The 72,089-nt window shown below is 29.4% G+C and overlaps 2 protein-coding genes and 1 long non-coding RNA gene across 3 annotated transcripts; all 3 read left to right on the top strand.

Moving 5' to 3' along the window:
- The first annotated feature begins 16,660 nt into the window (after positions 1-16,660).
- LOC8279615 (vacuolar iron transporter homolog 2) lies at positions 16,661-17,505 on the top strand. The gene has a single exon (XM_002527725.3). The coding sequence runs from the start codon at positions 16,776-16,778 to the stop codon at positions 17,451-17,453; it is 678 nt and encodes a 225-aa protein (XP_002527771.1). The 5' UTR covers positions 16,661-16,775; the 3' UTR covers positions 17,454-17,505.
- Positions 17,506-40,014: 22,509 nt separating this feature from the next.
- On the top strand, positions 40,015-44,213 carry LOC8279612 (protein GAMETE CELL DEFECTIVE 1, mitochondrial). Its single transcript, XM_002527722.4, has 4 exons — positions 40,015-40,261; positions 40,440-41,290; positions 42,638-42,827; positions 43,194-44,213. Exons 2-4 carry the CDS (start codon positions 40,497-40,499, stop codon positions 43,410-43,412), a joined length of 1,203 nt encoding a protein of 400 aa, XP_002527768.1. The 5' UTR covers positions 40,015-40,261; positions 40,440-40,496; the 3' UTR covers positions 43,413-44,213.
- A 16,163-nt stretch (positions 44,214-60,376) lies between these two features.
- On the top strand, positions 60,377-66,731 carry LOC125370884. The gene is made up of 3 exons (XR_007217078.1): positions 60,377-60,833; positions 61,414-61,478; positions 66,124-66,731. It is a non-coding gene; the product is annotated as an uncharacterized LOC125370884 (long non-coding RNA).
- The last annotated feature ends 5,358 nt before the right edge of the window (positions 66,732-72,089 follow it).

The raw sequence follows: 72,089 nt of genomic DNA, 5'->3' as shown, positions 1-72,089 counted from the left end.
AAAAACTAATATTTTTATTTAGATATTGATAACTGAAAAAAACTACCAACTACTTTGTAATAGCTACACCAAACAAGCACTAAGTGTGAGTTTCTTTTTATCATTTAAGAAAATATTATTGGAAATTTTTGATTTATTCAATTGATTACTTATTAAATGGTCCATAAATGTTAAATTTTAAAAAATATTTATAAGAAAAAGAACAAAGTAGCATGATATTACAACAATTAAATTTAAAAAGTGGAATGGTTTATTTGAAATAAACTAAAAACTAATATAAATTATTTTTAATTGTAAAGAAATAAAAAAAAGAAACTAAAACATATAACTTACTTCTAATGTAATTTTAGTTTTATTTAGACTATTTTTATGTTTTAAATTATATTTTTAAAGTTAAGAAAAAGAATGCTAATAAGTGTCCAAAATATAAAATTAAGGACAAAAATAATAATATATTGGTAGTGGGTCTCCATATATAATTGTCAAATGGGTTTAGAGGAATCTGACCAATTCCACCATATCTTTTTTGTAATGTAAAAATGGAACATTAGGTGGACTCAGCCTTGTGAATATGTTCCACTAATTGTATACAAATTTTTCATGAGGTTATGATTGATTGCTTGAAATAAGTGGCAGTTGACCTTCTTGTTGGGATATTAACTAATTCCACTTTCTTCATAAGTTAGAGTGCTTTATTAAAGATAGGAATCCAAAAAAGAAGAAGAGAATTTATCACTTATGATGTAACCACTTACAATATAAAGTTAGGACAAACAACATTATACTGTTTTATTGAGGAAATCCACTATTGCCCATATAATAATAATATGAAACCAACATACTTATGTTGTAAACGTTATGTAAGAATCATTCACTAGAATATGAGACCACTGATTCATATTACTTTTTTCAAAAAATGATTCATATAGCTTAAAGATTCAACTTTCACTAGTAAATTAATAAGTTAGCATGTCTCTCATATTAAAACTATCCCAATGCCCGGCAAAAGTCATTTTCCATAAATAAAATATTTATATAAATTTAAGTTAAGAAACAAATTATATAAATACAAATATAAATTTATATATAAAAAATAAAATTGAACTTCTTTATATAAGAAAGTATTAAATTTTTAATCTGAATAAGTAAATGATTATTAATTCTTTGCAAATTATAAAGTTTCACTATTTGAGGACTGTTTAGTTGTAGAGATTTTTTTTTCATTTTTATTTTCTAGTTTTAAGAAAAATAAAAAATTTATAATATTTGTAAAACATGTTTATTTTATAAAAAAACTTTTTGTTTCATATTTAAATAAAATTTTAAATATAAAAAGTAGACTTGGAATAAATGAAGTGAAAACTTTTTGTTTTTATTTGAAAATAAGTGACTTATAATATAAAAAAATAAAAAATATTTTAAACTTATTTTAAAAAATTGTCAAAGTTTAGTTATAATTTTGAAAATATAAAAAAATATTTCGTAGAAAAATAGTACACATAAACACAAAATTTTATTTTATGTTTTTATTTGAAAGTTCTCTAGAAAACTAACATAATTTTCAATAAGTAAATAGGCCATAGAGTTTTGTAACACCATTTTAGAAATAATTTTCTTATTAATGTTTTCATTTAATTGTACTTCAATTATATTTGGAGATAGAAATAATTTTCTTGTTAATTTTTTCACTTACTTGTACTTCAATTAAATTTGGAGATAGAAGTAGAATTTATAAATAGAAAATAGCCATTAGTAAATTAAGGGAAAAGGGCCAGATAGACCCCTTCAGTATGGCCCGTGGGCTGTCTGGGCCTTATTATTTTTTTGGTTCCTAATCAGTACTAATAGTCGGAAAAGCAACTCAAACTAACTCTGCTATTAGAAAAAAACATGATCCTGCGTGGACTGGTGGGGCCTTCATCCAATAAAATTGATTGGCTTAATGGGGACGAATGGGTCCCTGGATGTTACAAGTAAGAAAGAAAAACTAATTGGCGATAATTTTCCCACCAAGCACTAAGGATTTTATAGATTTAGAGATTTACTGCATTTCTTTCCTCATTCACACTTTGTCATAATTAATTAAGGTGTGAGAGACTGTCATTTATTGTCGACAATAAAGTAGTGGTCTCATCTATACATCGAATGCAATATTTATATTCTAATTGAGATTAAGGTTTTTTGAGTATTAAAAAAATAGTAGAAAATTAATTAGTTTATTGTTTCTTCATTTTTTTTACTTTGTTTGTTCGATTTCCTTACACCACTGCTAAGAGCATTTTTTATTTAGAGTGGGGTTGTATTGGGGTTAACTACATTTTAAATTCTTTATTGTTTATTTATTATGGTTATTATGGATTAGGTGCAACATGGAGACTGTAGACTTGGTGTTTCATTACATGGGTAGATAGACCTTTCAACTTAAATCAGCATATATGGAAGGTGAGAGTGAAATAATTTACAACTTTGATGTTGATTTTCTGTCATATCCTCACATTAGAAAGAAGTTTAACATAGATTTAGGTCTGCTTACTTTTACTAAGACTTATGTTCTAAAACTTGAAAAGATATTAGAGGATGGGCTATTTCTAATTAAGGATGATGAAGGCATTAGAGCAATGACAATACATATATATAAGAAGTCCCAGAGATGCATATTTATGCACATCATGATGTTGATATGCCCCATTTAATAAATGATGTAGATTTGAATGGACCTAATAGTAATAGCAATGCAGAGGGTGGTTAGAGCCACATAGCTACACAATGTAGCTATGTTTATAGATAATGATTATTGACCCACATGTGTGCAAACTATTTGGTGATTGACGTAATGAGGGTGTATCTAAGGTGATTTTTGAGAATAATGAGGTTCATAATTGTGAAAGACAAGAAGGAGATGGGGTAGTTGAAGTTCATGCTGAGAGGCTTGAGGGAGATGGGCTAATGAGGTGCATAGTGAGAGCCATGGGGGAGATAGGGTTGTTGAGATTCAAAGCGAGAGCTATGAGGGAGATAGGGCTGCTGAGGTTTAGAGTAAGAGCCGAGATGAGACTGTAAGGTTCAAAGGGAGATCTATAAAGGAGATAGGGCTGCTGAGTTTTAGAGTGAGAGCCATGATAGAGATGGAGCTACTAATGTTCATAGGGACTGTGATGAGGACAGTGAGGTAGTGAGGCAGAAGATGATGAAGAAGAAAACAGAGAAGATAAATATAGTGAGGGATCAAATATTGACATAGACATCATTAAGCAAAGTAAGAAGAGAGTTAGGTATAATGTCGATAATAACAAGCCACATTTCATGTTGGGGATGACCTTTAGCAATGCAATAGAGGCTAAAGAGGCAATTGCTAGGTATAGTATTGTTAAGGGCTATGATTTGAAGTTGAAACTTATGAGAAATTTTGAATTAGAGCTAAATGCAAGTGCGAGGGTTGCCCTTTTGTACTATTAGTCTCACAAGATGGTAAAAAAATGGAGGACTAATAGTGAAAACATCATTGATCACAGTTGTTATAGGGTATTCTAAAACAAATTAGCAACTGCAAACTTTTTAGCAAAGAAATTTAAAGATAAGATTTATAGGATGCCCGGCACAAAAGTAAATTACCTAGTGGTGGATGCAAAAAAGGAAATGAGGTTGAATATTTCCCATTCTAAGTGTAAGAGAAAAAAAGGATTATGATGATTGAGTTAGAAGGGAGTTACAAAGCTGAGTTTGCTTACCTGGCAACTTATACTAATGCAGTAAAAACTACTAATCCAGGTAGTGCTACTAAAACAGATTTATATAAGGAGTCTTTGAAGCAACGGAAAAGGGTGTTTAAAAGAATTTTTATTTGTTTTGATGCACTGAAAAAGGGGTTGGAAGGCTAGATGTAGACCAATAGTCTAGATGGAAGTTTTCTCAAAGGAGTAGTCAAATGGCAAGTATTAATCTCAATTAGAAAGGATGTAGATGACTGATTTATCCTATAGCATGGGGTATAACTGATAAAAAAAATAAGGTCAATATGGAAGTGGTTTTTGCAATGGCTTACAAAAGAGCTAGAGCTTGAAAATGGCAGTAGACAAACTATCATTGGTGATATGCAAAATATTAGTTCACTCGATCAAATAAATTTATATTATGTGTGACTTATTAATTGTAATTAATAAATATGCCTTGTAATGCTATGATATGGATTGGTACAAGTTGTGATAAAAGTTCTACCAAAAGCATAACACAAATGGTATGCAAGGCACATCCATGCTAACTGGAGTAAAAAATGGCGTGGTGGGAAGTTGAAGAAGAAATTCTAGATATTTGCATGGAGATATCAAGAGGAATTTAAATAGAATCTGGATGCATTGGTAGTGAGCAAGAAATCTGTTGAAGATTTATTAAGATACGCACTTTCAACTTGGTACAGGGCGTACTTTAGCTCCAGGTGTAAATTAGATATGGTTGACAATAATATATCTAAGAGTTTCAATGCAAGCATTTTAGGAGCTAGAAGTAAGCCAATAGTTTCAATGTTGGATGAGATAAGAGTTAGTGCAATGAATAGATTGGCAATCAATAAACTTTTGGTTGATAAGTGGATGGGTGAGTGGAGTCCAGCAGCAATGAAAATTTTCTAAGACAATATGGAGGATGCTTTTAGGTGCAAGGCAATTTTTACTAGCACAGTGGGATATGAAATAAGTGATGGAGATGACAAACATAAAATATTCTTAGACAAGAAATTGTGTACATGTAGGGCATGCAATCTTATTGGGATTCCATACCCTCATGTTATATGTTCACTTCATCATGCTAAGAAATAACTATTAATAATATTTCAGAGTGGTATCATAAGTCCACATACTTGAAGACATATGAACATATAATGCAAACAATGCTAGGGAAAAGGTTCATGAACTATGATGCATTTGAATCTATTGAGCCACCACATGTTGTTAAAATAGTTGACAGGCCTAAGCAGAAGAAGGTTAGAGGAAAAAATGAATCTAACAAAAGGATTGGCAAGATATTAAAATAGGGAGTCAATGAGTTGTTCAGTATGTCACCAATATCATCGACTGAGCATGCATTTTTTGTTGTTAAGAAAATTGGAAGAAACTCACTTTAGGTTACAAAATTTGGTTTTGTTTGGAGCTACTAGAAACTTTCATGACTTAATATCCTTTCAACTTTATTCTAATTTTAAAGTATGTCATAAATTAAATTCAATTAACTATCTAGCTGTTGAAATTAAATTTGCTTTAGTTCTTAATAATTTTTTATTAAATCAAGATTAATTATTAAGAAATTTTTGTAGTTGGATATTAAAGTGAAAAAAAAGAGAGGGAGATTTTAATGCTGATAGTTAAATATTAAAGTGAAAAAAGAGAGAGATTTTGCCAAGATTTCAGATGGTAAAGTGTACATGTTATGTAGCGATTATGCACATATCTATACTGGTGTCTAAAAAATTTTAAGGGTGTTTTGATGATTTAACTATATATTTTGCCTATTGATTGATATTAAACTGATTCTTTTAACAGCATCCTTAAAACATTATTTAAAATTATTATAAAGAGAGAAAGTAAGATAGAAATATATATATATATATATATATATATATATATATATATATATATAGTATTAAGATAATGATAAAATTATTTTATTATAGTAAATTTATATACAAAAGAATCAATTCATAACTTATAAAATTATTTTTATGGCTAATAATAAATTTGATATATTATATAAAAAACTTAAGATTGATATATATTATAAAAAAATATATTAATTTAATAAAATATAATTATACACTTATGATTTAATAAGGTAAAATATAGTAACCACTTTCTAATATGAATAATTTTTTAAACTTTTCTTACTTTAATAAATTATAAAATTTAACTTTTAATTTTAATTTTAATATTCTATCTAAATTTAAATATTTAAAATATGTTAAATCATTATCACTATTTTCTATTACTCACCTCTAATTTCTTAATAATCGTTTAATCATAATTATATTTACTAATATTAGTTTCTAATCACTATCATTTATTCTAAATATTTTATTATGATGAAAGATTTTCAGAATTAGAGATGGCTTATAGCTTAGGAATAATACCTCTCAATTAATTTTACAAATTCAATTTACCATTAACTCCTTCCTAGCACAACAATAGCAAACAAAAACAACACGGTTTAAATGGTCTTTGTAGGAATTGTATTTGCCCATCATATGCACTCATTACATTTGTAAGGATCATATCTCTTAATAAGGGAATTCTCATGCAGCCCTCAAAACCACCAATCCAGAGCTTAAAAAATCTATATGGTTGAAGCATGTGCTTTAGACTATGCTCTAATTCTTTTTAGTTTTCGTCTAAATAATTCCTATTTTGTTTTGAAATAAAAAATAAGAAAAAGAATAAAGAATATTGTAAAATAAAGATTAAAAATAAAGTAAATAAAAAGAGAATAGAAAGTAATTTTTTTGTAGTATACATGTATGTATGTTTATGTGTTTATATGTATGTTTCATTCTATTGATTATAACACCTATTTATAGACGTAAAAAGGATTACAGAGATATAGTTCTATTTGCATAAAAAAATCTATCCATAGACATAATAATAGACATCTAATATAACATAAATACTCCCCCTTGGATGTCTATTACAATGAATATGCCTCGTTAAAACTTTACTAAGAAAAATTCTATGAGAAAAGATCTTAGTAAAGAAAAAAAAGTACATTATTCATGTAAAAGCTTGCACCATAACACTACTTCGTTAAAAACGTTGCTAGGAAAATCAAATGGGACAAAGTCTAAGCTAAGAAAAAAAGAGTACAATGCATCAAAATCTCTCCCTCACGAAAACATGAATTCTAACAAAGATCTCATAATAGTCAGCGCGTGCCAATTTTGTTCACCAACTTCTCAAATCTTGTTGTAGGGAGTGCTTTTGTAAACAAATCTATCAGATTATTAATAGATCGAATTTGATGAATATCTAAACTCTTTGGTTTTGAAGCTCGTGAGGAAAAAAGAACTTTGATAAAATGTGCTTAGTTCTATCTCCTTTAATATATTCTCATTTAAGTTGGGCAATACAAGCAACATTAGTTTTATATAGCACTGTTGTGCTTCCTTTATCAAATGGGAGATCACATATTTCTTTGGTATGTTGGATCATAAATCTCAACCATATGCATTCTCTACTAGCCTCGTGAATTGCCAATATTTCGACATGGTTAGATGATATGGCAGTTAGACTTGCTTAGTATAACGCCAAGATAAAGTAGTGCCACCATATGTAAATAAGTAACCCGTTTGTAATTGAGTTTTGTGGATTAGATAGATATCCAGCATCTGCATATCCAATTAATTTTGACTTTGAGTCTTGTGGATATAATAAGCCCATATTTGATATACTACCTAAATAATGAAAAATTTGTTTCACATCATTCCAATATCTTCGAGTTAGTGAAGAATTATATCTTGCTAGCAAATTCACAGAAAATGTTATATCAGGTTTTGTACAATTAACAAGATACATTAATGCTCCAATAGCACTAAGATATAATACTTATGGACCAAGTATTTCTTCACCATCTTTCCAATGATGAAAATGGTTCTTTTTCACATCTAATTCCAATCTCCTCCGAGGTCCTATTTTTATGCAATGTGGAGGGGGGATGGGTCAATTGAGACATAAACAACACATTCAAAAGTTCTCAAATGGAAAATATTTGGTTCCTAGCCAGAAACCAACTGTAATGGTGAAAATTTATGATAACTAGTTGGCTTAATGCGAATAATAGTTGTTGTACGTAAAATTGCATGTCCCCAAGCAATTATTGGGAGATTTACTTTCATAAGCAATGGTCTAGCTATTAATTGGAGATGTTTAATAAAAGATTCTGCTAGACCATTTTGAGTATGAACATGAGCTACTAGATGTTCAACAGTTATTTCAATTGACATGCAATAATCATTAAAGGCCTTAAATGTAAATTCATCAGCATTATCAAGATGAATTGTCTTAATAGTATATTCTGGAAACTGTGCTCTTAATCGAATTATTTGAGCAAGTATCTAGCAAATGTCAAATTTCGAGTTGATAATAAACATACATGTGACCATCCTGTTGATGCATCTATTAACACCATAAAATATTTAAGTGGTCCACATGGTGGATGAATTGGTCCATAAATATCACCTTGCATACGTTCTAGAAATTTAGGTGATTTATTTTGACTTTTGCTCGGTGAATAATCAGCTTTTCTTGAGAGCAAGCTGAACATGAGAATTTATTAGATTGAACAATCTTCTGGTTCTTCAATTAATAGTCATAAGAGCTTTTAATAATTTTTTGAATCATTGTTGATCCATCATAACCTAATTGATCATGCCAAATAAGAAAAATATTTAGGTTAGTGAATTTATGGTTTACTGTCACATTTGTTTCAATAGTATACATATGTGTAATATAAGCAAGAAGAGAAAGTAGGTAATTTCTCAAATATACATTTCTTTCGCATTGTGAAGGTTGTAATATAGAGATATTCAATATCTTTCACATTTGTAGTTTCAATATGATATCCATTTCGGTAAATATATTTAAAGTTCAATAAATTTCTACGAGATTTTGGGGAGAATAATACATTTTTAATAAAGAAATATGTACCTCTAGGAAGTAATATATTTGATCTTTCAGAGCTTTCAATTATTCTTTTACTACTAGATATTATTTTGACATAAGTTTCTATATTGTTAAGTGAGAAAATATTTATTATCTCTTAATATGGTGTACATGGTAGCACTATCTGCAAGACATAAATCTATATCATTTGTTCTTAATCCTACTAATAATTGAGTAGGATCTATAATATTTTACTTTTCTATACAAAAATAAATAAATAACACGCCAATTAGTATCAATCTCTTAAAGACTAATATATTTAATTCTTCAGAAACATAAAATATTAATTCTTTAATAAATTAGGATACTAGGTTTCAGGATATTTTATTCTTAAGGAACTCATAGTCGAAATTCTTCAGAATTCTATACCTTAGTTATTTATTTAATTAATTCTTCATTCTAGTTCTCTAGGAACTAAAATTTATAATACAAGTCCTTCAAGAACTAAAATTTATAATGCAAGTTCTTCAGAAACTAAAATTTATAATGCAAGTTCTTCATGAATTAAAATTTATAATAGAAGTCATTCAATAACTAAAATCCATAATATAAGTTCTTCAGAAACTAAAATTTATAATATAAGTTCTTTAAGTACTATATATAACGCTAGTTCTTCTAAGATTAGAAATTAATTAACATTAACTAATATCAAATAATATATCTATAATAAATTAATTAAAATAAGATGGAAATAAAATAAAACTATGATTCTACAAAGTATGCAGATAAAACTATAATTACAACATAATCTAATATTTGGCTAAAACAAATAAATTTAGTTGAAATTCAAGAGCCACAAAATCAAAATAAAGAATAGATGCTATATACTCATTAGGACTACCAAAATGAGTCCTTGTTAATTCAATAATGAATTCAATAAAGATATAGTATAGCTTCATGTCTCTTTTAAAAATATGAAAGGAAAAAAATAAACTCTATCTTGAATCTTGTTTTAAACAATCAATCATGTTGATAATATGTTGTGAAATAAGGAATAAGAAGTAAAATAAAGAGTATTGTAAAATAAATAAAGTAAATAAAGAGAGAATGAGTAGTAATTTTTTTTAGTGTATATGTATGTATGTTTATGTGTTTATATGTTTATATGTATGTTTCATTCCATTGATTCTAACACATAGTTATAGATGTAAAGAGTTATAGAGATAGAGTTCTATTTGTATAAAAAAATCTATCCATAGATATAATGATAGACGTCTAATATAAACCTAAACACTTTAATATTATCATAATATATGTTTATTATATATATTTTTTTTTTGCTTAGATTTGAATAATTAGTGAATATTTAGCTTTGTATTGATAGTAATATGGGAATGTGCGTTCTTATACTATCTATAACATGTCATAAACCCTTTTAAGAAAAGGATTAAAAAAGTTTTGATTTTCTAACTATATATAGAGTGCAAATATTGTTTATATTTATTGTACTTCTAATATTCTATGACATTATTTTCTTTTATTTAGTTATATATACAAGAACTCTTTTTTTATTTAGATGTGTTTCATTCTATTTTAGTATTATGACACTTTTTTTTTTTCAGGAAATAAAATAATACTATTTGAAAGTTTACATTTTACCTATTGTATCTTTGCAGAAGTTCAACATGCATGTTTTATTAAGTCTCTTCTATTTATTTATTTTAATTTATTATGCTACTATGTAGACCTCTTAGTTACTAATAAATACAATATCTATTATTTGTTTTCTTTAAACAATGAAATGAGAAACTATGTAACCATTTTCTTATATAAAATAAAATAATTTAGTTTTTATTTTGAACTTTTTTATTTCTTATTTTTTTTTGCACATTTTTAAGAAAGATAGCTACCTGCAATCTTAATTTTTTATAGCTGCCAATAGACAAACTTCTACAACGGTGTCATCTAAAGAGTTAGAAGGCAATTTTTTCCTTGAGAAATTGCCAGCGAAAAGAAATGTATCGTCATGTACCAATAATTTTCGCTTGATATTAATGTCTTTGAAATTCTCTTATTAATCTATATTTTAAATAAAACTATACAATATTTATAATTATTTGTGTTCCACATGATGTTCTACTTAAAAAATTTATAGGCATTTCATCATTGAAACGCATAAACTCATAGGTAAAATAACAGTTTAGTTTTTCAAGTGATATTGACGTTTATAATAGCTACAAGTTTCTTTTTCTTTCGTTTGATAGCTTGCTCGAGACAGAACAAAAAATAATAAGATTAAAATAATATAAAAAAAACAAGTATTAGAATATCAAAATTCACTACCTTTACAAAATAATATGGTAAATTTTTATTTATAATATTAAAAAATTTATCATTTTTTCTTATAAAAAATAGGAGATAATAATATAAATGGTCACTCATAAAAATGAAACTAAATGTAAAGTTCAGTGACCATTTATATTATTATCTCTAAAAAGTAGCGATGTTTTAATCTAATCGCTAAGCTATCTTTAATTAAAATTTTCTTTTACTCCTTGTTTGTTCTCTTTCTTTTTTGCTGTTATCATCTCTCTTTTTTTTTTTATCAAAAATGTTAAAATTTGATGTTTTAACTCTTTTTAAAAAAATATTATATTTATTTGATTATTTTAACTATATAAAAATAATAGATAAATAAGAATATACATCTAACAAATTAGATAAAATTATAATTATTTATAGAATTCATATAATAATTTATTACTAATTTAAAATTACATCTTAGAGATTTCATATCACTAAAGAATAAAAAATATAATAAATTCATAAAAGTAAAAGTCCAATTAACCAAATGGCTAGTTCTAGGTATTTTGTATTGGTTGGGGTCAAACTTAATTCTATTAGTTGGAAACACCCACTTATTCATTTAACTCTCTTTTTAAAGTAAATTATATCATAGATCTTGAATTAAATAATAACATGGTCCTAGTGTCTAATACGCAACTTTATTATGTGCTTTAGAGTGGTTACTTATATTTCGTTTAATGTTTATATAATATTGTTATAATGTTCGTTATTTTTTTTTAGCAGTTAATACTTAAAATTATTCTCCTTTTAATAATTTATTTAGCCTATTTATGACATATGCTGATAAATTTATGTTTTATATAATGATTATGCATTCAGAATGGACTTTGATATAAGAAAAATAAGAAAAGATATATAATAGATAGAAAACTGTCGATAATAAAAAATTCTTTTGTTCCAAACCTAAATTGAAAGAAAATATATGAAAATAAAGTAATATTTAAATTGGTTGTCAAGCTTTTACAGAGCATGTTGACGAAGAAGAGTTTGGATTTTATAATATAGAATAAAAAATAATTAATAAGATATTTATTTTAATATTCATTGATTAAATGTAAATATTCATTATGCAAAATTGTAGTGTTCATTACATGAAACAAATATTAGTTGTATGAATAACTATTAAACCAATGAACGTACAATTTAACCATGAACATTTCATTATCGATAATTAAAATATGCAATATCCTATATGCATTTGGTTAAAATATGCATTAGTTCATCATCAATAATTAAAATTTATATTAAACTAGTTTATGATATTCATTTATATAAAATAAACATTACAAAATAAATAATAGTATACATAAAACAAAGAAGTCAAGATTCCAAAATAAAATTATTACATCTTTGAATCAATATTCAAGAAAACTAATCAGTATTCATTTGTTAAAAATAAATTGATTACTTTTTATAAATAATTTATTAATTATATTTGCATACATATTTACAGTGACAGTTGAACAAACCAATTATTAACAACTGAACTTTCATTTTTGTGCCAAAAAAATCAATATACGCTATAAAATACTAGCAATTATTAAAAAAGGAATTCAGCATTATAGTAAAAAATATATAAACTATACTAAAAATTAAAAAAATAAAATAATAAATAAATATCTATAATAATATAATACAAAATAAAGAGTTGAAACATATAAAAGAATCATTTTATTTTATAATAATTTATTTATCTTGCAATGAATTTAAACTCATATTGTTTTTGTCTTTATAATTAATTATGCATTTAATAACATAAAATGTCAATTGACTTTCAATTATACCAGCCTCAACTTTTATTTTACAAAAAATGTGTTTAACAGCCAAAATACACGTGTTTTGGTTCTAGGTACATAATGTATCATTAATTAGGGTCAATAATATAATAATTGTTTCCTTAATTAAATTAATTCAGTTTTTAGTATTGCATCCTAGCAGGTCTAATTTAACTTTTAATTTTTTGATTTTTTATTTAGATATCTAGTTTCAGTGGTCCGATTCGGTATTATTGCTGTATTTTAATTAAATTTTCAATTTAAAAAAAAAAGAATTTTAATTTTAAATAGTAATTAGACATTAAAATTAAATTCTAATTACATTTTAAGAAGAGGCTTAGAGATCATACATTGCTAAAGAATAAAAAGTCTAATAGATATATTTGAATAAAAATCCAACCAATCAAATAATTAGTTTTAATTATTTTGATATTAATTAGAATGAAATGCAGTAAATAAATTGATGATTTTGACTTTACCTTTTCTATTTCTCTTAAATATTTTAACTTCATTGCATCACATGAACTATGTGCCTTCCACAACCCTAAATGTCTAAAACGTTTAAACCGGTGATTTGAGGAAATAAATAAAACAATTCTTAAGAAAGAAAAGAAAAAACTGGTCGAATATGTTTCTCCAAAACAAAATACTTTATTTGTCCAAAAAACAAAAAGAAGAGAGAAATACTTTACCAGATGACTAAGACAATGAATAGCTTTCGCGTCATAACACATGACACACAGACAGTTGCGTATTTGCATCTTCTCTTAATTTACTTTGAAATAAATTGCAATTTAACCTTTGGAGTCAATTCAATTATTTTTTTTAGATTTTAAAATATTTTAATCTAAATTTTTATATATTTAGTTCAAGATAATTTTATTTTTTATAAAAAAAGAAAATAAGTTACATACTCCCTAAAAAGAGAATAGATATAATAAAATAAAAAATATTAGTTTTTATATTAAATTATCTAAATTAAAAAATTTATTATATTTAAATAAAATATAAAATATATATTGCTATAATATTCTTATTTTCTTCTTAATAATAATAGTGAAAGAGACAGTTATAGCAGTAGTAGTGCCGAGGGCGATGGAGATGAAAGCAATTTTAGCGAGAATAATGGTGTTAATAACTATTTATTACTTAATTACATTAATTATACTGAAATTATAAAATTACTTTTAAATAACATTATAATTTTTTTATTTATTTTTTCTTTTTAAGATAGAGCGACTCTTACTCTCTCGTTTGTTTTCTTCAAAATAGTTTAATTTGAGCCAAACATACTAAAATTTGAGCTAAAAGTCTATAAATTTGAAAAGAACTAAATTGAGCTCGTTTGATAAAATTAGTGGTTAAATTGTACTTTATTCCATTTATCTTTGACTCTTTTTTTGTTAAATATCTTCCCTTTAAAAGAAATTAAAAGAAGATTGAAACTTAATTATTCTCTAAATTGGAGTTAGATATATTTATCATATACCAGTTGATTACCTGTGCATTACACGGTTAGTATTATTATTTTGACTATAAAATCAAGTTGATAGATACAATATAATAAAATTTCTAATTTTTAATATTAATTTATAAAATTTTAGAAAAATAGCAGACTAACTATTTTAAATGTATTTAACTTTTTAAAATTTTAAAATTTTATTAATGCAATATATATAAATTATTTATCAATTAATTTTAATATTATATAAATTAATACATCAATATAATTGGTATTTACTATTTTTAGAACTAAAAATTTATTATATAATTAGAAAGTTAATTTATTGATAAATATAATATTAAAAATATAATTTAAGATGTTATTTTTAATATTAAAATTATTATTTAATTACAAAATTAATTTATTAGTTAATACAATAGTAAAATATAATTAATATACTTATTTAGAATAGAATTATTATTATTATCTGACTAGAAAACTATTTCTTAATTGATATGATATTAAATTATAATTAATATATTATTTTTTAAGATTAGAGTCAATTTTTAATTAAAAATATAATTTATAAATTAATAAATTAATAAAAAAAGTTATAAAATTACACATAAGCTTGAATCTCATATATTAAAAGTATGTGTCAAAAATAAGTATACATGTAAAATTAAAATCTTATATATCAAAGCTTAAGTATATATAATTTTCTTTCTAATAGTAAGTATATATTTCTAGTTAAACAAGTGGTTTAATTTTTTTTGACAAATTAAATCGGATTTTTAGTTAATAAATAGGAAATTATATTGTTTCTAAATTACAAAAGAAAAAGAAAAAGAAAAATATAAAATTTTATTTAAATTGATAATATATATTTACAATCGAATTAAATTTATAAATATAAAACTAATCATACGGTGCACATTGCTGGCTGTTACTGTTCTCTCAGTGACAAATATTTCTAATTCATAAATATTAACAGTAAATTTTTTATTTTAAATTTTTATATATAAATATAACTAATATTAAATTAAATACATATAATTATACATGCATAAACATTTTTAAAAGAATAAAATATATTATTAAATGTTAAATTATTCTATTTTATTTTATTAAATTCTTAAATTTTTAATTTATTTTATTAAAAAGATTTCTACCTGTTCATACAAGTTTTATTTATTTTATTAAATTTTTACACTTTTATTTCCTTTTATCACAATAAAAATATTATATTTCATCTGAAAATAAAGAGTCTTAGCTGCCACCATCATAAAAAAGTAATGAGTCTCAGGTGCCACCTTATGTTATATCATGTGTGAATGCATCAGATGCCCATTGAACATCATATCTTTCTTTATTCCCTATTCATAATACTTTATAATCTGCTCTCCCCTGTCGAAAGTTATCACTTTAGGACATGTATTTATAAGAAAGATTGCTTTCCATGTGTAATCACAAAAAGTAAATTACCGAAAAGCCTCATTTATCTTTGATTATTCTCTATAAAAATAATTATATATTTTCTAATATTATTCAAAAAGCTGAGTCATACAAAAGCAACAAAACACCTCTTTAAAAATATTAAAAGCTGAACTTTAAGACCTAATTTAAAACATTAAGAAAAAAACTAGTTGAGAAGCCATTTTTCTTCATGTTTTTTTTTTTTCTTTTTTGTGATTTTGGCTCCCATTGGGATTTGAATTTGAACCCCACAGTTGTAGAGAGACTCCTTATCACTGGCCCGAAGCTCATTTGTTGATTTTGTTTTTCTATATTATCAAAAATTAATTTTTTTTTTCGTTCTTTCTAATTTAGTATTTAAAATTAAATTAACTAATTTAAGATTCACACTCAAAATTCAAATTTGAAACTTTATTTAAATTAAAAAAGAAATTTATCATTTTATATATATTCTTTTTAATATATATATATTTAAAATTAATTTAAAGCGTGTCAGACATGATTTTTATGGAGGACAAAATACTGCTTAAAGAATTTAGATGTCTTTCTAATTTAGTATTTAAAATTAAATTAACTAATTTAAGATTCACACTTAAAATTTAAATTTGAAACCTTGTTTAAATTAAAAGACATTTATTATTTTATTTACACTCTATTTTTTAGTGTATATATATATAAAATTAATTTAAAACGTGTCGGATATGATCTTTATGGATGACAAACCACTACTTAAAAAGTTTTAATGTCTCAAATTCAATAATTTAATTAAACTATAAGAAAACCTTACTATCTTATTTACACGATCATGTTCATACATAGATATTATGACGTTAGTTTCTTCATTCTTTCCAAATCAACTTCATTTTTCATGATTATTTCCTTTTTTAATACAATGTTTTCTTTCTTTTCTCTATGTGCTTACACGATCTTTGCTGTACTTTCACCATAAATACCAGCCTTAGTAGGCGTGTGCCCTCCACACTCTTCGATATCCATAACCCTCTAGTCTTCATTTACAACTCTCTCTATCACATCTTTCATCTTCAGTCTTTCTTTTTCTCTTCTCATTTCTTCCTCATGGCAGCCATTCAAGGACCAAGTAGCCAGCCCTCTGCCCTTAAACTAACCCAGCCACCAAACACTTGTAGCGATCCCGAAAACCAAGCAAATCAAGCACTAGAAGTGGAAGTGTTCGACTATTCCAAAAGAGCACAGTGGCTTCGAGCTGCTGTGCTCGGTGCAAATGATGGTTTGCTTTCTACTGCATCTATAATGATGGGAGTTGGAGCTGTCCGTAAAGATCCCAAGACCATGATCCTTACAGGTATTGCCAGTTTAGTTGCCGGTGCCTGTAGTATGGCCATTGGAGAATTTGTCTCTGTCTATTCACAATATGACACAGAAATGGCTCAAATTGAAAGAGAGATCGAGTCTAGAACCATACAACCCATTGATGTTGAGGCAAGGAAAAAGGATTTGCCAAACCCATTACAGGCGGCCGGAGCTTCAGCCTTTGCATTTGCTGCAGGGGCAGCGATACCACTGCTTGGGGCAGCTTTCGTGAAGGAATATGCAGCGAGGGTTTGGGTAGTGATAGGTTTGGCTAGTCTTGCTTTATTAGGGTTTGGATGGTTAAGTGCAGTGTTAGGGCATGCACCTGTGGTTAAGTCATCTTTGAGGGTGTTGGTTGGTGGATGGTTGGCCATGGGTATAACTTTTGGAGTAACCAAAGCTATTGGCATCACTGGAATTTGATTGTCATAGTCTCTAAAGAATATATCAAATGAATCTATGCACCTTTAATTTAGATTATTTAATTTGGATTATTTATTCACGTTGTTAGTTGTCGGTTTAAAACAGATATCAGTTATTTTATAATTTTGTAATATTATCTTATAATTTATATTATTTATTGAGATCTACATACAATATTTTACAATAATTATTTTTAATTTTATAATATTTTAAATAAAATGATGAACATCAAACTTTGCCCTTTTCATATATCCTTTTACTTTACATTTGGTCACTTTTGATCATGTTAGATATAGATCTATATAAAAAGTATGCTTTTGTGCATTGGCCTTTTGCTTTGGGTTTCTTTTCTTTCTCTCCTAGATTTTCATGGATGTTTTAGATTCCTTGTAAGCTTAGTTAAAGTGTAAATATAATATAACGAAAAGATTTTATGAGTTCAAGTATGGTTTTTCTTTGATTTGTCAATATTGAACTAAAACATAACTTCTTCTTTCTTCCACTTCTTGTATGGAAATGTGTATGGTTAGAGCATTTCTTAGGTATTTCTAGCAATTGTTAATACACTTGAACTACCATTAATTAGCCTTAAAATTAACATCGCAAGCATGATTAATCTTCCCATATATAAATTGGAAGATATTTATATAAGAGTAAATTGTTCTCTTTTAAAAAAACTTTTTTTATTAGAAAATACAAAATACTGTCCTTTTGAAAAATGCCAGTAATACTTGCTTTTAGACACTCCTTTTATGATTGGTCCATATATATCTATTTATCTATTAAATTTTGAGATAATTTTTTTTTGACATGTACCACAATTTTAATAATTTTTATTTTGATATATATATTTATCTTTGACACATAGTATTCAAATTTATATGTACTCTTATAGTTTTTTTATTAATTTATAGATTAAAATAAATTATATTTTTAATTAAATAATAATTTTAATCCTAAAAATTAATATTTAATTATATTAACCAACAAATTAGTTTTCTAATTAGATAATAATCCTAATTAACTAATAAGTTAGTTTTCTAATTATAGAATGATTTCAAATTTTAGAAAAATAATAATAATAATTATATATATAGTATTAATTTATATAATATTAAAAATCAGTTAAAAAATATTTTTAAATAAATTCTTTATATTCTTTTCACTAATAAAATCTTAAAAATAAAATTTTCTTTAAGATTTAATAATATCTAATTTGTTATTATCTTTTAAATATTATAAATTATTATAAAATATATAAAGTAAATTTAATTTTATATTATTATTTATTAAATAAAATAATAATAACAGTCGTACAACAACTAGTTATTTTTTTTTTCTATAAGAGACTTTAGATCTATTTAATAGATAGAAATAACTATGTATATTTTAATTTTCTCTCCCTTATTAATAATTATAAATGCATCTAAAATACTTATTATATGTTGATTTAAAGTCTTCTTAATAAAAAGAGCCTTTCCTGGAGTTTCTTTTCTCTTCGTCCATATAATCATAGAGATAATAAGATAATAAGACCTGCTTAGTTAACTTTGAGCCCTAACTTTAATTCTAACTTAATAAGTCCTAACCAGATTTTATACCAAAAAAGTCTTCTCCTTGACGTTGTACCATTATAAGCTATAGTGCCAAACCAATTTACTTTTGGGTAATTACTATTTGATTCTGTATTTTTTTTATATTATATTAGTTGTCCCTCTAATATTTAAAAATTATATATTTTTTCATCTTTTTATTTTGTAATCTATACTAGAAACTCTTCCGTCAGAGTTTTTGTTAAATAACCGCTAATTAGATTTGATTTTATACTATTTATTTCTTGATCTTTGATGTAATATACAAATTGCTTCTTATAGTTTATTTATTATACTTTTATTTAATTTTTATATAAAAATCAATTTTAGTATCTATACAGAATAATTAACTAGTGTTCTTTAATTATTTTAATTTCTAGCATAATTAAATTTTAGTAAAATTTAAATATTTTAAAATACTTATATTTATCAAAATATTGAAAATTCATATATTATTCTTATTATTGATGTGTCTAAATTAGTATTCGCAAGTGTATGAACCGAATGATTGTTCGGGCAAGCTCACCACGATGTCGATCTCATAAGAAATTATAGAGCATATATTATAAAGACCAACTATCACACAAAATACTAAAAATAAATATAAACACTCTAAGCCAATGTTTTGAAAATGATTTTAAGTTTGATAAAAGAAATTAAATAACCGGAGAATAAATGTGCAACTAGAATTATTAATATGAACTATATGATAAAATAGCATTTGGTCTAGCTTTTACTTAGTAATCCTCTTAATTCCCTTAAGTCCAAATCTAACAAATGAGATGGTGATGTGCCTTTTTCCCTAAGTCACCTAAGCTAATGATACAACTTAGGTTTCTTATACCGACATAGATTAAAGTAAAGATGATGTTTCTAATGCTTTTAACCTAAAGATTTTCATAACAAATATTACTTCTAAATTAATATGATGATCAATCCATAATAATAGATGAAACTAATGAACATATGAAGGTAAAGAAATCATTCATTAAACACAAAATATATAAGGTTTATACATAAGTAAAAAACCAAACTAAACACTTATGGAACTTAGCTTAACATACTTAATCCAACGATCATTGTAATTAAATAGAAAGACTTAAGATTCATAAAACAGAAAACTAAAACTCCCTCAAAGTTCAAAGGCTTTTCAAGGAATGAAGAAGATTGGTCCTCTTTCTTTACGTCTTTAAAAAGCTTTTCTGATTTTTCGAAGAATGATGCAACTCCAGCTAGCTAGATGTAGAAGATGATGAACTCTAGAAAATTCTGCAGAGAATAGTAGAAACCTTTTCTCTAGAGAATCGTTGTAGCCAACAAAACTCTCTGTTTTAATTAACCTCTACTCCTTGTAGAGATCTCCTTTTTAGAGTTCTTTTCTCAGCACATAACTACTATAGTTATCCCTTACTGTCCTAAACAAACTAAACAACTCAAAAGATAATTATCTACTAATTACATATAATAATTACTTAAACCCCCTTCTTGGGCCTTAATGAATTAAGCTAGGCCCAAGCTATTGATAGTCCACGTGTCTGATTCTCGAGCCTTTTATAGCAGCATTCAAATTAAAGCCCATTAGTGCATTTTTAGGTCAAATTCTCCTCTTTGGCGATTATTTCATGAATTTAGACAATAAAACTAAAGTGAGGTAAAAAGACATGTTTTCACCATATTATATATAAAAATATCATTAAATCTCTAAAATACCCTTAAATATCTCTATACAATTTGGATTGATCAATTGCTAATTTTGTTATACTTGAATTGAAACTTTGATAAAAAGTTTGAGAATCAAATTATATCCTTATCAATTTAGTTCTTTAATTGTATTTGATTCTCAAAACACAACGAGATTTTAATGCAATAAATAAAATATAATTTTTTTTTGTATAATTTCTTTTAAACAACCATTAACTATGTTTAATTTTATACTATTTGCCCCTTGATCTTTGGTGTAATATACAAATTGCCTCTTATAGTTTATCTATTATACTTTTATCTATTTTTATATAAAAATTAATTTTAGTGTCTGTACAATATAATTAACTAGTATTCTTTAATTACTTTAATTTCTAGCATAATTAAATCCTAGTAAACTTTTTAAATATTTTAAAGTACTTATATTTATCAAAATATTAAAATTCATATAATTTAACTTTAAATTATTAATATAAAATATATATTATTTTTATTACTAATTTTGTTATACTTGAATTGAAACTTTAATAAGATGTTTGAGGATCAAATTATATTCTTTATCAATTTAGTCCTTTAATTGTATTGATTTTCAAAACACAAGAGGATTTTAATGCAATAAATAAAATATAGAAAAAAATTTATATATTATACAAAAAAGTGAGAAAATAAATAGTATAAAACTAAACCTAATTAACGATTCTCTAACAGAAATTCTGGCGAAAGAGACTTTTAGTATAAAATTACAAAATAGAAGGATGAAAAGAAATATATTTTAAAATTTTATAGGATAACTAGTATAATATGAAAAAACACAGATAAAATATAATTACCTCTTTTTTTAATCCATAACATTGCGGGCACACCTTAAAAAGTTGTTTTGGAGGAATATTAAGTCTCCTTTGAGCAAATGGTAGAACAAAGAAGGTAATGCATTTCGTAAGCATTGAGGAGGGGTAAGTTTGACCATGGGTCAATTCAAACTCAATATTGAACCAAAACTAGAATGGTCGAAATCGAAACTGGTCAAATTTGAAACTGGGCTCAAACCTGTCCGAAACTGAAAGGGATTGGTTCAAGGCCGGTTCTTGAAAACTAGGAATTGGGTTTGAACTTGTGAAAAAAAAATTATTTTTAACATTTTATTATATAATACAAATATCTCACAAAAACGAAAAAATAAATCCTGCTTAATATGACCTGTTACTACTTCGATTCTGCTAGGAGCTGGAAGTGTTTCCATCATAGCCACCATGAGATTTGCGATAGTTTGAATTGTATCCTTAGGCATTGTCAAAGTTTTTTTTTTCTTACATTGAAAAAGTTGTTTTCTTACAATATTTTCTATATTTCATATACACAAAATATCTTACTAGCTTTACATGTGTCTAGCTCCTATTGGTGTCAATATTCTATTAGCCCCCCTCAAGTTGGAGCATACAGATTTTGGATGCCCAACTTGGAGATGGAAGCTTGGAACAGAGTTGCCGGAATTGGCTTTGTAAAAGAATCAGCCAATTGTTTTGATGAAGGGACTGGCATAAGATTGATGACTCCACATTGAATTTTCTCTCGGATGAGATGGCAATCAATTTCTATATGCTTGGTCCTTGCATGATATACAAGATTCTCGACAATTTTGATGGCAGATAAGTTGTCACAATATAGATTTGCTGGAGAAAAATGGAGCTACAAATCCTGAAGGAGAAAGTGAAGCCATTGTATCTCACATGTCACTGCAACTATAGCTCTATACTCTACTTCACTTGAAGAGCGTGAGATTGTTTGTTGTTTCTTGAACTTCCATAATATCAATGTTGAACTGAGAAAAACACAGAACCCAGTAATAGATTTTCTAGACTTAGGGCATGAAGCCCAATCAGAATCACTGAAAGCTTTAAGCTGAAGATCACCTGTCGCTGGAAAAAATAAGGCCTGTCTTGGAGTCCCTTTCAAATATCGGAGAACTCTGTGAGCTGAGGTCAAATGAACATCTGTAGGAGCTTGAAGAAACTGAGAGAACTGTTGTACTGCATATGCTATGTCAGGTCTAGTGTGGGTTAGGTACAACAGCTTGCCAACTAGACTTCTGTATGCTGTAATGTCTTCAAGAACCTGCCCCCCTGTTCTAGACAATTTCTCAGTAGATACTATCGGTGTCAGTATTGGTTTAGCTCCGAGAAAACCAATTTCTTGCAAAAGGTCTAAAGTGTATTTTCTCTGGCAAAGGTTAATGCCGGTTTTGGACCTGGCAACCTCTAATCTAAGAAAAAAATTGAGTTCTCCAAGATCCTTAATTTGGAAAGTATCATGAAGGAATCTTTTTACCTTTATAATTTTTATCATGTTTGAACTTGCTAAGACAATGTCATCCACATAAATAGCTAAAGCAATGAAGTTTGATCCAGTACCTTTGGTAAAGAGGGAGGAGTCTGAAGCAGCCTGTTTAAACTTTTGAGTATGCAATGCAGCAGTTAGCTTTGCATTCCATTGTCTGCTTGCTTGTTTCAATCCATACAAGCTCTTCTTTAGTTTGCAAACTGTATTAGTCTGCTTAGGCTGAAAACCAAGGGGCAAATCCATGTAAATCTCCTCTTGTAAGTCACCATGTAAAAAGGCATTATTGATATCAAGCTGAGAAAGATTCTAGTCCTTCGCAGCAGCTACGACGAATAAGAGTTCTGATTGGGGTGATCTTTGCTACAGGACTAAAAGTATTAAGAAAGTCAGTGCCAGACCTTTGAGTATATCCCTTAGCCACGAGCCTTGCTTTGTATCTTTCTAGAGTCCCATCAGCTTTAAGCTTTATTTTATACACCCATTTACAACCAATAGTCTACTTGCCCGTGGATAAAGGAACTAATTCCCAAGTATTACTTTCTTCTAAAGCAGCTATTTCTTCAGCCATTGCTTGTTTCCAACAAGTATGTGAAATTGCCTGATTATAATATTTTGGTTCAGGTAATATTGTTGTATTACATATATAGGACTTGTAATGAGGTGAGATATTATCATAAGATAGAACTTGAGAAATATGATGTGGTGTGGTTCTAGGTTTGGGCAGAGAAACTTCAAAATTGTGAAATTTTGATGGCAGGTGAACATTTCTAGTAGGTCTGGGAGAGGGTTGATAAACGGTACTTAAATTGATTGGAGGAGACTATATTTCAGTAGTAGATGAATGGAGTGGATCAAATGTTTGTGAATCTGCCCTTTTGAAATTTTCAAGTGAACTTTCATTTTGATAAACAGGGATAAGAACATCATTGAATGGTATTGTAGCAAAAATCTCTTTAAATGGGAACATGTTTTCTGTAAATGTTACATCTCTAGAAAAAAAAAAATTTATTCTCTAAATTGTATATTCTGTAACCTTTAGTGTTTTTAGGAAACCAATGAAAACATACTTGATTGCTCTAGGATGCATTTTTGTCTTAGGATGAGGTAAAACAAAAGCAAATGCTAAACAACCGAAGACTTTGAGCTGATCATAAGAAGGTTTGACCTTGAAAAGGATCTCAAAAGGAGTTGACTGGTTTAAAACCGGTATTGGGGTCCTGTTAATTAAAAAGGCAGCATGCAGAACACAATCAATCTAAAAACAAAGAGGGAGATTGGCTTGAATCCTTGCAATAGAGAGAATATGCTGGTACTTTCTCTCAATAATACTATTTTGTTAAGGTGTGTAGGTGCAAGAAGTTTGATGAACAATCCCTTTTGATTTGTAAAAATCAATCATTTCAAATTCTTTCCCATTATCAGTTCTAAAGCATTTAATCTTGACTGAGAACTGAGTTTCAACAAGATGGTAAAAATCAATGATCAAATGTCTAGCTTCTGACTTAAGCTTCATAGGATAGATCCATAGGAATCTGCTCTTGTCATCAACTATGGTTAAAAAATATGAATGACCATATATGCTTTTGGCAGGAAATGGTCCCCAAATGTCTAAATAAATATAAAAAATTGAAGTAGAAAAAAAATTGCTAACAGGGAAAATATGCCTTTTTTGTTTAGCCAAATGACAAGCTTCACATTCAAAGCAATTATCCTTAATCACAACATTATGAAACTGATCAAGAGATTTCATTACTTGTTTAGAAGGGTGGCCTAGTCTGTTATACCACAAAGTAAAAGCAACGACATTACAACTAACAGAAAATGAATTTGAAAACTTCTTAGTATTTTCTTGTTGTAAAAGTTGATATAATCCATTCACTTGCTTAGCTATACTAGTCATCGTCCAAAGTTTCATGTCCTGAATATAACAAAAGTTGGAGGAAAAAATGAGAGAGTAAAGTTGTTTTTGGTTAACTACGAAGTGGAGATGAGATTAAAGGCAAAATTTAGTATGTAGAAAATGCTATGAAGAATCAAAGAGGGTGATAATTCAACAGTGCCCATACATGTAACCTGAACTAATTCATTATTAGGTAACTTCACATATTTATCAGAAACTTTGTAATGTCTTTTCAAAAAACTGAGAGAATTAGTAATGTGATAAGTAGCTCTTGAATCTACAATCCATTTACTATTGTGGAATTGCTTATAACAACATAAAACAATACCTTTTTCAGCAATAGGATTGAAGGCAGAAGATAGAGCATTGATCTGAGAGGTGGCTGCATTCTGAGAGTCAACTGCCTTTTCTTGAATCATAGACATCAGACTATTATACTAATCCCTTGTAAAAGTAATAGGACCATCATCACCAGATTTGTTAAAAGAGTTACCATTGTCATAGTTCAATTGATATGCCATTTGTTCAGTAGTTGAAAAATTATGACTGTCAAAAGGGAAAGATGCAACCTGGTTTGTAAAACTTGGAAAATTCTTGCTTGCTCCCTTGTATCCCGGTGGGAACCCATTCTTTCTGTAACACTTGTCAACAGGGTGCCCATACATTCCACAGAAAGTGCAGGTAGGCTTCTTGGCCCCATTGTTTGAAAAAATTCCAGAATTGCCAAAATATTTCTTTTGACTATTACTAAGGTTAAATTGCTGGTTTCCTATCTTCGGCCTAAAGCCATTCATATTCTTCAAGTGATGATTATGTCTAAGATTAAAACCAGTTGTTCTACTTCCAACATTCATATTGAATTTTCCAGCTAGTATTATATTTGAATTATAGAAAACTATAGCAGCACTAAAAGATCATTCATGTTGAATCACAATAGCAAAGATTTCATTCACAGAAGGCATTGGTTTCATCATAAGAATCTGGGACCTTTGGATAGAGAAATTTTCATTTAACCCTTTAAGAAACTTTAGGATAAAATCTTGTTTCCTGTATTTATTGACAGAACACTCATAAGCATGCAGAGGTCTCAAATTACATATCTCATCCTATAAGATCTTCAAGTGGTTATGATAAGCAGTAACAAAAAGGTTACCTTGTTGCAGAAAGAAGAATTCCTGCTGAAGATCAGAGATCCTTATAAGGTCACCTTGTGAAAAACGATCATATAGGTCTGCCCAAAGATCGTATGCATAGTCCAACCACATTACACTTTGCCCAATTTCTGTATTAAGAGATCTTTGTAACCAAGAAAGCACAAGATTGTTGCATTTCATCGAAGCATTATAAGAAGGATCTTCTTCCCTAGGAACCTTAATTCAACCATTAACAAATCGAAATTTGTTCTTTGAAATCAGAGACATCTTAATAGATCGTGCCCAGCTATGATAGTTGTTGCCAGTTAATTAAGAGGAGGTTAACATGAGAGATGGGTTTTCATTTGGGTGGATGTAGTATTCACTAATCTGATCATCGATCTTGAAGGTTTGTGTAGAATTAAAATCTTCAGTAGCTCTCGAAGATATTGATAGGGAATTTCAGATGCGATTAAGAAGGAAAAGTGGTCGTTAATCAAACAGACAGCCAGCAACCAAGAAAAACAAGAAAAACAACAACAAAAATAGCAACTCAGTTTTATTTCTTTTATTTTTTTTTAATTGACGAAGCCTGAAGTAAGCGGGTCGGATCAGATCCGATCTCTGCGACGAATGGATCTTCGATTCGAGGACCTCGCCATAGGCACTAAAGGCTTCTTTAAGGTCGTTTAACAATCTTCGTGTTCTGCTCGATCTCAGCAGTTTCTTCCATTTTCTGCAAGGCAACTCGGGCAGCTTCTCTTTCTTTCTCTCGTTGTTTGTCCAATTCAATTCCTTCCCTCTTTCATGAGGCAGCTTCAACAGCTCTGATTTAGGCTTCAATCCGAGCCTTTTCTTCAAGCTGCTCTAACACCAAAACACGTACCCACAAGGAAAACAACTGCTCTAACACCAAAGCTGCTCTAACTCAACAGAAATGGTGGAGGCAACGAAAAAGCCTCACACTTAAACCTTTCCACAGCCTAAACGCAGGGGGCACAGAGAGCAGAACGAGGAAAAGAGAAGGGGAAAATGTTGCTCTAATACCATGTCAAAGTTTTCTTTTTTTCTTATATTGAAAAAGTTATTTTCTTACAATGTTTTCTATGTTTCATATATACAAAATATCTCACTAGTTTTACACGTGTCTAGCTCCTATTGGTGTCAATATTCTATTAGGCATAATTATGAGTTCCTTAATGTGGCTTGTAGGATTGCTGAGCTTTAGAATTTTGTTTTTGAGTAAATTTGTTGTGTTAAGAACAAGAGGAGAGGCTAAGTCATTGTCTTTCAGCATTCTCTCAACATCAGTTAATTTATCAAATAGTTTTGAATAGGCAATTGGTGATTCTCGTACTTTAATGGCTACAACAATAGTATTGAATTCATCTCCTAATTGAGTGATAATATGATCAATGAGATCTTTTTCACTAATAGGATTCTGAGTAAGAGCCAGTTCATTTGCAATGGATCCCATTTTATTGAGAAATTCAGCAACTGATTTTGTGCCCTTTGGATTCTTAGCTAGCTTAGCTTTAAGAGAGATGATTCGAGAACGCAAAGAATTTGCATAGCTGCAAGTGAGCCGCTCCTAGGCTTCTTTTGAAGATTCAACTAAGGAAATAATTGGTTGAATGGGCTCTAAATAACTACCAAGAATCGCGCTGAGGATGATTTGATCTTGCCTATACCAGATATTATAGATTGGATTAAGAGTCTTTTTCTCACTGTCAAGGTGCTGAGATGGAGGAGATAGAATGCCATCGATGTACTCTAGTAGATTAAGGCTAATGAGAGTTGATTGAATTTTTTTCGCCAAATAGGAAAGTTGGAAGAAGTGAGCTTGATAGAAAAATGAGTTGGTGCATTTAGTTGCACAATGGATTTTGCAGTAGTGATCGACATAGCTAGAATTGAGGATTAAAAAAAAGAGCTAGTAGGAGTATTTGAAGGCTCTGATACCATTTACGATATTAAAGCTAAAGTATATTGACAAAGTGATTACATCAAGTTATATAGCAGAGCTTACAGAAAATATAGGAGCTAAATATAATGAGCTGTTTAAATAAGTTAGGAGATAATTATTTTATTCTTTGTACTTATCCTTTACAATTAGAACTAGTCGGAATCGAAATCGTCAATCGAAACTGGCCAATTCTATATGTTATGGAATTGTAGTTCTGAACTAGAATCGCCAGTTCCCAATGTTGGTTTTTGGAGTTAGAAATGGATCTTTTTGTCGATTTCTCCGTGCAACTTCATAGATTAGTTAGCCTCGTAATTTGTCTCGCCCTTTTTTTTTAAGGCAATCCAAGTTGTAATTGCATTACAAGGCCCTTGAAAAGGCATCAGAGTACAAAATATCCTCCAAACTCTTGGGAAGGGTTACTACCCAGTGTGCAGGACGTCTCTCGATATATCACGTGTATTTATGGCATAATTAGAACATAAATACTTAATATCGCAAACAATATCAATGTCACTGCTTTGCACATATTAATAGTGACTCACTTGCTAGCTGTTTGATTCATTTTTTAAACTAGGTTCATTAGACATGCAAAATCAACTAGTTTTTTTTTTCTTTTAAGATCTCGTCCTCATGATAATTATACCAATGGTTACTTAATTTACATTAAGTTTTATTTTTGTCACATAATTTTTTTTTGTATAATTACAGTCATTTAACTTTATGTTAGGTAATAGTTAGGTCACTTATCCAAAATCTTTAGATTATTCATAAAAAAAAAAATCTTTAAATCTCTTAAATCTACAACATAAAATCTCTAATGCTATAAAATGAAATACCTAACTTTGAAGCTTTGAAACAAAGATTAATCCCAATTTTTAAAAATTGATTTCAATGGAATGACGTTATAGACAACTAGGAGAATATACATTCATATGCTGTAAATTCTACATACTCATTATTTTACAATTAGCATTCAGATTTAATTAATCTGGTGGTTAGGCACTCATTTGATATAGTAGTTGTAGCACAAAGTAGGAATTGACCGCACATCCTCAAATAGACATATGAAATTGTAAAAAACAGAAAAGAAATGATGATTTAAATACAAACAAGTACAAAATATTATTAATTTAATAGTTGGACGCTTTTTTTTTTCACTACTGTTATTATTATTATTATATTTTTTTTACTTTGGATTCTATTCTGATTCCACCAAATGTAATTGTTTTTGTCACTTTCAAAATTCACATTCTTTTTCCTCTTCCTTTGAAATCTCCTTTTAGATTCCTTAAAAAAGAGTTTTGAGGAATTTATTTTAAAATTCTTTTCGAGTTTGACTTTCCCGAAGCTAAGCAAGGCCTTTTTCGCCATCATATTCTGAATAGTTTGTTCATCTCTCTTGTCTATCGAAAAGAGAAGTTAAGAATGGCAGAACGACTTCCATCTCGACAGGATACTGCCACTGCCATGCACATATCAGAAAAGCCTCAGTTTCGTGCTGGTAAATGGTACTTCAGCAGGCATGAAATCGAGCGCTGTTCCCCGTCTAGAAAGGATGGAATTGACTTTGAGAAGGAGTTTCAATTACTGAGGTTGTACTGCTCGTTTATTCAAGACCTTGGCAAGAAGCTTAAAATGTAAGCTTAGGATAATATTCAAATTACTCGTGTACTTTGCTTTAGTAGCATTTCTTAGCCGCTATTCCTAGATATTCTAAAATCATATTACTGAAAGTTGGCTTATGCATTTTGCATTTGCGTAGTTTGTTAAAGATGCTTGATGGCTTAGTCAATCAAGCTTACACCTCTCTTTCCACAATCTCATTCAATGTTGGAATTTTTTTGACTCAGTTTCATCATTATGACAAAGAAAATATAGACATATGAAAAATAACAGCCGAGATTTATTATCAAAGCACAGAGAGTTCATGAAGTCTAAAGTTGAGTTTGATTTTAGGTTAAGTTAATAATTTAGTATAAGGGTTTGTTGACTAGACAGTGATTTATTAATTTTTTAAAACACCTTTAGTCAAACATTGGATACTTTAATTATTTCATTATTCTAATTAATTAAATTACTAGATTTTAAATAGATGACTAATTTGCTACCCAACTTAAAATTAAATGATTATGATAAAATAAGAAATATATATGACCAAAATAATACTTAGTATAAAGTCAAATTGTCATTGGTATGTATGAAATGAGAGAGGCCAAATTTGAATTTTTACTCAGTACTATTTGATTCAGTCTTCGAGTACATTTATTTTATTTCTCTAAAAAGCTATATATTTTAAATTATATTTTATAATTATTAATAGGAGAGAAAATATTAAATAATCATAACTATTTTTAAAATTGAAATAACCATAATTTTCTTTATCTATTATAATACATGTTATTTTTTATTAAAAAAATAAATAAGACGGACTATAAAAAACAAGTATCCAAAAATAAGCTGGTCACTTTTTACTCTTTGGCAATTTACCCCTTCAACTTGGAACCAAGTCCAAAAAGCTGTAACAATCAAATAAGTAGAACAAAATTATTTCAAATAGTTACTTTAACTAGAACAATTAATTTAACTAAAACAAAAGTATTTCAAATGCTGAATCTAATTACTTAAATATAATAATTGTCATCGTTTAAAATTATTTAACTTTTTAATTGTACGTATTTAACTATGTACTATTGATTTTTAAGTTTGAATGATTAAATGTCGTTTTGAAATATATAAAAAAAATTCATAAAAAAAAATGAAAAATAATTAAAAATCACAAGTAAGAAAATTTAGAAAAAACAAGGGTCATAATATGAAGATAATATTTCTAATAGAATTTTTTTAAGAAATACTATTATATTTTAGATGAGTACTACAAATACTAATAAAATGAGTATCACAATAAATAAAAATCTAAGGATGAAGTTTAAAAGACAATCATCTAGTTTGACTTTTTTTTTTTTTTACTTGAGGGATACATATATTTTTTTTTTGTCAAAAGAGTATCACGTGTTTTATTTTTTTAGTATTTTTTAGATGCACATTTATATTTTTGTACCTCTTGACTTTATTTTACTTAGTCCCTGATAATTAATTGCGTTTTAATAAATTCTTGTATTTTTATTTTTATAACTTTTAGATCATTCTTTTAGAAGCATGCATATAAACGTCGTTAATGCGAGTGAATATAAGAAAATTATGCCAACAAGATAATGTAACTTTCAACTTTAATTTATTGAGTCCCTAGAATTTTTTATTTATTTTAAAGAATCCTTAAAAGTTTAATTTTGGTTCATTAGATCCTTAAGAGTTTATATAATATTTTGTTATATTTTCCGCATTCAAACATTAATTGGATATGAATTCGTTATATATCATTAGATTGAATATAAAAAAAAATTGAATTTGTATAAGAGAATTAGCATGCACTTTTTCAATCTCATTTTTGTTATTTTGTCTGGGTATTTTAGTGCTTTAATAGCATATTTTATAAACATAATATGTGAGAAATATATATTTATTCCTCACTTTAGCTTAATTGTCCAATTTCAGGTATCATTAATCAAAAAGAAAAAATATTCACAAATGGGCTTAAATAGGACTATTATTGTCAAGATCTAGAATTAAGACACGTGGACTGCTATTTCCACAAGCCTAACAGAAAATTATAAGATCCAAAGAGAGGAGTTAATTAGTCTTTTTGTAATTTAGATCATTATTAGTTGTTTGTTTTATTTAGGATAGTTAAGAGTTGTTAGAAGATAACTCGTAAAAGTTTTATATTTAGAGAAGCATTCTATAAAAAATAATCTCTATAGTGCCAGATAAGTATTGGAAACTAGATACAAAACTGATACATTCTACATCTGTCAATTATTTCTCTTTTTGCAATTCTCTATACAGTTCATCTTCTATAAATACTTCAGCTTTTGTTTTCATTATTCTTTCAAGATTTAATGAGCTTTTTAAGAAATAGAGAGTGAGGACCGGTAATCTTCATACCTTAAAAGATTTTAGTTTTCAAGGAAGCCTTTGTTTTTTATTTTATTTTTATGTCTTTCTATTTAATTACATAATTATTAGATTAAATATGTCAAATTGGTTTTCTTAATTTTTTAGTTTAGTACTTATATATGAATCTTGTTATCTTTTTATTTAATGAATGGTTTCTTTACCTTTATATCTTTATTAATTTCAATTGTTATTGTTGGTTGACTATCATATTAATTTAATAGTAATAACTGTGATGAAATTTTTTTAACTTGAATGTACTAGAAATATCATCTTTACTTCAATCTAGCTAGAGTGATTAAAGAAATAGGAATATCGTCATCTCATTCATTAGATCTAGACTTAAGGTTAAAACAAGGGGATTACCAAATAATTGTCTAGGCTAAATGCTATTTTTATCATATAGTTTTCATAAATCATATTATTGCATATTTACTTTATAATTTATTTTATTTATTTTATGAATATTCTACTTTCTTAAATTATTGGCTTAGAGTATTTAGATTTATTTTTAGTATTTTTGTGTGATTATTAATCTATAGCAATAAGGTTCAGATTGCCCCCTGAACTTTTCGGGCAAGGCAAAATATTCCCTTTTGACCTTTTTTGGTCTTTTTAACCTAATTGTAAAAGATATCTTATATTTTAAATCCTCTCCAGCAAGAGTCTGAAAGTCTTTTACCTTCGTCCTTGGCTCTTGTAAAATTTTAGATTTGTAGTGACTTACAAGAAATTTCATAGTCAATCTCTTATTACTGTAAACCCTATGATATTTATGTTGAGGCTAATATGTCTTAATTTTAAAATCTTCAAATAGATTTTCTATGCTAGCCCACATATCTAAGGGCAGCCTTTTTAACTGCATACAATTTTTATTCTATCATATTCATTCTTTAGGAATTATAGTTCACATCCTTTTAGCACTGAGTATTTTGTTATAGAATCCTTAAATTGATGAGCTGATTCAAACACCATGCCAACCATAAATGAAGGCATCGCATAGTTGGAATATATATCACTCAATTTGATTTCTTCCTTCTAATAGTTTGACCCTCCTCATCACTGGAATCATTCTCAATGTTGTAATTGCCATTAGATTCATAGAATTCAACATCTGTCCCAAGTGCCTCATCATTAAAAATATTTAGATCAATATTAGGCACCTCATCTTCTCCAACTTCATCTTATTCACCTTCTTCAATTTCCACTCCATTCATATCTTCCACATATTCTTGATATGTAGGCAAAACATGCTTTATATTGTTGTATATTTTCTCTAGCCTCATTCAACTCATCATCATCTCCATCAGACAAAACATCATTTGTTGCACCATGTTGTTCATAAATATTTCATAGTTTACACCATATCTCCTCCACCACATGCTTCAGTTGCATTACTACTTCCACCTCATGTACAGTCCTATAACCTTGACAATTAGCTGATCTAACCTCTGATTCAGCAGTCTCATTCATGTCAGAAATATTGAACTCCAACTGCCGCACTTCTACAACAAGGTCAGGCTCATCCATATTGTGAACTAAATAATACATAATCTCATCCACATCAGTAATAGCTCCAAGAATTTCATAAATACTAAAGTCAACTTTTAACAGCTTCAACCTATTGTCTAGATTGCATCTGGGTTCTAACCAATATATCATTGACAAACTACCATAACCTAACCCCATTACATACTTCTCTAATTTAAAGTAATGTAATTTATCCTTATCTGTAATGAAAAAATGAAGCTTCCTCATCTCTTCATACCTTAATTGAGTTTCCTTTTCAAACCTACCCCTATGATAAAATTTAAAAGTAATTCCATTTATTGCCATCCTATATAGATAAATAAGCATTTCATACACAAAAGCTAAAAAAAAAAAAAAAGACACCCTAATTCAGCTCCTTAAATACAATAATAGATTTAAAAAAATTTGTAATTGTAATATGTAAAATCTTACCTTAAATCGTTGTTCTATAGTCTTCTCCAAAAGCTTTGCATCTTCTCCTTGATTTTCTAAATCAAGCCATTAAGCTGAACTAGATTTCAAAAGTTAAAAACCTAACTATTTTTTCAATTTTAGGTTATGGATATAAAAATCATTAAGAAAGAGATCTCCACAACTACCACTTAAGCAAGCCACAACATCGTTGACACGTGTCTTTTTTTGCTTTTTTTCTTTAATAAAGTATGATTAATAAAAAACTCTTTAAATATAAAAAAAGACTTTATATTTTCTAATTGTTAATTAGTTGATACAAGCATTTTGCAAATACATTGCAGGACACGAGCACATATCTTGACGAAAAATGACTAGTTTAAGCCATTTTTACAAAGTATTGGGTTAAAATGATCAAAGTATTGGCCAATATGAACCTTATTCCCACCTTATATAATAATGGTTCAGCTTCTTGAGAGATCGACCTCGATGTGAACTTATCCTTATTATAGGAACAGTTTGTACACTTATGAATACAAACTAAGTCTACTCCGTTAATTTCAGTTACTTAGTAATTGAGGATCTTCATGATCAATGTTGATTTTCACATAAAATGACAATTGAGATTATGAGTATACAAAGTATTTTAAGTGTATATTATGTTGAGTAACTAGGGGCATTCATTACCCATGTTTGAATTTTTGTAAAAAGACATTTAACATCTCAAGAAAGAAAAAAATCTCCAAGTATAAGTTTTAAATTTAAGAGGTGTATAAAAAAATAAAAATAAAAAAGGACTTGAAAATAAAAGTTGTGAAACAAATGTCTATTAATCTCTTGTTATGAATAATTGTTTGCCTTTTGAAGAGGGTTATGATGATTTAGATTATGCATCATAGTTATATCCTTTAAAGATAAGTTAGGCTATTTATCGTGAACTATGTATAGGGATTTGATGCTTGAATCTTTGGTTAACAATGGTTGATTTCATACTTGTACAAAAATTTTGATGATTCAAGTTATTCTAGGGCTAGCATAATTTTTGTATTAGTGAGATTTTTTGAGTGATAGCTTGAAGTTCAATATTATTATTCTTCGTGATTTTTATAAATGTTAATTCTTAATTATTATTTACTTGAGAACAAGTAAAGATTTTTAAGTGTAAGGGTATTTGATAGGTCCAAATTATATATAAATATTTAGATTATTTTTAAGCTTTATTGATTTACTTTATATATATAATTTGGTGGAAAATATATGTTTATATCTCACTTAAGCTTTATTTTTCAAATCAAATAATATTAGCTAAAAAGAAAAAGTGTGGAGCAAAATACTCAAAAAAAGGCTTAATAGGATATTTTACTAACAAGACCTGAGGCCGAGACACGTGGATTGACTAATTACTGTATGAGCCAAAAATTACTATTCACTTGGGTTCATTTTAGACTTTTTATTGTTTAAGGATTTATATTATTTATTTATTCATAATTAGGAAGTATGATAAGTATATCATTAGATAGATTTATCTTTGGTAGATGACTCATTCTATATGTATCTCTATAGATCTAGAACTAGAGTTGTCAAAGGATGCTCTTGGTTGTACCTCTTCTATCTGCATCTTTCGTCATTCATGTCTCTGTAGTTTTCTTTCTACAGTGCTTCATCACAAACACTTTAGTCTTTATTTAATTCTTTTAAGATCAATGAAGCTTTTGGGATTGAAGAGTGAGGATCAATCATCTTCTTGCCTTCAAGATATTCTGGATCTTGAGGTAGTTTCTATTTTCTTGTTATTTTTTATGTTTAACTATTTAATTACCATAACCATGTTAGGCTAGCGTTTTTAAGTATTTAGTTAAGCTTTTATGTTTATATATGAACCTTATTAATATTATATTTAATTTATGATTTCTTATACAATATATTTTATTAGTTTCAGTTATAAATATTATTTGACCATCATATCATATTAGTATTTATAATTGTTATGAGCATCTTTAGTTTGTTGCATTAGAAACATCATTTGTGCTTCATCCTATATTAAATTAAGAAACTTTAGTTATATCATTAGTTTGAGTATTTAAAGGAAAAAAGGAACATCACTTATCATTCATTAGATTTGTGTTTATTGTTAAACAAGAGTAATACTAAGTAGTTGGCGAAACTAAATACTTTTTTCACTATACAGTCATCTTAAAACATACAAATTAGCATATTTACTTTTATTATTTTGTTTATTTATTTTATGAATATTATTCACTCAAAATCTTGATTTAGGATGTCTAGATTTACTTTTTAGTTTCTTTATTTGATAATTAGTTTTTATAATAAGACCTTGCTATAAGTTCTTTGAGAGATCTACATAGGTATGTTTTACCGCTTATACTATGATTCGGTTCGTGCACTTGTAAGTACTAAATTACACACATCATCTTTTTAAAATCTCCTTTACCATAGGTTTTTCTTCCAAAACAATGAATAGAAATAAGATAGATAAAGCATCAATCTGGTCCTTCAATTTATCACTAGATCATATGTCGAATTATAATTTTTCAGCAAGTTAAACCATAAAGTTCTATTTTGAGAACCAAATGAGCAATTTTAAGTTTGAAAAGAGCATCGCTTTTCACTTACTAACTTTATTTGAAATTGATTAATTAAATTTAGATTGCAAGAATAAATAAAATTAACAAAAAATAATATTAGTAAAATAAGAAAACCATTAATTAAAGCGTTAACCACCAGCATTGTTGCCTCACCACTACCATCACCGTTAAAACCACTATCAATATGACCAATGGCAAAAATTTAAGCAGCAATAATAACTGTAGAAGCCGAGCTTCCTTCCGATTTGATAATATCTAACCTCTGTCGCTAAATTAATTGCCTGCTCATAATCTAAACTAGCATATCATATCAGGAACCAAATTGGAATTCAAATTTTTACACGTCCTTAATTTCTTTTGATTATATTTTTATAATCCAAATTAGTATATCTACATGGTCCATGATTCATATGTACCAAAAGGCAAGTTATTAACCAAAAGCAATATTATAGTGTTGCATGCAATGAAACAATATTGGACAAGCATTTCATAAAGTGAGATTGGTTGAGTAGTGTATTATCTATGAATGACCATGATTGCAGAATCTCTGACTAAAATTGTTGATTAGCTATATCAAGGTGAACGTCAGAAAGATAGTCATAGATAATGACAATATTGATTATCTTTTTTGAGTATTTATTTTAGAAAATATGTGAGAGAGAAAGAGAGAAATTATAAATTATTTGGTTCACTTTCTATTTCTTATGCATCTAATTCACATGCATGAATCAAATAGAAATTGGGTTTAAATGGCCGAAAAGTAACAAGTTATGAGCATATTTACTGAACACCTATTACCATTGGACCTAGTGAAACAAGTTGAGGGGCCAAAATGATCCTTTATCCGAAATAAAACTACTTGAATAACTTGCCCTCTTGCAACTCCTATAGAAGCTCTTAAACAAGTTAAGTAGCAATTTTCCTTCTAAACTTTTTGGTCAAGTCCAAATCACTTCAAAATTAATTTTTTTGCTCAATTTCTCCTAATATTTGATAAATTGATCAATTTGTCCCAAATTTTGGAAGGTGTATTTCACAAGTATATATATAGGCAATTGAGCTACACTAAAAGAATAAAAATTTATAATTTTCTTTTTCCTTATTCCTACCTTTTCTTCTTTAATTTTTTCTTACATGCTTTGGTAATTGTTTTTACAAAAATATAAAAATTTCATCATAAACACCTAAAGATATGGTTCAAATTTTCAATAAATGCAAACTCATAAAAATTAAATGATAAAAATTTTGATTTATAAATTTAGATAATACATAAAAGAAAATAAAAATATTTTATTTCAGTCAAGATATAAAAATTAATCGGAATAAAGTTTAATTTGACACTAATCTTATTGCTCACATTCAATTTAGCACTTTTTTAAATATATGAAAATCTTAACCCATGCTTTTACATATTTAGCTTAAATTAGCTCTATTTTTTATAAAATTAAGAGAGTGAATTACACACTCTCTAGAAAAAGATTTGATACAATAAAAAATAAAAAGTATTAATTTTTTACATTAAATTATTTAAATTAAGGTATATATGTATTGGTATTTAAACAAAATACAGTAAAAAAATAAATATTGCTACAATATTCTTACTATTTTTTTCTTAATAAAGACAATGTATGAGACAGTTACAGTGGTGGTAGTGTTGAGGGCGGTGAAGGTGAGAGCGGTTTTAGCGAGAATAATGATGATAATAGCTATTTATTGCTTAATTATACTAATTGTAATAAAAGTATAAAATATTTTTTAAATGATATTATAAATTTTTTAATTATATTTTATTTTCAAGAGAAAATGACTCTCTCATTTCTTTTCAAAATAGGGTTTATTTGAGCTAAATATCCAAAGATTTAGAGTAAAAAGTCCATAAATTTAGAAAATGACTACATTAAGTCTGTGTGATAAAATTAGTGGCCAAATTAAACTCTATTTCAAATTAATCAGTTTCCTACTACACATGCAAATCTAAATCTGAGAATATAATTTCCATTATTTTCTGTTTCTAAATCTAAACCTAAATTTAAGAGAAATCAACCTTTTGGTGCCAGTAAACCTCTTTCTGTTTTTAAAGAGATAATTAGAAATTTAGTGTTTTAACTTTTTTCTTTTGATCTATTTTGGTGTCTAAATTATTTTTTTATTTAAATAAGTATTTGAACCTCTTAAAAATTTTCAATATAGTATTTCTAGCCAGTTTTACATAATAAAGTGCTTATTTGACTTATTTTGAATAGTAAATTGATTTAAATACCATTCTTTAAAATGATATCATGTTTCTTTTTTTTTTTATCCATTTTCAACACTACTTTTTTTAAATTCATTTATTTTCAAAAGATTAAAAGTAAAAAAGTAAAAAAATAATAATTTTCATTCATTCAAATGAAAATTGAAAAAGTTGAATATTATTTTTTTATTTTTTATTTTCGTGCATTCACCTTAAAAATAAAAAATAAAAAAATATCCTTTCACCTTAAAATAATAAGAAGAGAAAGAGAAAAATTAAGTGTTCTAAAAATCAAATGATAATGAATAAATTTCTTTTTAAAAAATGAATAAAAATTAAAAGAACTTAATCCAACATTTTGTTTAATGCTAAAAGAAGATTCTATTGAAAATAGAAAAAAGATAAAAAAGATAATAAAAGAAAGAGAAAAAAGAAATAGAAAAAAATATAAATAAGGATAAAAAATAATATTTAAGTTATTTCATACATAAAATGAATTAAATCTTTAACCTATACAACCTGTAAAAAACACTATATTATATGTAAATTAGCAGGTTCAAACATTTAATTGAATAAAAAAATAGTTTAAATATTAAAATAGAAAAATCGAAAAGTTAAGACACTAATTTTATAATAATTCTATTTTTAAACAAATTCTCGTTATTTTCTTCGTGCTGAAAGCTTCCTTCAATATTCACCATTGCTTGTCTTTTCACGTTCTTTTACCTTAAAACGTCTCTTCTTCCGACTCTTCTATATAATATTCACTCAACACTTACATCAATAGCAATAAGAATAAACTTAAAACTTAATATTTATAACAACAATAATAAAATTAGCTTTCAACACTTTTAGCAACAATAACAGAAAACCAAACTCAAAATCGCTAATGAGATTTGGAATCCTATTGAGGGATCTTCTTTCATTTCTAGTACAAGAATGGATTTACCAGCTCTATTGCTAAAGCTACCACTTTATTTAAAGATCAATAATCTTCAAAGATGTCTCTGTAAATAGCATTGACAAAGAATGCATCTTCTTAAATATGGGGCAAATTGACCAGTTTATATTAGGAGAAATTAATTTTGGGGTGATTGGACCTGGAAAACAAGTTCAGGGGGCAAATTGCTACTTAAACCGCTCTTAAACCTATACACCCCAATTCCTGCAAATCCTCCCTTTCCATTAATTTTCACATCTTACCACTTCTGCCCTCCCCGTTTTGGTTAAACGTTTGAGATGCTAAGAAGCAGGGTGATGTAATTCAGTAAGACGTTGCAGAAGACAAAATTGGAGAATATATTTTAAAAAAGCTGTTTGGCTCCGCTAATTAGAATTTGTAGTAGGAGCAATAGTGGTAAATCGAGGTTAAAATTGTACGAAAGGTATCTCTCTCTCTCTCTCTCTCTCTCTCTCTCTCTTACTCTTTCTCTTTCTCTTTCTCTTTTTATCTGGTTTTCCTTGTTATTTCTTTTTTCCTTAAAAAATTAGGGTTTCTGTGATCTTTGGTGATACAATGACAGCATAGTGAAATTTTTGTTGTTGTCGTCGTCTTGTTTCCAGGGATAAGCAAAAAAGCTTGAATTCTTTTGGCTTCTAGGAGTTAAAGATATTGCAAATATGCAAAATATTCATAGGGTTATATCGCGTTTTTCGACTGCAAATGCTGTGAGATTAGTGACAGAAAAAAGTAAACCCAGTTTTGGAAATGATACAAGGGGACCAAATAATGTAATTGGAGCTTATCATTTTATTAACACACGGGTTTTTTCAGCTAAGTCAGGTGGTGATGGTGGAAATGAAGGGGAAGATGATTGGGGGGGTGCAGTGGGGGGATCTTTCAGTGCGAGTGGAAATGAAGGGAAAGATGATTGGGGGAGTGTGGTGGGGGGATCTTTTGGGGAGAGTGGTTCTGATGATTTGGGTTGGGATTCTGCTTCATCATGGTCGACTGGAATGACTAAGGATCATTTTGATGGACAGTTAGTTGGTCAGCAGACAGATTCTAGCTCTAATGTTGGTGGTGGGTTAAATGCTTCTGAGACTGCATTGGTCTCGAGTTTGCAAGAGATTGATGATAAGATGAGAGAACTTGAGGCGGAGAACAAGAAGGCCAAGGCTTTTGTGGATGGATGGGGTGAGAAGATGCGTGAGATGAGTGTGCTGTTGAAACAAGTAAGGGAGCCTGGTGCTAGAGGATCTTATCTGAAGGACTCGGAGAAGGCTGAGATGTACCGCTTGCATAAGGAGAATCCTGAAGTCTACACTGTTGAGAGGCTTGCTAAGGACTATAGGATTATGAGGCAGCGGGTGCATGCTATTCTTTGGCTGAAAGAACTTGAGGAGGAAGAGGAGAAAAAACTTGGTCATCCCTTGGACGACTCTGTTGAGCTCTTGCTTGATACTTGCCCGGAGTAAGTACTATATCCTGAAGTTAATCTTGGAGATCTTATAGGGTAATAAATAACATCATCTTTTGAAAAATGAATGACTTGTCATTATTCTTCACTTATATTGGTTTATCAGGTTTTGCCATACATTACTTGTTCATGGATAACTGGACGAGATGAAGACTTTTATTGATCTTACTTGCATTTGTTTCAAAGCTTTTGTTTGGTATGGAAATTAAAATGTTGGTCAGAAAAGCACTCAAATAAGCACAAAAGAAATGTGTATATTTGTTTTCCGTTGTTATTAAAAACTTCTTTTTTTCATTCAGTTATATTTGTAAGTACCTATATGTTCCTGAATCAAATCAAGCAGCACTTCTGTAAATTATAGCTTTTGGATCTCAAAAATTGTGTGTACGGTTGGTAAATTGAAATGGATTTTGTTGTTTGTTATTGATGAATGATAAAAATTAATCAGGAAAATAAAATCTTATGCTTTAAATTTGCTAAACAGATGCTATCATGGAGCAAAAATGTTTAATCTCTATGTACAAAAATCTATTAGTACATTTTAGTTTTATAGCATGCAACAGTTGTAGGTCTTGGAGACAATTATATGTACAGAGATACATTCAGGGGAAGAGTGATATGCTCTCTGGAATAGCCGTCTGATTAGTACAAAATAAATCTAGCTTGTCACACTAGAGAAATCTAACTTAAAAAAAAATATCATGTCTTTCATTTGTCATTGTTTTAAAGCTTTCCAAGGGAGATCTTCTTCATGATAGATGAAACCAATACCAATGCTCTGCATGTGCAAATGCATATATATGTGCTTTTAGTTGTATTGGTTCTAAAGTCAAGATACACATTCTGACATTCATATACCTTGAAGGTTGGTCACCATATTTTATTGCTGCTAGCTATGTTTAGATTTTGAATTATATTCTTTTCAAAAGCATTTAATGCTTTTTTATCAAATCCATCAGAGGATCTGAGCTTACAAAAATCATCTCCTAGTTGATTTCAAAGAAAACTAGTACATTTGAAGTTCTACTTAATATGACATTAATCAGCTCATTCAAGCATCTTAATCACCACTCGATACTTAAGTTTCCAAGTGCTTTCAAGCATCAAGTAATTAAATCCATTCATAAATCTTATTCAACTGAGTTTACAATTCCTATTACATTCTCATCCTTAAAATTGGCTGTATTTCTTTATCCATAATCAGCTTTTTTAAGCATTCTCCAAGTGAAAAATCAGTTTTGATCTCCAGTATTATTAGATAGTAAATTGTATGGCATCACAAACTGATGACCTCCAGAGTATTTGACTTATCTTTACAATTTTCTCTCTTTTGGTTTCCAGATTTTTTAAATCTCATGACCAAGAATTTCATGTAGCATCCCTTCCTTACAAGCCTGATTTCAAGGTGATGCCAGAGGGTTGGGATGGTACCATCAAAGACCTGGATGAAGTCCACTATGAGATATCCATGAAAGAGGATGAAATGCTGTATCAAGAATTTGTCCAGAAGATGAACTTCAACAAAATGAAGGTAATTTTCCATGCGCATTTAACCTGGGAAGAAGAAGCTGAAAATCAACATTAGTATAATGCTTACTCTATGATGGTCTATATTTTAGTGTCTATTATTACTGTTATTTTCTTAATGCTCCCCTAGGCCCCATGTTTTTCATGCTTAGAGCTAAAAGTGCTAGTGTATTCTCATAGGAAATGTTACTCGAGGGCCAATCTCCATTCGGCTTGAGGAAATTGATTGAAACTTTAGCATGAGCCTTTGATGCAAAGAGTTTAGGGGTGAATTATGTTGCATGTGCTGTTTTAAAAACCAGTTTTACAATAAAAATCAATTTTTATTTTCGATTATTTCATTTATACCTTCTGTTTCCCATGTGCACAGATGGCAGGGCAGGTAAAATGCCACAAGTACAGTAGGAGACGATCTTCTGAGGGTTGGAACTTTACAGTGGAAAAAATGGGATCACGAGGGAAGCGTGGAGGTGGTGGTGGGTGGAAGTTTGTAAGCTTGCCAGATGGATCCAGCCGACCACTGAATGAGACAGAGAAAATGTATGTTAGACGAGAGACTCCCCGCCGCAGACGCAAGATTCTTCCTTGATCAAATTTGCACCTGATAGATAGATGTTAAGAGATCCACTTTTCTTGGTCATGAAAAATAAAATAGAAGATATTAGAATGACATTGTTTTCTTGTAGTTTTCGTGCATGGGGTGTGAGGAACTGATGGTGTTCACGTCATCTTTGCCATTACCAATTTTCCATTTACTCCATAATTGATTGGCATTTCTTCTTATGATCATGTTAGTAGTTGAGCAACTAAGGGTTGAACTCTGATCGGCAGTACGGAGCTTAGGACAAGAATGTGTCAGAAAAGTTAACTGCTGCTGCTGCTTCTGCTCCTACTTTAAGGTTTTCTGGTTCAGGCAAATACTTGCACAGCGGACTGCTGGAACGTCTTCAAAAACTTGCATAGCTTGAGGCTTATTTGAGATCCTGTGCTTGAAAAAGTTTGCTGCTGACAGCATTTAGGCAGGTTTGTTTATCTATGTTATTCAGGCTGTTCAAGATGTCTTAGTCAAAAAGCAATTTTGTTATCCATTCTCATAGGCTCATATCTAGAAACCTTCTCTAGCTATCTGTTTTGGTTTGCCCGCCTGGCTGCCAGATCCCAGTATTTTAGATCTTATTAGTATTCAGATTGAGATTACTGATACTTTTGAGGGATAATTATTATTTACCCCCTGAATTTTGGCATATTGTACTAGTTGCTCCCCGACACTTTAAGAATACATGGACACCTCCTTCATTTTGTACTAAATTATACTAACAACTCCTTTTGTTAGAATTTTAAGTGAGTCAACCGTCAATTTTGAGCAGAATGATGAAATTACCCTTATTGATTTTCCTTGTTTGAATGGCAGAAATATCAATTTCATCTTTTGAATTTGTTTCACACGGTATTATTCACTCTCTTCCAAGTACATGGATAAAATATTACTTTTTAATAAATAAATAAAAATTGATATTTCTTTAATGAGTAAAAAGTATCTTAATTAATAAATAAAATTAATGAAAATGCTATTATTTTTATTTCAAAAGTTGTGTTCAAATATTAAAAAATAGAAAAAGAAAAAATAAATTTCCATCAACACCATCTATACCTAGTTGAACTCTGATTTAATATGAGCCAAACTGACAGTAACATCCACCTTATAAAATTCAAGATTGAAGACAAATAAGAACAAAATTACTTTGACAAATAAATGATGTTATCTCAATTTGTAAGACAAAAACGATAATAACTGATTGAAATCTATAAGGGTCTATTTTTATTTTTATAAAAATTTAAATTTTTGAGAATTTAAAATCTTGACTCATATTTTTCAAGTTTTGTAATTTCTAAAAATTTAAAATTTATTATCCTTAATAGGTGAATTTTAAGATTCTGTTTTTTTTTTTATATACTTGAAAAATTTCATTATTCTTTTCATGCTAAAAATTATATAAAAGTTTTCATTATAAATTAAAATGGTTTACATATTCTAATATTATGAAATATGCTATATGATCTTCACTTTCAATTATTATATTTATTTTTAAAAGAATACTAAATATTCATATTAAAAATCACTAAATAAATATTAAAAATTAATATAGAAAAATAAGAAAAATATTTTTTTAAATAAGAATGTTTTATTATTAAAAAAGATTAATCAATTAAGAATTTAATTTGGATATATAACTTCAGATCTTATCTTTTGAATTTAAAATAATATTTAAAAAGTTTAAGGCTAAAAGTTTTTAGGAACTATTTTTCTTATAAACCTAAATTTATTTAAATTCTTATGAATTTAAATCTCAACCTTCACTTATATAAAAAACAATAGAATTTCATAAATTTTAATTTTATTTATTATGATAAAATTAAAGTATTTGGGTTATATTAGATATCTTTCATTATGTCTATGGATAGATTTTTTTATGTAAATAGAATTATCTCTGTAACCCTTTACGTCTATAAATAGGTATTATAATCAATTGAATGATATGAAAAGATTACTCTCTCTGTTCTATTTATTTTCTTTGTTCTTAATTTTTATTTTACAATACTTTTTATTGTTATTTTTTATTTTACAACACGTTATTAGTATGATTGTTTAAAATAAGATTTAAAATAGATCTATTTCTTTTTCTTTTCATTTAAAAGAAAATTGTATGAGGTTATACTCTATATTTATTGAATTCACAAAGACCTTTTGGTAGTCCTAATTTGTATATAGCATCTTTTTTTTTTTTTTTTTTAGTTTTATAGCTTTTGAATTTCTACTAAATTCATTTGTTGTAATCAAATACTAGTTTATATTGCGATTATAATTTTATCTTCATACTTCATAAAATTATATTTTTTTATTTTTTATGCTATTTTATTTTATTTTATTATTTATTATAGATAATATTATCTAATATTAGTTAATGTTAATTAATTTTTAGTTTCTAAAGAACTAGTGTTATATGTAGTTCCTGAAGAATTGTATTATAAATTTTAGTTCCTAAAAAAACTAGTATTAGTTTTAATTCTTAAAGAACTAATTAAATAAATAACTGAGGTATAAATTTCTGAAGAATTTTGACCCTAAATTCCTAAACTAAATATCTTGAAATCTAGTATCCCAATTTATTAAAGAATTAATATTTTTATATTCCTTAAGAACTAAATATATTAGTCTCTAAAAAATTGATACTAATTAATGTATTATTTATTTCTTATATAGAAAGGTAAAAATATTATGGATTCTATACAATCATTAGTAGAATTAGAAATAAATTATGCAGATTTATGTCTTGCAGACATCGTATTAAAAGATAAAAAAATATTTTTCTCAGTTAACAATGGGAGAAACTTATAATATCTGGTAGTAAAAGAATAATTGAATGCTCCAGAAGAGCAAATATATCACTACATAGAGGTAAATATTTCTTTATTAAACATGCATCATTCACTCAAATATGTCATAGAAATTTATTGAGCTTTAAAGATATTTGCCGAAATGGATATCATATTAAAACTACAAATGTGAAAGATATTGAACATCTCTATATTATAACCCTCACAATGGGAAAAAAAATATGTATTATAGAAAAATCACATGCTTTCTCCTCTAGCTTATATTATACATGTATGTGTACTATTGAAACAAATGTAGTAGTAAATCAGAAATTTACTGACCCAAATATTTATTTTATTTGGTATGATCGATTAGATCATCCTGGATCAACAATGATGTAAAAGATTATTGAAAGCTCTTATGACCATCTATTGAATAACCAGAAGATTCTTCAATCTAATGAATTTTCATGTCCGGCTTGCTCTCAAGGAAAGCTAATTATTAGACCTTCACTGAGCAAAATAAAAAATGAATCACCTGGATTTCTGGAACATGTACAAAGTGATATTTGAGGACCAATTCAACCGATATGGGGACCATTTAAATATTTTATTGGTGTTAATAGATGCATCAATAAGATGATCATATGTATGTTTGTTATCAACTCAAAATCTAGCATTTGCTAGATTACTTCCTTAAATAATTTGATTAAGAGCATTAATTTCTACAATATGCTATTAAGACAATTCATCTTGATAATGCTGGTGAATTTAGATCTAAGACCTTTAATGATTATTGCATGTCAATTAGAATAACTGTTGAACATTCACTAGCTCATTCTCATACTCAAAATGGCCTAGGAAAATCATTTATTAAACGTCTATGTAGTCAGCACCTGTTTTCAGGATCTAAATATCGAGGAGATTATGGAAAATACTATGATAGAAGTTAATGTCTTTCTCGAGTCTCGCGAGATTGAGGACGGGTGAATCCAAGTTAGGATTGAGAATAGTTGAATCAAAAGTACTTTTCTAGCATCAATTTAGACTCAATTGTTAGAAAAAAAAATTAACTTTAAAAGGTAAAACGACAGTTTTTGCAAATTCAAGTGCTAAATTGCTAAAATTTTCTAAACTTTTTCCTTGCGTACAACCGAATCGCTCTACATAGAGCCGATCAACTGTGCACAGTGCCGATTAGCTATCTTTCGAGATTCGACATCATTTTTCATACTTGTTCTTACTTAAAACGTTAAAATTGATGGAAAAGAGTTTCTATAAGTGATTTGTAATAATTATTTGATATTTTTAGTGATAATCATTTGAAAGTAAAAAAAAAAAATTCAAGATTAGGAAAGTTTCTTCTTGAATGACATAAGTTTTTCTCAAGCTTAAAACAACATTGGATTCTTATCCAATCTTCAATTTAACCACCTATCATCTCTAAAGACTTGTATATCAGCAAACTACAATGACAACTTGAGGGTTCCCACACATCCAGTATCATCAACATCATCTTTCCTATTAAACTGGTTCTTATGTTCCTTTATGATCTTAGAAACATGACCAGGGTTTATTTGTTGTATTCTATATGTTTAAATAGTTAGAATAAGATTTTTTGTGAATCAACATGCTTATAGATTGTTAGGAATTGAATTTGATAATATGAACATGACATAAATTGAATCTGATAATAAGAACATATTGGAAAATTAAAATTTGATAATAAGAAGATGTTGGAAAATTGAATATAATAATATGACTGCTTGTGGTTTATAAGATCCAATTAGCCAAATGATTATGATTGCATGTTAGATTAATGATTTCTTCATGTTTTAGTTATTAAAATTAGTCTTAGGGTTCCAGGCTTCAAATATGAAATTTGCTTTCTTTATCTACTACTTGTCTTATTTTCTAGGGTTTTGTATGATTTGCTTAGGGTTTCCGTTTAATTTTATGTCTTTTTACACTTCCCATTTCATTTATTGCATTTCTAATTGATTATTTCATTTCTTGTGCATGAGGAGTTGTCTTTGGGTAATCAAGTTGAAGGAAAAGCTGCCAAAATGTTAATCAAAGCCCTAGAGTCGATAAGTTGTGTACCCTCCATCCCCAATTTTTCTATTTTTAATGTATTTCTGAGATTTATGTATTGTACTTAGTTTTAGGTGCTTTCTTCCAATTTTCTTAGTTGTAGACGAGTTGTAACAGTTATATTTCATTTCTACACTTTACTTTTCTACTCTATTTTGATGCATGCCAAAAATACGATTAAATGATTGCCTAATTAAAATTAGGCACATAGATAATAGTTTTAAAATTAGATCTGTCATGAAAATTGTAGGCCATTAGTTTAATCAAGTGGTAATTGAGCGTTAATTTGAAATTCATGTAGACTTAGTGGGCTTTGTCATGCTTAAATTTAGTTAAAATTAGGCCATATTAAATTTACTGATCATTGAATTGGGCCTTTTCATAAAAAGTAATCCATTTGGCTAAAGGTTGAACATTAAAGCATAACTTGTAATTGGGCTAAACTAAGCGGGCTTTATACATAATTGACTAGTAAATTATGTTAATAACTTCAAATATGGGCTAGGGCTAAATAAAATGGGCTAGACTTCAGTGGACCTCACATGCTATAGTGCTTGATGTGTAGAAATATATTATGATGCATTTATAGGGAATAACCTGTTAAACAATAAAATTAAAGATAAATATAAATAAATAAGGAAGTTAGCTTTCAGATCCATCTTTGAATCTGTGATGTAAGCTTCCTTATGGAATCGAGACACGTCATTCATTAGTAAAAATGTTTCGGTTATCCGAGCGGCGACTCCCATCTCCACGCTAGTCTCTATGACTAGTTATCATGTTTTCGATTAGGTTGAAAAGGCTTGCAATGCCGTAGTCACTAAAGACACTTGAGTGCGTGCCCAAAACCACCCATAGTGGCAATTCCACTAGGGATAAGAGAAGCTGATTCTAATGTATCTTTGTCTTTAATTTCATTATTTAACGAGTGACTCTTGCATCATTACACCATTATCACACATTGTGCACTTTGGTCCTTATAGCCCTAATGGCAACGGTTAGTAGTTCTTTGGTTCCACTTGAACCTTGGAATTGCAACACTGGTCAACCATCACTCACAAGTATTGAGTGATTTCCTTCATCGCATAGACCTTTGAGTGACGAGCCAAAAAATAATACTTTTTACCTGTGGGAGCCTTTTATCCTTACCCAAGACCCAGTTCATGGTAATGACAGTAGCAATTTTCCTTAGGAACCCTATTGTTTTCTATTTGAGATGTTTTTCCTTATATGTACTTAAGCCTAAGTATTGGAAAGCCTTGGCCTAAAAATATGTGGAATCAGGCCCCATGCCCAAAATATGCAGGCTTTATATTTATACTGGAAAACATCGCCTTGTGTTTCTTTAACTTGCTTTGAGAGCTTATAGTATGCGTGTGGAGCCTACATCTCTTGTTGATAAAAACCCCAGGCCCAAAATCCTAGGGAAGAAACACTCACCATGAACTGTGTGCTGGAGAAATAAGGTTGGGAGGATGTTTTGTTTGGTAACTTGTAAAATATTATGCGTTTGCTAATCCTTTTTCTTTGTCCTTATGCATTACACGTGCCTCATGCATATCGTGCATTGCATGCATCGTACTAACTCCTTATTTTGAAGCCATTTTTTATTATCACTCTTAGTTTGGATAGGACAAGAAAGGTGTCAAGAAGACCTATTTCATGATTAATCGAGGCAGTACTAAATAAAAGCCCAAGAAGCCCACTAATTATAAAGATGGTCCACGAGCAGACATTGATGTTATCAAGATTGCAATTATAGGTAACCTAAGGATTATTATCCAAGAGGAACTCTAACAAGCTTTAGTTGAAATTTTCAAGAAACAAACTGATAGGAAATCATCATCTTAGCAACCATACACCCCAATAACTAATGAGTTACAATACATATGGAATGCAAGAAAACACCCTCTAATCAAGATGATTCCAAAACCCAAGGATCTCCTCAAGTGAAGTTAGGAAAAAACTAGTTCCAACAATGAAACTAGCACTTGAATTCAACTCCAAACGCCACAAACCAAGTATGATTTGATAAGTTATGAATCAAACACAAGATTTTGGTTAGAGAACGCCACAAACTAAAAATAGTTTGATAAGTTCAAAGTTCATGCAAGAACTTAAGCAAAAACACTCACAAAGAGCAAACAAAGATTATCATTCAAAATTCTATATTTACAAATGAATTTGGCTTTGGTATTTATAGCCAAAACAAGACAAAGAAAACCTAAATGGATATCTTTTGAACTTTCCCACGTTTTCCCCTTTAATCCCCTTAAAACTCATTAAAATGGCTGTTTTTTTACATTGATAGCACTCATTTTATAACTCCCAAATGACAACTAAACATGTGCACTCATTTGTAACTCCTCACAACACACATATAACTCACACCTGATAAAATAATCATTAATTAAATAAAAATAAACTAAAATAATTACTTAAGCTAAAACCCAAAAGATAAGAACCCATATAAATATGAATTAAGCCCAAAGGCCTAGTCATAGCCGAATGGCTTTTATTCTTCAAAATGGACTGAATGCTTCATTATAAGGTTGGACTCTTGTTCTCATGCATGAGTTGCATTTCCATTTTGGACCTTTTGGTTCATGCCTTTGCAATGTAATCTCATAGCAGCCTTGATTTATATCATTCCCCCTTTCTTGAAATAAAATTCGTCCTCGAATTTTACCCAAATATTGCGAAAGAAATAAACATATAATCTCAAACGGTAATTGAATGCCATCATCAACCTGTAATTCCTTCACAATAGTGATTAGAGGAACTTTAGAACAAATAATATTTTTAGTACCAATAAATTCAACATGCTCAAAAGTCTCAGTTTTATCAAGAAAAACTCTTTCATTCTTCATTGACTGAACCATTGCCTCTCCATCAGCGATAAACTCTTCACTATTGAATTCATCCAAAGGTAGCAAGTCATTGTCTTTCTTGCCATCTCCAATTATCAAGTCTTCAAAATCTACATTGACTTCAGTAGAGCAATTTGCCTCCTTTACATCATGGATGTTAGTCTTTAATAATGGCTTAGAATCGGCTTTATCTTTAAGATGCTTAAGAAAGCTATTGGTCAACATCTTGAGCTCTTCAAGCTCATGCTTAAATGCTTCAAGACCGATTCTTAAAGATTTGTTCTCCTTGGACAATTCATCAATAAAAACTTGACTTGGTTGTCTATCTAACCTCTTAGGTTTAGATTTAGAAGAATAAAAATTTTGTCTGCAGTCTTCATAATGATCATTTCTTTGACCCCACATCTTATCATAAGATTGATAACGAAGATTTCGACATTGTCTAATGAACTCAGCTTCATGAAACATTTCTTTTTCTTTTTCTTTTTTTATGTCTAAGGATGAAGTAAAGATGAAAATAAAGAACCACAAAGACGTTTGAAGGAAAGAACAAAAGATGTGATACGGAATTTGAAGGAAAAGAAAAAAGACAACATAAAATGATAAACAAGAAGGGAAAATAAAAAATTATTTAATAAACACAAAGGTGTAAATTTTAAAACAAAGAGTACTTAGAAGGACAAAATTGAAACAAGAAGAATTCAGCACAAAAAAAAACGTAAAGAAGATGAGAAACTTTAATTACACACAAAACACAAAGATAAGCAAACCTCAACTTGAAGCAAGCTCTGATACCAAATGATAGGAAATCATCATCTTAGCAACCATACACCCCAATAACTAATGAGTTACGATACATATGGAATGCAAGAAAACACCCTCCAATCAAGATGATTCCAAAACCCAAGGATCTCCTCAAGTGAAGTTAGGAAAAAACTAGTTCCAACAATGAAACTAGCACTTGAATTCAACTCTAAACGCCACAAACCAAGTATGATTTGATAAGTTATGAATCAAACACAAGATTTTGGTTAGAGAATGCCATAAACTAAAAATAGTTTGATAAGTTCAAAGTTCATGCAAGAACTTAAGCAAAAACACTCACAAAGAGCAAACAAAGATTATCATTCAAAATTCTATATTTACAAATGAATTTGGCTTTGATATTTATAGCCAAAACAAGACAAAGAAAACCTAAATGGATATCTTTTGAACTTTCCCACGTTTTCCCCTTTAATCCCCTTAAAACTCATTAAAATGGCTATTTTTTTACTTTGATAGCACTCATTTTATAACTCCCAAATGACAACTAAACATGTGCACTCATTTGTAACTCCTCACAACACACATATAACTCACATCTAATAAAATAATCATTAATTAAATAAAAATAAACTAAAATAATTACTTAAGCTAAAACCCAAAAGATAAGAACCCATATAAATATGAATTAAGCCCAAAGGCCTAGTCATAGCCGAATGGCTTTTATTCTTCAAAATGGACTGAATGCTTCATTATAAGGTTGGACTATTGTTCTCATGCATGAGTTGCATTTCCATTTTGGACCTTTTGGTTCATGCCTTTGCAATGTAATCTCATGGCAGCCTTGATTCATATCATTCCCCCTTTCTTGAAATAAAATTCTTCCTCGAATTTTACCCAAATATTGCGAAAGAAATAAACATATAATCTCAAACGGTAATTGAATGCCATCATCAACCTGCAATTCCTTCACAATAGTGATTAGAGGAACTTTAGAACAAATAATATTTTTAGTACCAATAAATTCAACATGCTCAATAGTCTCAGTTTTATCAAGCAAAACTCTTTCATTCTTCATTGACTGAACCATTGCCTCTCCATCAGCGATAAACTCTTCACTATTGAATTCATCTAAAGGTAGGAAGTCATTGTCTTTCTTGCCATCTCCAATTATCAAGTCTTCAAAATCTACATTGACTTCAGTAGAGCAATTTGCCTCCTTTACATCATGGATGTTAGTCTTTAATAATGGCTTAGAATCGGCTTTATCTTTAAGATGCTTAAGAAAGCTATTGGTCAACATCTTGAGCTCTTCAAGCTCATGCTTAAATGCTTCAAGACCGATTCTTAAAGATTTGTTCTCCTTGGACAATTCATCAATAAAAACTTGACTTGGTTATCTATCTAACCTCTTAGGTTTAGATTTAGAAGAATAAAAATTTTGTCTGCAGTCTTCATAATGATCATTTCTTTGACCCCACATCTTATCATAAGATTGATAACGAAGATTTTGACATTATCTAATGAACTCAGCTTCATGAAACATTTCTTTTTCTTTTTTTACGTCTAAGGATGAAATAAAGATGAAAATAAAGAACCACAAAGACGTTTGAAGGAAAGAACAAAAGATATGATACGGAATTTGAAGGAAAAGAAAAAAGACAACATAAAATGATAAACAAGAAGGGACAATAAAAATTTATTTAATAAACACAAAGGTGTAAACTTTAAAACAAAGAGTACTTAGAAGTACAAAATTGAAACAAGAAGAATTCAGCATAAAAAAAAAAAGTAAAGAAGATGAGAAACTTTAATTACACACAAAACACAAAGATAAGCAAATCTCAACTTGAAGCAAGCTCTGATACCAAATGATAGGAAATCATCATCTTAGCAACCATACACCCCAATAACTAATGAGTTACGATACATATGGAATGCAAGAAAACACCCTCCAATCAAGATGATTCCAAAACCCAAGGATCTCCTCAAGTGAAGTTAGGAAAAAACTAGTTCCAACAATGAAACTAGCACTTGAATTCAACTCCAAACGCCACAAACCAAGTATGATTTGATAAGTTATGAATCAAACATAAGATTTTGGTTAGAGAACGCCACAAACTAAAAATAGTTTGATAAGTTCAAAGTTCATGCAAGAACTTAAGCAAAAACACTCACAAAGAGCAAACAAAGATTATCATTCAAAATTCTATATTTACAAATGAATTTGGCTTTGGTATTTATAGCCAAAACAAGACAAAGAAAACCTAAATGGATATCTTTTGAACTTTCCCACGTTTTCCCCTTTAATCCCCTTAAAACTCATTAAAATTGCTATTTTTTTACATTGATAGCACTCATTTTATAACTCCCAAATGACAACTAAACATGTGCACTCATTTGTAACTCCTCACAACACACATATAACTCACACCTAATAAAATAATCATTAATTAAATAAAAATAAACTAAAATAATTACTTAAGCTAAAACCCAAAAGATAAGAACCGATATAAATATGAATTAAGCCCAAAGGCCTAGTCATAGCCGAATGGCTTTATTCTTCAAAATGGACTGAATGCTTCATTATAAGGTTGGACTCTTGTTCTCATGCATGAGTTGCATTTCCATTTTGGACCTTTTGGTTCATGCCTTTGCAATGTAATCTCATGGCAGCCTTGATTCATATCACAAACTATCCAAAAGACTAGCACTGCCCATGCAACTATTGCTGTTACTACTCATAATATAGAAGCATATGGTGGGCACCTCTAGAATCTAAATGACTACATGCTAGAACAAGCTAAGGACGAGTCTACTCTTACTGCAAAAGCTGTTATACTATCTGAGATTTTGCATAGTCTGAGTAAAAGGCTCAACAAGATGCAAGATATGCTAAAAGATCAAGGTTTAGATTCAACCTTTAATTTTGATAAACTGATGTTGATTGGAGAAGATAAGTTGCCCCCCAAATTTTGTATGCCTAAAATACAGAAGTTCAATGAAATTGGAGATCCAAAGGTGCACTTAAATCAAAATGTTACAATCATGACCCAAATCATCAAGTTGTTTGTACTTTCATTAGAAGAGCTAGCTGTTAACCGATACCATGGGTTGGAAAGGTCCATCAAGTCTGATCAGAAAAAATTTTGTGATGCTTTATGTAGTAATATGACTACAACGCTCAGCTAGAAGTCTCTATAAGAGATTTAGAATCAATAAAGTAAAAGCCTAATGAATCTTTTTCTGACTTTTTGACTAGATGGAGGAACAAAGTAGTTTTAATAAAGAATAAAACTTTTAAAAAGGATCAAGTTTGGATGATAGTCTGAAATGTTCTCCAATCTTGGGTGAAAAAGCTACAAATGATGAATCCCAAGATCTTCTTGGGATTGTACGATGATGGCTTATAAGTAGAAGAAATTAAAAATATTAAAGCTGGATGGGACAGAGGAAACTATAAAGCTAGAGAAATTGAAGACCAACTATCTAAAGATGGTGGGTCATCATAAGATTCAGCTCTTGATTCATTTGAAGACAAAGACATGATTTTGCTTCTAGGATCAATGAAAAAACTCTAATTTTTGCTTGTTTGATGTTTATCTTAATGGTATATTGCATTACAATGATTATTATATGCGTATGTTTAACATCAATTCTATTCAAATTGGTTTATTTAATCTAGGCACAAATGATAATTCTAGGTACATTTCTACTATATATAATATCTAATACAATATAATTGAATTCAAGGTACCAAAATTATTCAAAATACTAGGAATAAAGAAAGAAGGCTGAGTGCATACTCCATTATATTAATTACAACCTTAAAAACAACAAGGACCTCCGAAGATATAAGTGATTAAAGATTAGCGCTCTAACCCTGAAAGAATACAAGACCCATTGTATTTGACTCCAAAAGGAAATTTAGATCAAGCTGAAAAACTTCATATCAAAAAAAGAAAAGAAGAGATTAAGCTTGAAAATACTGAAAGGAATTCAAATCTCGGGGGAAATAAGTTCAACAGGTGAGAGAAAAATGTTCGATTAGAAAATTCAAATGGATTAGTTAATAATAAGAGTAGTATTATGTGAAATAGAAAATGTACCCATTTGTACCCTTATTAAATGAACAAAATTTGATAAGAATGTTTATCAAACTTGTACATTAGTTTTCATTACTTGTGCACTATCAGAAGGAGAAAACAAAATAAGAAGCAGAATCTATGAGATTTGAATAAAACCAAGATAATTTTCTTTAACTCTCTAGCGGGAAAAATCCAAAAAATTATAGTGCTCAAGTCTTCATCAATTGTGACATCACACTCAGTGAATCAGCAGAGCTAAAGTCATTCAACTTCAATTCAAGAAATCTTGTGTCAAGGAAAATCCTAAAAATTAGTGGAATCGTCTAAAAGCTTGAAAAAAGAGACTGCAAGTACTTGAGTAACCAAATCTATAAAAAGAAAGAATAAGGAAAAAGAGAAAATAAAGAAAAGTATAAAGAAAAGAAAACATTAAGTTAAAAAACCGAAAGGGCAGCTTAGGCAAAAGTTAATACATTAGCTTGCTAAGTTGAAAATCTAAAAATGCGGCTTAGGCAAAAGTTAAGGCGTAAAAGTAAGAAAAGAAAAGAGATATGGTTGCTATCTGTATGAGATTGTGATAAAGCCAATTATCATTGAACAAGTATCAGTACAACCCTTAGGCAAAATTATTCAGCCCTGGCATGCTTGAGTTATCTCTGGATGTGCACCTCCTATCGTCACCATGACTTTCAAATCTTTGATATGAATCAATTACAGCATTGACCATTAGGCTCCATCCCACGTGTCGAAAAGCAGGTGATTGAACTCTTAAAGTGTCAATGTTGATAGGCACCAAAATGACTTTGTCTAAACTGAAGGATGATCTTTTAGAAATATATCATGCACTTTCACTAATTTTCCTTGATGTAATTTCTATATACCTGTATAGATGCCACCATCTTATAGTAGGAAAGTGAAGAAAAGAAGATGCTTGATCTACACTCAAGTTTACTTTCTGAAGTGGAAGATCATAAATTCACATCCTAAAGCGAAAGTTATCCAAGAGAGTAGTACATATAAATCACAATCTGAAGCAGAAATGAAAACATAAGTGCATCTGAAAGTATAAAGTTATCAAGAAGCCAGAGGAAAGTCTCTGCAAGTATAAATCATGGGTGTAGTTCCCAAATCAGATGGGCGTGGTTCCAAAATCATCAGGCGTGGTTCCCCAAATTACCGGTGTGGTCCCAAACCATTGGGTGTGGTTCCAAAATCAACAAGCGTGGTTCCCCAAATTAGTGTGGTTCCGAAATCAATGGGCGTGGTTCCTAAATCATCGGGCATGGTTCCCTAAATTAGTGAGCATGGTTCCTAATTCAACGAGCATGATCTCTAAATCATCAAGTATGGTTCCCAAATCATCGGGCTCAGTTTTCCCAAATCATGAAGTACGGTTTCCCCAAATCATCGGGCATGGTTTCCAAATCATTGGACGTGGTTTCTTAATTAGATGGGCGTGGTTCCTAAATCAGATGGGTGTGGTCCCTGAATCATCATGCGTGGTTCCTTAAATTAGTGGTTGTATTACCCAAATCAATAGGCGTGGTCCTTAAATCATCGATCGTGATTCCCAAACCATCGAGCGTGGTTCCAAAATTATCGAGCATGGTTCCCAAATCATCAGGCATGGTTCCTAAAATTAGCGGGCGTGGTTCCTAAATCATCAGGTGTAGTCCTTAAATCATCGGGCGTGGTTCCTAAATCATCGGGCATGGTTCCTAAATCATCGGGCGTGGTTCTCCAAAATCAACAGGCGTAGTCCCTAAATCATCGAACGTTGTCCCTAAATTAGACGAGTGTGGAACCCTAAATCAAATCCAGATAGAAACTCTATACTAGCATAAGCCTATGAAGCGTCACATAACTACAATTATCTTGAGGGAAGATCTTCAAGATATGACGGACGTGGTCCCTAAATCAAAGTCAGAAATTATGCACCAACTCGGATTACGTAGCGTAGCTTCTACAACTCACATTCATATCCATCCTTCGTATCCTTAATAATTATGTTTTGTCTCAATTTATTTAAAGTTCATTTGCATAAATTTTGACAAACTGGGGGTAGCTATTAGCACCTTTTTTCCGGATCTAGATATCGAGACACTTACGAAAAATCCTATAATGAAAGTTACTGTCTTTCTCAAGTCTTAGGAGATTGAAGTAAGTGAATCTAAGTTAGGATTGAGAATAATTGAATAAAAAGTACTTTTCTAGCATCAATTTAGACTCAATTGTTAGAAAAAATTAACTTTAAAGGATAAAACGATAATTTTCTCAAGTTGAGGGACTAAATTACTAAAATTTCCTAAAATTTTTGCTTTAATCAGCTCCGCGTATAGCCAAATCAGCTCCACACAGAGCCAATTGACTTAGCATAGAGCTGAATCGGCTATGTACAGAGCCAGTCGGTTCTACACAATGCCGATTGGCTATTTTTCAAGATTTAATGCCGATTTTTATATTTTTTTTACTTAAAATGTTGAAATTGTTGAAAAGAAATTTCTAGAAGTGATTTGTAATAATTATTGGATATTTTTAGTGATAATAATTTAAATATAAAATATTTTACCTTTTTGTTAGATATTAATCTGATAAAAGAGAAAGATAATCTGAAATCCTACCTCTATAAATATATTATTATGTCCTAAGTCCAGGGTTAGTTACATCGATTATGGGTTACTGTTACTAAAAATACAAAAATCCTACATTCGATTAAGCAAAGAGCTTTTTTGGTAACTAGAGAGACAAGTCACTAAGAAAGAACTTAGGATTAGGAAAGTTTTCTTCTTGAACTACGAAAGTCTTTATCAAGCCCAAAACAACACTGGATTCTCATCCAATCTTCGATTCAACCACCTCATCATCTCTCAGACTCGCAGATCAACAAACTACGGTGACAAGCTAAGGGTCCCACACATCTAGCATCATCAACATCATCTTTCCTATTAAACTGGTTCTTATGTTTCTTTATGATTTTAAAAACATGACTAGGGTTTGTTTGTTGTTTTCTATATGTTTTAAATGGTTAGAATAAGATCTTTTATGAATTAATATGCTTATAAGTTATTAGAAATTGAATCTGATTATATGAACATGATGAAAATTGAATATGATAATTATGAACATGACGAGAATTAAATCTGATAATAAGAACATGTTGGAAAATTGAATCTAATAATATGTCTATTTGTGGTTTATAAGATCTGATTAGCCAAATGATTAGGATTGCATGTTAGATTAGTGATTTCTTCATGTTTTAGTGATTAAAATTAGTCTTAGGGTTCCAGGCTTTAAATTTGAAATTTGCTTTCTATATCTACTGCTAGTCTTATTTTCTAGGGTTTTGTGTGATTTGCTTAAGGTTTCCATTTAATCTTATATCTTCTTACACTTCTCATTTAATTTCTTGCATTTCCAATTGATTATATCATATCCTATGCATGAGGAGTTGGCATTGGGTGATTAAATCGAAGGAAAAGCTGCTAAAAATGTGAATCAAAGCCCTAGAGCATATCGTCTATATACCTTCCAGACCTAATTTGTCTCATTTTTTATGTCTTTTTGAGAATTTTAAATAGTGTACTTAATTTTAGGTGCTTCCTTTCTAATTTTCTTAGTTGTAGGTGGGTTGTAATAGTTAGATTTATTTTTTGCACTTTACTTTTCTGCTTTATTTTGATACATGCCAAATACATGATTAAATGATTGCCTGATTAAAATTAAACACATAGGCAATAACTTTAAAATTGGACCTAGCATGAAAACTGTAGGCCATTAATTTAATCAAGGTGGTAATTAGACTTTAGCTTAAAATTAATGTAGACTTAGTGGGCTTTGCCATGCTTAAATTAGGTTAAAATTGGGCCATACTAGGTTCATGATCACTAAATTGGGCCTCTCATAAAAAATAGTCCATTAGGCTTAAAGATTAGAAAAGCATTGTAATTGGATTAGACTAAAGCAGGCCTTATACATAATTGACTAGTAAATTAGGTTAATAACTTCAAACTTTGGCTGAGGCTTAATAAATTGGGCCAGATTTAGGTGGACCTCACATGTTATAGTACTTGATATATAGAGATATATTATGCTGTATTTATAGAAAATAGTCCATTTGTAATACCCGTGAATTTAACTTTTAATTGCTTTAAGTTTTATGAGGGGTAATTTGATAAATTTTTAAATTAATATTGCATTAAATATTGATGAGTTAATTATTTTAAATATATAAATAAATGAATAAATAATAATAGTTGAGTCAAGTGTGTCATTGTAGCAACTTTTTGGAGGGGGATTCATTTGTATTTTTCCATCTTTTATTATTAAAAGAAAAATACTAATCATAATAGTAATAACATAACAAAATTTTCCTTCTCCTCCTTCTCTCTCCACATAATCTCTTCTCCCTTCTCCCCCTCCCTACCCCCGCCGCCTGCCACCTTCTCCAATCGTTGCAGACTTCTTTTTTCCCCTCTTGTCATCAGCGCCGCCCTCTTCTTCTCTTATTCTCGCTATTAACATCCAGTTCGAGGACAAGATTGCTCCTCCTTACTGTCGCTACAAGTGCAGCCTCCTACCACCGTCCTTTCACCTATCCGACGCCAGAAACAAGCTCCTCAACTTTGACATACCCAAGTCAGCTCCTTCCCATTGTTTCTCTTTCATCGGCAGCCTTAGGAGAGTCTCACCGGACCAGCTCCCTTCTCACTGCGATCTAGCAGTTTTCGGCAAGAGTTAGATGGTCATTCTGGTGTTTTTAGAATCCATGCAACTCAAGCTTCATATAGGCGCCTCCAGATTCGGAATTCGACATTGTTGGCGGTACCAGCTTCTGGACCTCATTGTTTTCTGAATGAGCAAAAGTTCGGGTTTCAGCACAGTATAATTTTATTTAGACTTTGGGAATTATTTGGAATTATTAGAGAAAGTTTGGTGTATTAATTGTTAGTTATAATTAATTTATTATATTAGTTAATTAATTAGTAGCTTGATCTTAGTATTACTGCAGATTAATTATAAAAGGAGTTAATATTTTGTTATGTAATTGAGGTTGTGATTAATAAAATTAAATGCGAGGAGAATATTTGTGTGATGTATCGTGAAATAATATTATTTTGCTGTACTGTAAAGTTTAGTATTGTGATTTGATTTGTATTGTGGAGTCGGAAAAATAATGCAGTTTTTTTGGCCTAACTCCCGTTAAATAATTGTGGAATATTTGAAGTGTTTCTAACAGGTTCTGGATCCGTTATACAGAGAATAAATATCCATATTTTAGGGGAGGTTCTCCCGAATGTTTGGTAGAATTTCCGAGTCGAAATTTTTTAGGCAGTCTAATCTAGGAGTCTAAGCCTAGCAAAAATTATGATTATCTTATTAATTAAGTTATTTTCATGAATAGATAATTCGTTCATTCAACCAGCTCCACCCGAGGCATAGGAGCAGACTGCGGAGTGCGGCAGAATTGTGAGTTAAAGTCATATATCTTCTATACATGTGCCATATACCAAATTTCTATATAGCAATTTCGATTAATAATTATTACATATATTATTGTCATCGTATATATATATATGGTTGTTTGCATGAAAAGTATTTTAAACTCGTTTTAAACAACTGCATCATATCTTTGTATGCTCATCAGACCATGCAAGGGGATTTTCCTTTAACTTATTATGGAGAGGTTTTGCTAAACAGTTTAAATTCGGATAAAAGTCCATGACATAATTTAAACTGCCAAGGAATCTTTGCAATTGAGTTTTTTCTAAAATTTTATCAGCAAACTTTGAAGTAAAAGCTAGAGATCTTTCAATTAGGATAATAGTTCCCCGGGATATATAGTGCCCAAGAAATCTAATCTTCATTTAGAATAAGAAGACTTTGAATTTGGAAACAACTAAACCATTTTTCTTAACAACATAGAAAAAAGCATTTGAAATGTTGTTCCAAAAAATTTGAAAAGATTAGTACATCATCAATGTACACAATGTAGAACTTTGAATAAGGATTATATATGTCATTGATAATTTCTTGAAATTCAGAAGGAGCAAATACATTCCATTCGTACTGGCCAAATGGAATTGTAAATGCAGTTTTATAACGATCTCTAGGATGAATCTGGATTTGCCAAAATCCTGACTTCATATCAAACTTTGAAAAAATGAAAGCAGAATGAAGCTTTTGAAGAAGATCTTTTTTTTTTTAATAGGATATCTAATCCACTTAGGAGCTTTATTTAAAGATTTGCAGTTAATTACCAATCTAGGAGTACTTCTTTCTATTTCACTATTTTTATTGATATAGAAAGCTGTACACGACCAGGGGGATCGTGATTTGGTAATTAAACCTAAGTCTTGGATTTCTATCCTACAATATTTTTCTAAGGCCTCATTCATTTGGATAGGCCTAGCATTGGTAGGGATTTGTCTTTCACTAAATTTCTTTTCATATGGTAAATCTACCATATGTTGTTTTCTTTTCCATAAAGCATTTGGAAGATCTGAACAAACTTCTCTTTCGATTTTTTCTTGTAAATCAGAAATTCTTTTTTGAACAAAATCATTTTGCAATTGGCTTTGGATTCTCTTTAAACTTATATCCTATTTCAAATGGAATATTTGGGTTTGCTTTCCTTTAATTAAAGCATTTATCTCAAAATTATAAATTGGGTGAGATTTTATAAGATTGAGATTTCTTTTCTTAGGTTTTTCTAAAAAAGGAAAAATGAATTTTGAACCCTTATCTTTGAAAATGATACCATCTGTAGTTACTTTGAAGGGAGTAATCAAATTAATGAAAGGAGTTCCCAAAATAACTATTTATTGTAAATCCTTTGTAAGAATGAAAATATTTTATGAATCAATGTCTATTTAAAATTGCAGCTTCAGTTTTTTCGGTAATTCTGATCTTTGAATTATTAGCAGAAGTAAGTCTTTCATTTGTCTCTTAATGATATCTTTTAAGAACTAACTCATAATTGATACAGTTGAGGTCTGCTCCTGTAACAAACAAAGCTATAGTTTCTATTTGAAAATCATTAGGGAAAATGAGTTTTATCTGAATCAGATATTTTCTTGAGGTTATTTCTTTTATTATATTATTAAAATTTTTTGAAACATTTTGAGAAACCTTAAGATTTTGAGAATCATTTTCTTTATGAGAATCTGATTCACTGTTTTGCTTTATAATCAAGCTTTGGAGCAGAATATAATCATTTTGCTGTTTCTCTTTTAATTCTTTGAGTTCCGCTTTAATAGTTTTAATTTCTTTTTGGAGTTATTGGATAGTAGGAAGATGATGCTTTTGCCTTTTCTCTTTTTCCAAAATCATGGTAAGATCGTAAGTGTTCTTACTAGATGAAAGGATGAGGGTTTCGGTTTTTATAATTTCTTTCAAAACTTGCTTTTGAATTTGGGGGTCATTAATATGCTTGACAGCTTCAAGAAGAGCTTCTTGTTGCCTAGTGAGCATATTAATGCTTTTTGGAATCTCATCCGAATCTGATTCAAAGTATTCATATGAGGTTTTAATTTCATCAATTTGGAATTCCTCCTCATTATTAGAAAACTCTGATTCAGAGGTTTCAACTAGAAGAGCTTAAATTTTGTTTAAAGTTTCTTCTTCTATTTGGAGCTCCTGAAGTTTTTTAGAAAACTTACAATACTTTGAAGTATGGCCTTTCTTACCGCACTTGTAGCAAGTAATTTTGCTAAAATCCTTTTTGGGATTCTATTTTTTGTATTTTGAAGAATATGGCCTCTTTTAAAAAATTTCTTTGTTCTCAGGCACCTTCCTACTTTTATGAAAACGTTTTTTCTTATAAGTCTTTAAAAAATCTTCTTTACATTTTCCTTTGCAGGCGAGAGAAGGTTCAAAGGGATTATACTCAAACTGCTTACAAAAGTTACCTAGTTCTTGCCTAGTTTTCTTCATTTTCCATTTGAGCTGTCTTTGAAGCTTAAGATCATGGAAAATTTTTAGTCCTTCTTTCTGAGTAAGGCTAACTAATTCACCGTAAATATAGAGATCATAGGGGATTTGGCCACTATGGGCTTCTTTGATAGTATTCCTAACTCTTTCACCTAGTATTATAGGTAAACCAGTTAAGAATTTTTCTTTCTAGAAAGGTTGATTTGAGTCTTCTCTAAGCATTAGTCTCGTCAAGAAAGTGTCTTTATAGGCTTGGAAATTGCTAAGTTTTTTACAGGTCAGATTGCTGAAGAGTCCAGTATTCTTATCTTTGAGATGAGATGGATCTCCTATGAAATGGAGGAAAATCATAAGGATTAGGGTTGACACAACATCCTCAATTGGATTTCTTAATTCATCTAAGATAGGGGTTCCTTCTATTGTGGTTTAGATAACACTTGGGATTTTTAGCTGCTGTGCTTGAGTGAGATGGTAATCCCACCATCCTTTAAGCTGGCCTGAAAAACCGGCTATAAGGAATTCAACTATAGCTCTATCAGAGGTACTGTTGTGGGTTTGTAGGCATTTGCTACCATGGTCATCTGTTATAAGAGACCAAGAATGTTGTACTCAGCCATTCCATCTATATTCCATTCATAGACGGAGGAGACATTGAATCTAAACTGGGTAAGGACATTATTCTTATTTTCTATGCTTAAGTTAGGGGCAATAGTCCTAGGAGTATGCCAAGTCAATCTAGGGGCTTACCATCCCAATCTATTGATCTGGGAGGGTTTTTTAGTAACACTTTCTAGTTTTGAATAATTTGATTCACTGCTTTGGGCTTGTTCTATAGCACTGATATTCCTACTGGATTGAGGAGTATTTGGTACTAGACTTTTTGAAGACTCGGAAGTGCCTAACTTGCTAAGCTGTTCTTTGACTGCTCTAACAAACTCAGTTTGTTTCTGAAATTGGTCTTGACTAGGCTTTGAAATCTGATAGGGTTTAAAGACGGGATTTTTGAGTTTCTCTATTTAACTCGTCTCCCTTGGATGACCAGTATTGGAGATTACAGAGGCTAAGGCTGTAATGGGTCTCTGAATTTGGCTTACTATCATAACTAGTTGTTTTCCTATTGTGTTAAGATAGGTATTTGAAAATTATTCTATTGAACAATATTTTTGATATTCTTTTCAAAATCCTCTCCTACTAGTTTGTAAGGTTGGCTTCAATTTCATTTTCCCCACAAGTCATGTGGATATTGTTGGAAACTTTTATTAATTCTTATTCTATATTTAATTAATTGATTTATAGATTTAAATTATTTATTTTTTATTTATCCAATTGATTGATTTATAAATTTTAGATTAGTTACTTATTATTCATCTAAATAATCTTTTTATGGAATTAATCATCTATTTACTATTTATTTAGTTAATTAAATTTACGAGTGCAAATATATGTTGTTCAATATTTTTAATAAGTTATTGAACAATAGTTAAGTTGCTTGCAATTTATATATCATTTTTCGCATTGTCGATATTATGATTGCATATTGACTCGGGATGAGACGACAGTAGAACATGCCACCTGATGGGTTGCATCAGGACCGCGTGGGCATCAGTATTAATCAGAGGTAGGTGGTAAAAGAATATTTTTGAAGTTTACCAGGATTGAGTATAACTCTCTGGGCTATGAGAATTGATTGCCGAAGGAAAGGTCCATGGTCGAGTGTTGCTCTCTGGGTGGCGACTATATTAGGAATCAGGTGACCATACTAGATTAAGGACTCTTCTGGGCGGCAGTCCTACTAGAATAAGAGAGCCGAAAGGCTACTAGTGTTAGGGTTAGGGTTCTGCTGAAGTGCTCGTCCCGTATAAATGAAAAACCAATTATTTTAAATTATGCTATCACACTTACCTATTAGTTTGTGATGTTCCATATTCTTTTATCAGCCATTGCACATGGATATTTATGTCTCTTTTTCTTCAGGTATATGATTTTAACTTACTCCCGATGGTCTCAATTTTAAATTTTTAAGTGACAACTAGGTTTTCCACCGTCTTCTTTTGCAACCCGACTTCCCTTTCCCCTTTGAACTTATTGTAATTAAATCTTACTTTTGTATTTTAAATTATTTAGAATTCTAGACTCTCCATCTTAAATCGAGTTTAATTTATTTGTCAGAGTTTGCTTTCAGTCCTTTTTAGGTAATTGGCAAGCTTGCATTACAAGAAGAAGTTTTGGCATTAAAATACATGAAAATCAACCAACAAGCACTTATTTATCAAAGAATAGAGAGTCATACGAGCACGACATGAGAAGAACTTGCCCGTGTGGACTTCCTGTGTGAAGTGCAAAAATTAGCAGATTGGAGGAGTGAATGAAATGGGAAGCACATGCCCATGTGGCTTTCCCGTGTGAGATGCAAAGAATGGCTGATTGTCTAAGACACAACACAGAAAGAGGACATGCCTGTATGACTAGAGGATTGTCTCAAGAGCGATTTTATGCTAAGGACACTACACAGTCGTGTGATGCCTATTTCAATTAAAAAAATACAATATTTAAAGGAACTTTTAGGTTGTTTTGGGGGAGTCCCGTTATATTTTAATTTCTAGAGAGAAAAACACTTTGAAACTTTATTTCCCTTTTATTTTTAGGGTTTTGATTAGTTATTTCTCAAGGAAGAATATCATTTCCTTTATTACTTTTCAAGATTAAAGATTAAAGATTGAAGATTTTCATCTCTACTCTTATGATTGAAGATTTTCATCTCTACTCTTCCATGAATAGTTTAAGATTTTCTTTTCCTAATCTTTATTTCTTTATTTTAATGTTTAGGAACTAATTTTCTTGTTATTTGGGTTTTGATGAACCCTAATTTGTTTTGTATAGATTGATTCAAAGTTAATGCAATTAATTTTTTCTATGAGTTATTTTTTCCCTTTGATTGCTTAATTATCCATTGCAATTGATAAGTCAACATATTGATTGAGTTTTCTTTATAAACTGATTAGAGATAACTTTTTATGAATTGATCACATCTTAGGGATTAAGAATTGATTGGGATCCTAGAGATAGACCTATAAGATCCTTTGGTTCAATAGTTCTTTAATCTTAATGCATGACCTAAGTGAGTGGGTTTAAGAAGAGATTCCTCTCCCTCCTCTTAGGAGTTAAAGATTTAATCAAATTAAGAAAAGTTTAAACCTAATTTTGTGGAATGTCAACTCAACTCTTGATTTAAATTAAATGTTATTTATTTTATGAAATACTTAACTTATTATAGGAATTCACTACCTAAATAGGCTTATCCTTCATAAATTTACCAATTTTTTTAATCTCTATTTTCAAGATTATTTTACTTTTAAATGTTATTACACCCAAAAATATTTTGATTGCTAAATAATAGGGTATTATTGAAGGTAGTATTCATAATTAAGTCCCTAGTGGGACGATACTCTTATCCATCGTTTTATTACTTAATATGATAGGTGCACTTTGCCGTATGTATATAACATGCATCAAGTTTTTGGCGCCATTACTGGGGACTCTTTTCTATTGTGATATTATTAGTAATTCAAAAGCTAGTGATTTAGCATTTTCATTTATTTTTTTATTTAATTTATCTTTGTTGTGTTTGTGTTTACTGAAGGTACTTGAATCTGTGTATGACCCGAGCTAGTTCGACAGAACTATTCGCTTACGAACTTGAGTTGGAAAGTACTTTGAAGAAGTAGTAAAGAGAAGGACGAGCTTTAGCAGAAACAGTGGCATAGTTATAGAATCAGAATGAAAAAGGAGAATTAAACCAAGAAGAGGAACAATTAAGAATGACAGCTCCACCTAAAGAGAGAACCACACAAGATTATACACGCACGCCTAACTCTTAATAGGGAAACATTGAATATTATAAGGCTAAATGTAGCGGTAAACAACTTCGAGATCAAGCCCGACATTATTCAGATGGTATAAAACAAGTGCATGTTTGATGGTTTGCCCAATGAGGATCCAAACACCCATTTGGATGATTTTCTAGAGGTTTAAGATACCTTCAAGATTAATGGGATATCAGATGATGCTATTCGATTGAGGGTATTCCTAGGTATAAGCCAAAGAAGTGATTGAAGGTATTTCCAATTGGGACATTTACAACCTGGAATCAGTTGGCCAAGAAGTTCTTGGAGAGATACTTTCCACCTTCTAAGACAGCTAAGTTGAGGAATGACATAGTAAGGTTTCTTCAGTAAGAGAATGAGACTCGGTACAATTGTTGGAAACGTTTCAAGGATTTACTGAGGAGCTGTCCATACCATGGTTTACCTTTATAGCTGTAAATTTAGACATTCTTTAATAGACTGAATTACACAAGTAAACAGTCTATTGCTTATTATGATTTCTCTCTCTTGAACCTATTATGAATCTTGTTAGTTGTTATAGAATTGTGATTTAGTTGATTTAGCTTTGAATTGTAAATTGAACTTGGTATCATGCTAGGAGTTTTGGTTCATAGTATTGCATTATTTTTTATATCTTGAAACTTTATTTATATTTATGGGCATTAATTTTTCAAATTTCACTTAATTTTATCAAGTGCACTTTACTGTGTGTGAATAGCGCGCATCAAGTCGTCAATAATAAGCAGTTCTTTTTTCTAGTTAGGAGATTTAAAGAAAATTATCATTTAGGATAAAATTATACAAAAATTTAGTTTTAAGGTAGTTGTAAGACTAAATTCTTATTTTAGGGTAGTTTTTTCGGTTACATGGACATTATTCGCTAGTTGAATTAGCAGACAGAGCTGTCCATAAATAATTAAAAAAAAGGAAATTAAAGGTTGCCCACCACTTCAACTTACGGACAAAAAAGAAAAAATATATATATATATATATAAAGGTTGTCTACCTATGGAAGTAATGTATATAGAAAAACCTGAAGGTAAAAATAATTTGTAGAAATATTTTTAGTATTTGTAATTTAAATTAATTAATATGATTTATTTATAAAAAATTTTGAGATATGTGATTAAATTAAAATAGCAGTATAATTAAAATATAAATGTGAAAAAAAAAGTTTATATAAGAATTTTGACCTAGTCCTAAAGTAAGATCATGTCCTCGAGAAAAATTTATCTTTGATAGTAATCCAACTATGTGTATAGTTAGTGCATTCTCGGAGAGCCATGTGACTAAGAACAAATGTTTGTAGAAAAAATTATGGGACACAATATACTTACTATATAGATTTTTAATTATGTCGTGTATTAATTTATTCCTAATATAGATTTTTTGTTAATTTAGATTTATATCTTAATTGTAACGCTATTTAATTTAATCACATATTTTAAAAAATTTATAAATAAATTAAATTAGTTAATTAAAAATAATTTAAATTAGACAAATATTAAAATACCAAAAAAAAATCTCTATAAATAAATGTTCGCCTTTTCTTTTCCTATCTACCACTTTAATTAGTGGACACCTTTTTTTTTCTTTTTCTTTTTATGTTCGCCACTTCAAGTGATGGACAAATCTTAATTTCTTTACTGCCAATGTCCACTAATTGCCTAGCAGACAATCCTATTCGCCAATTCGACTAGTGAACAATGTCTACGTAGTCAAAAAAAAATTTAGAATGAGAATTAATTTTAAAACTACCGTAAAATTAGATTTTTGTATAATTTTATCCTAAAATGATAATTTTCTTTTTAAATCCCCTAATTAAGGAAAATCATCTGTAATAATGGTAGTGAAAGAATATAAAGAGAAATTAGAAAAGGCTATGATTTTTTATAGTCAAAAGAATATTCATCTACTTTAAATGTAAATTTTTGATTTGCGTTAAAATTAACAGCTAGATTACTGAAGATCTAATAGAAGGGAATAGCACTATAGTATAATAAAATAAAAAGGGGATGTTAATGTATTAAAATGTTGGAAGGTGATTATTATAATATAGTAAAATACATGGGTAAGTAGTAATTACCCCTACTTTTAAACTATCTCATGAACTAATTGTGCCATGACGAGTGTGCAACTACACCATTGATCTTCTTTACACATGGCCATTCAAATTCCTTTTCTTTACATGACAAGTAACTACATATTGATGTGGCTCAACCGATTCATCGTATGATTTTTCAGTCAACCCAGAAAAACATCCTCATTAAATGTTGGTTTGCATATTCTAATAACATTATCAACTTGTCAAATACTTTTGCCTCCTAATTGTTATACACCCCATTACATCCTCAAACGTGCAAGCAAAACCGATTAGTTACCTGATGATATTATATATTTTCACTTCGTTATTATTCATGCAAAATTCAACAATGAAAGTTACAAATGCTATTGCACTTTATTATTTAGTACCTTCCGAGTATATAGTATGTTATCCTATTGCGAAGCTTCAGGTTCTATAAGTAAAATTTTAGCAAAGTTCAACATTCAACTAGGAGAAAAAGGGGTATGATCCAAAATTAACGTATAATTTTTTCATGCACTGATAGAAATAAAAAACAGTTTGACACACTAAGCAGGAATACTACAAGAGATATGCATGTGTTAAAACATAAAAGGTACTGACATATAGTTACCTGCTATTAAGTTCCATTCACTAACTTTAAAAATTATTATACAAAAGTTACTTAATTTTTCTTTGCTCAATGTTATTACAAGCCACAACACGAATGACATTAATGGTTGATCATCTCTACAAAAATGAGATAACACAAAAGAAGCAACATAAAAGAAAACAACACAAAATTAAAATTTACCAAAATGTTAGATTTGTTTATTCATATTTGTCCTAAATATCAAATTATTCAATCATATACAAATAAAAGAGAAAAAAAACTCTTTTGATTTAAGCACATTCACTTTCATTATCTGATTCTTCCCATTTTTAGAATTATCATTAAATTGCACATGTGTAGACTTTTCTTTATTTAGGATCCATTGATTGAGTGGACTATCATCTTGCCTTGTTGTATTCCTATAAAAATAAAAAATAATACTACAAAAATAAATAAATAAACTAAAAAAAGACAATACTAAAAGTAAATTAACTTAAAAAAAAACTTGGATTGCCTCTCAAGAAGCGATTGTTTATAGTCCATAGCTTGACTTTGGCCTAACTTCTTTCTCCATACCTTGCTAACAACTCTTTGAAAGTCTCAAGAACTAGCCTTCTTTTATTTTTTCTTCCTCAGCAGTTTCTCCTCTTCTATAATAGTTAAGTAAGCCACCATAATTTCATATGTAAGATGAGATGAGAGTTGTTTAATTTCAGGTTTAGGTGATGTTTTGATTGAGTGGTCCGATTTTAATTTTCCTTGACCAATATTTTCTAATATCAAATTATGCTTCTTAGTTTTAATACCCTCCTCATTTAACCTTAAAGCACATTCAACAATTTCCTCATCATCATCTCTCTCATCAAGCTTAATGCTAGACATGCCACTAATGGTTCTTGATATAATTCATTTCCAAAAACTGTTTCAACAACAAGGTCAATCATATCACATCAATTGTAAAACAAGCATCATTTATATAGGTTTCTTGAACACTTTAATAATGTCAAATGCTTCTTTTTTCACTTCCTACCCTAAATATTAACTTGCCCATTTGCACACCTATTAAAACTCCTCCTATGGATAAAAATGGTTTACCCAAGATGATAGACATATCTACTTCATCTTCTATATCCAAAACAAGAAAATCAGTAGGCAAATAAGACTTTCCCACTTTCATTAACAAATCCTCAATTATCCCTATAGGATATTTAACAAATCTATCAGCAAACTACAATAAAAAAAAGTAGTTGTACCAAGTTTTTTAATAAATACTGTAATGATCTGGAACTAGATCACATAAGATATTGTCCGCTTTGGTCTCCCACCGGCCTCACGGTTTTGTCCCTTGGCAGATTCAAGAACTTCCCAGGAGGTCACCTATCCCGAAATTTCTCCGAATCAAGCACGTTTAACTTTGGAGTTCCTATAACTCTATAGCTAAACAACCACAGAGTGCCTCATGTGATTAGTTCCAACTCTTTATATATATGTTATGAATTACTCCCGCCCTATTTCGATGTGCAATTCGATTCATTCATGTATTCCCGTACCTTAGAGTGTTGTCATCCTAGAAGCCTGCCAGAAGTCGC

Source organism: Ricinus communis, chromosome 8 (assembly GCF_019578655.1).
Source record: "Ricinus communis isolate WT05 ecotype wild-type chromosome 8, ASM1957865v1, whole genome shotgun sequence".
Classification (NCBI taxonomy): domain Eukaryota; kingdom Viridiplantae; phylum Streptophyta; class Magnoliopsida; order Malpighiales; family Euphorbiaceae; genus Ricinus; species Ricinus communis.
The sequence above is the reverse complement of the archived record's forward strand: the minus strand, read 5'-3'. Positions and strand labels throughout refer to the sequence as shown.

Excerpts from the sequence above, each read along its gene's own strand:
- LOC8279615 (XM_002527725.3), top strand. The coding sequence starts at position 16,776 with ATGGCAGCCATTCAAGGACCAAGTAGCCAGCCCTCTGCCCTTAAACTA.
- LOC8279612 (XM_002527722.4), top strand. The coding sequence starts at position 40,497 with ATGCAAAATATTCATAGGGTTATATCGCGTTTTTCGACTGCAAATGCT. Across the intron at positions 41,291-42,637 it reads TTGCTTGATACTTGCCCGGA|ATTTTTTAAATCTCATGACC; the intron begins GTAAGTACTATA and ends TTTGGTTTCCAG. Across the intron at positions 42,828-43,193 it reads TGAACTTCAACAAAATGAAG|ATGGCAGGGCAGGTAAAATG; the intron begins GTAATTTTCCAT and ends CCATGTGCACAG.